This window comes from Microtus oregoni, unplaced genomic scaffold (assembly GCF_018167655.1).
Source record: "Microtus oregoni isolate MIOR12 unplaced genomic scaffold, Mior012 000031F_ref0000149, whole genome shotgun sequence".
Taxonomy (NCBI): Eukaryota; Metazoa; Chordata; class Mammalia; order Rodentia; family Cricetidae; genus Microtus; species Microtus oregoni.
In genome coordinates this window covers 3,378,932-3,448,628 of record NW_024543090.1, presented here as the reverse complement: position 1 = coordinate 3,448,628, position 69,697 = coordinate 3,378,932, and the positions used below count along the sequence as shown (strand labels likewise).

Genomic DNA, 69,697 nt, shown 5'->3' with positions numbered 1-69,697 from the left:
TCCAGCATCTGTCTCTGGTGGGGCTACATGGCTTCTCTGTGATTCAGCCTTCTTTCTCCCAGGATTCAGCTTAGTTTTCCCTGCCTACCTCTATTTTGCCCTGCCAGGTCCAACACAGATTCTTTATCAACCAATAGTATTCACAGTATACAGAGGAGAATCCCTCATCACCTCCTCTTTTCTGTTTAATAAAAAGGAAAGTTTTAACTTTAACACAGCAAAATTACATATAGCAAAACATTTATCTAGCAAGAATTATAGATGTAATATTTATATCTACTTTATCTTTTATCATAACTAAGGAAAACTATAACTATTCTTCAACTCCATTAAGGACTGCAGGAGGATATAATATTACCTAAGTTAACAGGAAGTAAACGGAAGACAATTTCCAAAACTCTAAAATTGACAGCGACATATCACTGCCTGGACAGTCACCCAAAGTTCTTCTTTGTTATGGTCACCCATCTTCAGCCTACTGGCCCATAATATCTGGCAGACTTTACCATGAAGCAGGAAATTTCAAGGACAGTTCCACCTATATTGGCAGTTTGTCAGTCACTTTCTTCTGTATCCTGCAGAATGTCTGGCAGACTCTTTCATGTAGCAGGAACCCTGAAGGACCATCTCACCTTTAAGCAAGTTCAGCAAATATACCACTGTTGGTCCTGCATGATCAGCTCATACAGCATAATATTAAGCAGTACAGACAAGAGCAATTTCTTGCCCAAGTGACTAATAAACTCAATGAGGAGCCTCTTCGATGTCCATTATCCTCTTGAAGTAGATTGGTGCTGCCAGGAGCAAATATGTCTCATTGTTATAAAAAGTTTTAAACTCAAAACATTTTAAATGCCATATTCTGAAAGTCTCTGAAAGATTTGAAGAATACCTATCTAACTGAAATATATCTCTGTATATCTAGAAAACCCAACTAACATGACTAGAGGCTTGACTATTATAGATGACTCTATTAACCTATATTTCTTAATTATACATTACATTTTTAAATGAGCTACACAAATACAATACCTTAATCAAGAGTAGAAATATACAGATAACAAAATTGACCTTAAATTTATATCAATAAACCAAGATCTATACCAATGCAAATCTTTATAGCATATCTCCCTTTAAATGTAAACAAACATTTATAAACAATCATTCAGGGAATTTGGGCATAGGGCATGCTTTCTGCTTTTTGTTGGGTGAAGTAACTTTGGGAGTGCTTACAGTGACTTTTGGGGGGGGGGGCTGTCTTGGTCTGTCAGACCATAGTAGTCTGAAATTAATCCACAGGTTCTCATCTTCTGTGGAAACAAAAGCAGAACCTCTTTTCCAAAGCAACATATCCTTAGACCCATATTTTGAAGTCAAGAAATCTTTTATATATTTATATATATAAACATATATGTGTTTGTGTGTTGGTTTAGCTGAGCAGCCTGTACAATGAAATGGCTCTCTGTACTTAGCTCATTCACAATCAAAAAGTCAAAGAAAGCACAATAATATACATAATCCAGACTCTCTATGTATTTTCCATCTTTACATGGCTTATTTTTCTTACTCTATTACTTTTTCGAAAAGTTTAATATTTATTTTATAGTCTTTATTCCTTTAATCTAGGACTGTCTGTACTGTCTCTTTAAAGACTTTGTTTAATTTTTTAAAAAAACATTTACTTTTTTATTATTCTCTATACTCTTTTTCTTCTCTTTCCCAAGCCTATGTACATTTTTTAAACACACTGTGTCTTGTTTAGAGGTCTTTTATGTCTGAATCTGTCCTATTGTATATCTGAAATCCTTCTCTGTCCAGGAGCACTTCTTAAAATGCTAAGCATTAATTAAGACTACTTTGTCTTTTTGCTCTTCCCAGTTCATCATGGTGGAGGTCTGTTCACCCCCTCTGCGAGCCATGCACAGCGCCCAAGTTCCAGTTATACAGCAAATCTGTGTCACTCCATTAAGCAGTTTGTAACATGCTGCTCACAAACCCTATTTAAATGCTCTGCCTTCTGAAAGAGCCAGAGTTCTCACTGGCTACATGGCCCAGGAAGCTGCTGTTTCAAAGCCGCACATATTTTGTTTGCTTGCTTGTTTTTTTTTTTTTGTTTTTTTTTTTTTTGCTACCGCTGAATCAGAAAAACCTCTAATAAAGGAGCCACAGTGTTAAGCCATGCTTAACTCTGTTCTTTTGTGTATAGAATTCCTTTTTAAGCTTTGTCAGGTTTTATGTGGATATAGTCGACCATGTTGGAGTGCCAATCTGTTGTAAGAGCCTGCTTTTTTGTTTCTGGCTGCTCAGCCCTAAAATAACCACACAGAAACTGTATTAATTAAATCACTGTTTGGCCTATTAGCTCTAGCTTCTTATTTGCTAGCTCTTACACCTTAATTTAACCCATTTCTATTAATTTGTGTATCACCACATGGCTGTGGCTTACCAGCAAGGTTCTGTCTGGCATCTGTCTGTGGCGGCTACATGGCTTCTCCCGACTCTGCCTTCTTTCTCCCAGCATTCAGTTTAGTTTTCTCTGCCTAGCTTTATTCTACCCTGTCACAGGGCAAAGCAGTTTCTTTATTCCATTAACCAATAAAAGCAACACATAGACAGAAGGACTTCCTACACTACAACTATGTTTGGTTGATATCCATGGTAGACCTACTTTTTCTTAAAATGGAGGAGTGGCTCTGGGGAAGAGGGAGAATGGGAGGAATGGAGGAGGGGAAGTGATCAGGATATAGTGTAAGAGAGTAGAATGATTTTTTTTTAAAAAAATGTTATCCCACACAAATTTTTTTAAGGGCTTAGTACCTCTAGGGATAAAAATATGATGTAAATGAGCCAGGTGCAGCAGCATATGCATGTAGTCCCAGCTACTGAGGATGGAGATGCAAGAAGATCACTTAAGTATATGCATTAGAAACCATATGGGAAACAAGATGATAGTAAAAAGAAGAATAGCTCGACCAGGTGTAATAGTACACAGCACTTGGGAAGTGGCATTAAGATGGTCATGACTTGAAGGCCAACCTGGGCTCCATAGTACCATCCTGTTTTGTATTCAAAAAGAAAAATAATTTAAAAAATTCAATAAGAACATGTTAGTTTTGAATCTGGTCCATGTTCAGAACCCCAAATAGTTACCTTAGTTTCAATTCCAGTTGCTCCTATCTTCCACATGAATAACTGTCCATGGGCCTCCAATCAAACAGAAGTTAACAGCTGGTGACAGAGTTCATTAGCTTACCTAGACCCGATATGTGGATAGCCACCAAATAAGTAATCCTTCAGGACACATTGAGGGCAGGAGGCCTGGGGCACGTGATGCATGTACTAAGCAAAACATCAGTTGGTGATTATCAGGCCAAGGTATAGCTGCCATTTTGGACACTGCAGAACCAGTATCCCTTTCTCTATTAATAAGCCATTAGCAGCTGGATCCTGCAGTCATCCTTCTGATGTCTTCCACTGAAGAAATTTAGCTTCATGTTTATTGTAAAGGAAAAATGACATAAAATACACTTTGGACTTATAAAGCAGGCAGAATTTAAGAGTAAATTTGAGGGTGAGTGACATTGATATAGTATCTGGCACAAAAGAGACAGAAAAGTAAATATCATTAATTTAGAAAAGGATACATTGGTAAGACGATTATAAATCTATCATGGTTCATTTTATTCTCAACTTGAGACCATCTAGAATCACCTGGGGAGGGACTCTCAATGAGGAACTGTCCAGATTTTGTTGGCCTGTAAGCACACCTTTGAGGAACTTTTATAGTTGATTCCTTGAGATGGGAAGACCTATTCTAAATGTGGGCTACAACCCCTCATGAGCTGGGTGCTCAACAGAATAAAAAAAGTAGGCTGACCACTAGCATGCATTAGTTCCTTGCTCTTTGTTTGCTCTTGACTGTGGTGGTTTGAATAAGAATTGCCCCCATAGGCTCTTAATTTGAATACTTGGTCATTAGGGTGTGGAATGTCTTGCTATATTTGGAAGGATTAGGAGGTATGACCTTGTTGGAACAAGTGTGTCACTGGGGGTAGGCTTTAAGGTTTCAAAAACTCAACCCAGCCCCAGTCTCTCTCTCCCTCTCTCTCTCTCTCTCTCTCTCTCTCTCTCTCTCCCTCCCTCCCTCCCTCCCCCTTCCTCCCTCTCTCTCTCTCTCTCTCTCTCTCTCTCTCTCTTCTCTCTCTCTCTTTCTCTCTCTCTTTCTCTTCCTCTTTGTCTCCTTCTTTCCCTCCCCAACCCTGCCTACAGGGGGGGCCCTACCTACAGATCAGGATATAGATAGATCTCAGCTACTGCTCCAGCTACTGTCCCTAGTTCAGTGCTTTCTTTCATAAGGATTGCGTTGATCATGGTGTCTGTGATAGGTTGAATGTAATTGCCCCCCCCCCAAATTCTCATAGGTAGTAGCACTATTAGGAGATGCAGCCTTGTTGGAATGGGTATGACCTTGTTGGAGGAAATGTGTCAGCATGGGGGTGACCTTTGAGGTTTCCTATGCTTAGGATACCACCCAGTGTCTCAGTCAACTTCCTGCTGCCTTCTGGTCAAGATGTAGCACTCTCAGCTCCAGTACCATGTCTACCTCCATGCTGCCATGGTCCCCATCATGATGATAATTTACTGAACCTCTGAAACTGTAAGGGAGCCACCCAAATTAAATGATTTCTTTAGAAGAGTTGCCATGGTCATGGGGTCTCTTTACAATAGTAGGATAACTAGCTCTTCAAAGTACCCTCAGATATGACCTTCCTGCTATAATGGACTAAAACCTGGGATCGTGGGCAAAATAACACTTTTCTCCCTTTAACTGTTTTGGTCAGAGTGTTTTATTATAGCGATAGGAAGAGAATAAGGCAACCTATTATTGGGAGCAAAAAAAATGTAATTTATTTCAAAACAATACAACCTGACATTTGTCAAATGATAAGTAAAATGTGAATGCTGAGCACCATTCTTCACCCAGCTCCTGTGAATATCTCTGTGCCTGGCTAGCAGCCTGTCCCTGCAGTCAGCTTAAACAGTAAGTGGTATTTATGCTCCTGGAGATAATTTAACAAGTTCTATAATCAGAGCATGTGTGCAACTGAGAAGATTTTATAGAGGAAGTGACATTTGAGACAGATTTTTAAATTACTGGTTACAATAACCCTCACCCCTTCCTTTTTCATTGTTTCTCTAGTTTTAGTAATCGAGTGAACCAGTTTGTTTTCCAAGAGTTTGTCTTAGTACCTTTCCAATAACTTAAATTCCAGGGTAAAAATGTTTTATGTCTTGGCAGTCACAATGAAAATGTTCTTGGCCAGATCAGTGGCTTAAAGAAAGGTCATTTCATTTAGGAATAAACACTCGTTCTTTGTTTAATTGAAATATGTTTTTACTTTGTCCACACCCCTACCTTTTCTCCAGCCTCTAAATCATTTGGGGGTATCTTGTATATGCAAATGTATTTTTAGGAATCTCTATTCTATTGTTTTGGTCTCAAGGGTCAATCTGATAACTTCTTATTCTTTTTTGAGACTGACTTACTAAGTGGTCCAGGGTGGCCTCTGGGTGCTGGGCTTACAGTGACACCCAGTTGACATTTGTTTTCAGGCAGTCGTAACTATTGGGTTTTCATCTCAGAGAAAATTTGTCTAAGCAAATAAAAACTAAGGTTTTGGGTTGTCTTGTTTGTTTGTTTCTGCATTTATTTACTCATGGGGGGGATGGGTACATGCAAGTCATAGCACTTGTATGGGGGTAAATGGACAACTTTGGGGAGTCGGTACTGTTTCCACCATATAGGTCCCAGGGTTGGAACTTGGGTCTTTAGGCTTGGTGCTGATTGCCCACTGGGCCACAGGCTCTCAAGTTTTAATTTTACTCTTTACTATCTTTAATGTAAATATTGTGTTGGGATCGGGTTGGAATGAGCTTTTGCAGTGTGGGAGCCTAGCTTATGCACTTGACTCAAGTTATGTAGTTACAGTTCAGTATGCTGAACACGGGTGTTTCATCACGATACCAAATCATTGTTTAAAAGATAATAAGAATATATTTTGTCTTATTAAATCCTAATCTAAATATCATGATGTATTCCAAGTATTCATGGTTTGCTGTAACTTCAGAAGAATGAGAAAAAAATCTTAAATTGCACGGATGTTTCTGTTTCTGAGAGCAAGCTGTAGTCCTTTTAAATATTGCAGTTTTACCCATTTTTTTCAGAGATAGCCTAAGTTATTGTTACTGTAGGCTACAGATTCATGAGCCTATGAACTGGGCAAAATGGAAACTCAGTATTGTGGGATTTTGGGTACTACTTTTCTTGTTCCCCAAGTGAGTCATCACAATGTCAGGAAAGCTTGAGTTGGATGGTTTTCTTTCTTTTTTAAAAAAATATTTATTTATTTATTATGTATACAATGTTCTGTCTGTGTGTATGCCTGCAGGCCAGGAGAGGGCACCAGACCTCATTACAGATGGTTGTGAGCCACCATGTGGTTGCTGGGAATTGAACTCAGGACCTTTGGAAGAGCAGGCAATGCTATTAACCGCTGAGCCATCTCTCCAGCCCCTTGGATGGTTTTCTAACAGCTGAAATGCAGGAAAACTCATAGCTGTTAATTTTTTTAAGTATTATTTGGGGGATTACAGGACTTTCTTGTCTTCTAAACAGTTAAATCAATATAGTTTTTCAAGCTTTCTAGTTGCTACATTTTCCTTAAGTAGAAGCAGATCTTTTCACTCTGTTCTGCACTAACTTTAAAATGCATGAGTTTAGTACTAGTCACTGACTTACTAAGCTCCCAGCATTGCTGTGAACACTATATATATGTACTTTTGACCCATTGACCCCACCACAATCAGTAACAAAGGCATTACCTATTACCAGCATGTCACAAAAGAAGAATAACTTGTTCAAGATGACACCGCTTACATTGTCAGGATTTGAGCCCATAGCTTGGCCCTAGAAGTCTCATAGCAGGTTCCTCTTTCTAAAGCATAGAATTGTTAGAAAATCCTGGGGTTTCCACTAGCATGTGAACAAGACTTTTTATGAAGAGGGCAATGCTTCTTTTGATAAGATGGAAACAGTATGTTGAATTTCCCAGTAGCATCTCCTATGGCAATCTGTGAATTCTATATTCATGGACGATGTGTTTCTTTAACATTCTCATAACTAAAAGGGAGATAGCTGGTATGGGTTAATAGTTGTCAATGTCCTGGAGAGATATTATAGTAGGACAAGCCCTTTCTTATCCTACAGAGGATACAGGTTTGGTTCCCTGCACTCACCTGATGGCTCTAACCATCTATAATACCAGTTCCAGGGAACCTGATTTCCTCTCTGGCACTTAAGGTACATATGCGTAGCATGTAATACATGCATACATACACACATACATACATGCATGTATGCATACAGACAAAGCATTGTTTTTTTTAAAAAAGTTCAGAGATCTGGAGAAGAAAATAATCAACATTATATGGATAAACAAAAAACCCAGGATAGCCAAAACAATCTTATACAATAAAGGATCATCTGGAGGCATCACCATCCCTGACTTCAAACTCTATTACAGAGCTACAGTATTGACAACAGCTTGGTATTGGCATAAAAACAGAGAAGTCAACCAATGGAATCGAATAGAAGACCCTGACTTTAACCCACAAACCTATGAACACCTGATTTTCGATAAAGGAGCTAAAAGTATACAATGGAAAAAAGAGAGCATCTTCAACAAATTGTGCTGGCAAAACTGGATGTCAATCTGTAGAAGAATGAAAATAGATCCATATCTATCACCATGCACAAAACTCAAGTCCAAATGGATTAAAGACCTCAATATCAGTCCGAACACACAGAACCTGATAGAAGAGAAAATGGTACGTACTCTACAACACATGGGCACAGGAGACCACTTCCTATGTATAACCCCAGCAGCACAAACATTAAGGGCCTCAATTGAATAAATGGGACCTCCTGAGACTGAGAAGCTTCTGTAAAGCAAAGGACAGTGTCACTAAGACACTGACTGGGAGAAGATCTTCACCAACCCCGCAACTGACAAAGGTCTGATCTCCAAAATATATAAAGAACTCAAGAAACTAGACTGTAAAAGGCTAATCAACCCAACTATAAAATGGGGCACTGAGCTGAACAGAGAATTCTCAACAGAAGAAGTTCAAATGGCCAAAAGACACTTAAGGTCATGCTCAACTTCCTTAGCGAACAGGGAAATGCAAATTAAGACAACTTTAAGATACCATCTTAGGAACACGGCAAGGCTGTCCACTCTCGCCATACCTCTTCAATATAGTGCTTGAAGTTCTAGCAATAGCAATAAGACAACATAATGGGATCAAGGGGATTCGAAGTGGAAAGGAAGAAGTTAAACTTTCGTTATTTGCAGATGATATGATAGTGTACATAAGCGACCCCCAAAACTCCACCAAAGAACTTATACAGCTGATAAACAGCTTTAGTAATGTGGCAGGATACAAGATCAACTCCAAAAAATCAGTCGCCCTCTTATACACAAAGGATATGGAAGCAGAGAGGGAAATCAGAGAAGCTTCACCATTCACGATAGCCACAAACAGCATAAAATATCTTGGGGTAAATCTAACCAAGGAAATGAAAGATCTATTTGACAAGAACTTTAAGGCATTGAAGAAAGAAATTGAAGAGGATACCAAAAAATGGATGGACCTCCCTTGCTCTTGGATTGGGAGGATCAACATAGTAAAAATGGCAATTCTACCAAAGGCAATTTATAGATTCAATGCAATCCCCATCAAGATCCCATCAAAATTCTTCACAGATCTGGAGAAGACAATAATCAACTTTATATGGAAAAACAAAAAACCCAGGATAGCCAAAACAATCCTATACAATAAAGATCTTCTGGAGGCATTACCATCCCTGACTTCAAACTCTATTACAGAGCTACAGTAATGAAAACAGTGTGGTACTGGCATAAAAACAGAGAAGTCGACCAATGGAATCGTATAGAAGACCCGGGTTTTATCCCACAAACCTATGAACACCTCATTTTCGATAAAGGAGCTAAAAGTATACAATGGAAGAAAGAAAGCATCTTCAACAAATGGTGCTGGCACAACTGGATGTCAACCTGTAGAAGAATGAAAATAGACCCATATCTCTCACCGTGCACAAAACTCAAGTCCAAATGGATTAAAAACCTCAATATCAGCCCGAACACACTGAACCTGATAGAAGAGAAAGTGGGAAATACCCTACAACAGATGGGCACAGGAGATCGCTTCCTATGTATAACCCCAGAAGCACAGACATTAAGGGCAACATTGAATAAATGGGACCTACTTAAACTGAGAAGCTTCTGTAAAGCAAAGGACATGGTCACTAAAACACAAAGGCAACCTACTGACTGGGAGAAGATCTTCACCAACCCCGCAACAGACAAAGGTCTGATCTCCAAAATATATAGAGAACTCAAGAAACTAGACTTTAAAGTGCTAATTAACCCAATTAAAAAATGGGGCACTGAACTGAACAATGGGGCATTGAACTTCTTCTCAACAGAAGAAGTTCAAATGGCCAAAAGACACTTAAGGTCGTGCTCAACTTCCTTAGCAATCAGGGAAATGCAAATCAAAACAACTTTGAGATATCATCTTACACCTGTCAGAATGGCTAAAGTCAAAAACACCAAGGATAACCTTTGCTAGAGAGGCTGTGGAGGAACGGGTACCCTCATCCATTGCTGGTGGGAATGCAATCTTGTGCAACCACTGTGGAAGTCAGTATTTCGGTTTCTCAGGAAATTTGGGATCAACTTACCCCTGGACCCAGCAATACCACTCTTGGGAATATACCCAAGAGATGCTCTATCAAATGACAAAAGCATTTGTTCAACTATGTTCATAGCAGTATTATTTGTAATAGCCAGAACTTGGAAACAACCTAGATGCCCTTCAATGGAAGAATGGATGAAGAAAGTATGGAATATATACACGCTAGAGTACTACGCTGCGGTAAAAAACAATGACTTCTCGAATTTTGCATGCAAATGGATGGAAATAGAAAACACTATCCTGAGTGAGGTGTCCCAGACCCAAAAAGATGAATATGGGATGTACTCACTCATAATTGGTTTCTAGCCATAAATAAGGACCACGGAGTCTACAATAGGTGAACCTAAAGAAGCTAAGTAAGAAGGTGATCCCAAGGAAAAACATATAGTTATCCTCTTGGCTAAGGGAAATAGACCAAATTTCCGGGGAGAAAATGGGATCTTGGGGGTGGGGTGGGATGGGGGTAAGGGGAGATGGGGAGAGAAAAGATAGAAGGGAAGGAGGGGGGACCTGGGGAAACAGGAGAATTGGGATAAAGGAAAGGTGGATAGGGGAGCACGGAACCACAATTCTTAGTTAAGGGAGCCACTTTAGGGTGGGCAAGAGACTTGACCCTAGAGGGGCTCCCTAGTGCCCAAGATGAGGTTCCCAGTTAGTTCCTTGGGCAGCTGAGGATTGGGAACCTGAAATGACCCTATCCTAGAGCAATACTGACGAATATCTTGCATATCATCATAGAATCTTCATCTGGTGATGGCTAGAGATAGAGACAGAGACCCACACAGGAGCACTGGACTGAGCTCCCAAGGTCCCAAGGAGGAGCAGAAGGAGGGAGAACATGAGCAAAGAATTCGGGACCACGAGGCGTGCATCCACCCACTGAGACAGTGGAGCTGATCTACGGGGAGCCCACCAAGGCCAGCTGGACTGTGACCGAAAAAGCATGGGATAAAACCGGACTCTCTGAACATGGCGAACAATGAGGGCTGATGAGACACCAAGGACAATGGCACGGGGTTTTGATCCTACTTAATGTGCTGGCTTTGTGGGAGCCTAGCCAGTTTGGATGTTCACCTTCCTAGATATGGACGGAGGGGGGAGGACCTAGGACTTAACACAGGGCAGGGAACCCGGACTGCTCTGTGGACTGGAGAGGGAGGGGGAGAGGAGTGGGGGGAGGGGGAGAAGGGTGGGAGGAGGGGGAGAAGGGTGGGAGGAGGGGAAGGGAAATGGGAGGCTGGGAGGAGGTGGAAACTTGTTTTTTGTTTATGTTTTTTTTTCTTCTTTTCGCAATTAAAAAAAATAAAAAATAAAAAAAAGATACCATCTTATACCTGTCAGAATGGCTAAAATAAAAAACTCCAATGATAGCCTTTGCTGGAGAGGTTGTGGAGAAAGGTGTACACTCATCCATTGCTGGTGGGAATGCAAACTTGTGCAACCACTTTGGAAAGCAGTGTGGCGGTTTCTCAGGAAATTTGGGATCAACCTACCCCTGGACCCAGCAATACCACTCTTGGGAATATCCCCAAGAGATGCCCTATCATACAACAAAAGTATATGCTCAACTATGTTCATAGCAGCATTGTCTGTAATAGCCAGAACCTGGAAACAACCTAGATGCCCTTCAATGGAAGAATGGATAAAGAAAGTATGGAATATATACATATTAGAGTACTACTCAGCAGTAAAAAACAAGGACTTCTTGAATTTTGCATGCAAATGGATGGAAATAGAAAACACTATCCTGAGTGAGGTAAGCCAGACCCAAAAAGAGGAACATGGGATGTACTCACTCATATTTGGTTTCTAGCCATAAATAAAGGACATTGAGCCTATAATTCGTGATCCTAGAGAAGCTAAATAAGAAGGAGAACCCAAAGAAAAACATATAGGCATCCTCCTGAATATTAACCTTCATCAGGCGAGGAGAGGAGACAGAGACAGAGACCCACATTGGAACATTGGAAATCTCAAGGTCCAAATCAGGAGCAGAAGGAGAGAGAGCACGAGCAAGGAACTCAGGACCGCGAGGGATGCACCCACACACTGAGACAATGGGGATGTTCTATCGGGAACTCACCAAGGCCAGTTGGCCTGGGTCTGAAAAAGTCTGGGATAAAACCGGACTCGCTGAACATAGCGGACAACAAGGACTACTGAGAACTCAAGAACAATGGCAATGGGTTTCTGATCCTACTGCACGTACTGGCTTTGTGGGAGCCTAGGCAGTTTGGATGCTCACCTTACTAGACCTGGATGGAGGTGGTTGGTCCTTAGACTTCCCACAGGGCAGGGAACCCTGATTGCTCTTTGGGCTGACAAGGGAGGGGGACTTGATTGGAGGAGGGGGAGGGAAATGGGAGGTGGTGGCGGGGAAGAGACAGAAATCTTTAATAAATGAATTAATTAATTGGGCTGGAGATATGACCCAGTGCTTAAGAGTACCGATTGCTCTTTCAAAGAACCCAAGTTCAATTCCCAGGACCTACATGGCAGCTCACACCTGTCTGTAACTCCAGTTCCAGGAAATCTGATTCCCTCATAAGACAAACATGTGGGCAAAACACCAATGTACAAAAAAATAAAAATAAATAAGTTTAGGGTCAAACAGGAAAGCACCATCTCTTTTTATTTAGGAGATAAATTGGTAGTCAGTGACCAAAAAGGCTTTTGGTTTTGCTCAGGAAAAGCATGTTCCAGAAAAAGAAATATAACATTTAAAAGTCAGGTGTTGTGTGTACACCTTCAATCTCAGCACTTGGGAGACAGAGGTAGGTAGATCTCTATAAATTTGAGACCAACCTGATCTACATAGTGAGTTCTAGGCCAGCCAGGGCAACACAGTAAGACCCTGTGTCAATAATAATAATAATAATAATAATAATAATAATAATAATACAATAATTATCTTGGTCGTTGAAAGTATACACTTTAATGCAAATATCAGACCTTCATAGATAAAAATATATCTCCATTTTTCTCAAATTGTTTTGCCAATTTCTTCATAGATTTTTGCATAAGCACAAAGTGTAAATGCAAGTTGCATTCTTTGCACTGTTCCAGGCTATGTAGATTGTTCTGACTCCCCCAACCCAGGACCCCTTCAGTTGTCAGCTGATCTTCAACAAACACTCCTTTTCTAAGGACTGGGGACTTCTGCTCTTCTGTTGGAGCAATTCTTCCCAGAGTTTCTATAGAACGGAGGAAGGAGGAAGGAAAATGAGATGCACAAAATGGAATAATGCTCATGAAAAATATTGAACATGCAATTTTTCTGTTACTGTGAACATATTAACAATTGAACAGTCACATAGGGAAGGAAGGACTAAGAGCAACATGGTCAGTCAGCAATTGATTAGAGGCAGCACTGGCTATTCAAAAGCAAAATTTGCTTGCATTCTGCAGGAAACTCTTTTATGGTTATCGTTGGTTATTGGCATTTGCCTGAAGTTATCAAATAAGTAATAGGATTCTAAAAGTTTCTCTACTTCTTTGCCTGCTGGTTGTATTCTATTTTACCTTTGCAAAAATCTCTTCAAATCACAAGTGTTGGCAGAGGCTGCTTATTCATTCCTGGCTGACCAGACTTGAAATAATCACACAGAAACTATATTAATTGCAATACTGTTTGGCCAATAGTTTAAGCATATTTCTGGCTAACTCTTATATCAAAAATTAACCCATTTCTATTATTTTATATTTTACCATGAGGCTCGTGGTTTACTGGCAAGGTTCCAGCAAGGTTCTGTCTCCTGCAGTGGCTACATGGTGTCCCACTAACTCCGCCTTCTTTCTCCCAGCATTCAGTTTAGCTTTCCTGTCTAGCTCTATTCTGCCCATCATAGGCCTATGCAGCTTCTTTATTTATTAATCAATAAAATCAACACACATACAGAAGGACTTCCTACATTACCCAAGCAGTGAAGATTTCTAAATAAATGTGGGCATTTAAATAAATGTGAGTATTTAAATAAATGCTCAATGGGGAAGAATGAATACTACTTTGGGAAGACCTGAATTCAGTTCCTAGCACCCACACTGGGCAGCTCACAACCACCTGTGACTCCAGCTCAGGTGGGATCTGATGCTCTGTTCTGGACCCAAAGGCCACCTGTACTCATGTGAACATACTTACACATGTACATATGAATTCAAATATTTTTAAATAAAAACATAATGTATTGGAAACAGTGATATTCACCTGCAGTCCACTCATTGGAAGATGGAGAGTTCACGTTCCTGAATCAGAAACAAGTTGAAGATTTGACAGGGACATTCAAATCCCTTTGTTTCCTTTGTGGAGTCCTCTACTCGACAGTCCTCAGGCAGCCACCATCAACTTTCCAAAGCAGCTACTCTCATTGCCGTCAAAAGCACCCGAGGACTGGGAGCTTTATTTGGCTCTTGGTTTTAAGATTATGGTGAGAAAAGAGCAGGGAGCAGCTGTTCACATTGCATCTGTAGTGGGGAGAGTGCTGGATGCTCAGCCCAGGGAATGGTTCCACTCACAAGTGGGAGTGCCTCCAGGGGAGGATATTCGTTTGACTATGGTACCAAGACCGCCATCTTTTAGGAATAACTATTCATTTTTCCAAATGGGGGTGTGGTCAGATCAACCCAAAGGAATTTCTGCTTGACAGACAGCCTCACTGAGGAGGGCCGGATTAGCAGATTAAGCTGTCTACTTTGAGTCTTAAGGAAAACTTAGCCTTTTGAGGTAACGTTTTGTGTTTTTCTCGGTGGAGAGTTGAGGTGTGGTTCTAGAGACTAGAGGCAGCCAGAGACTCGTTTCGCTTCTTGGCTTAGTGGTCTGGTGCCAAGTGTGTAGTAAGCAGTTCTCTAGGGAAGAAAGATGCTGACAATAGAATTTACAAACAGCAGAGTGAGCAATTCTCTTTACTGGACATTTTTCATTGGTCATCCTCACAGGATGCTTCCCTGGTTTCATAGAACTCATCTTCACAACTCAGCCCAACTAGGGTTCTGTCTGCTGAGTGACCACAGCTTCTGGCAGGCATATCTGCTGGTGTTTGGCTTCTTGGCAGAGATTTCAGCCAGTCAGTGCCCTCATAGGAAGCAGGAAAGACTGATGGAATTCTCCTTATCAATGAAGAGAGTACTTTTCTGAATTAGACAGTGAAGAAAATTTCCTCAAGTCAACATTTTCAAGGTTAAGCTTTAGCGTTTAGCTGCATCACCATTTTCGCAAGTCCAGAGCGCTGGTGTGTTCTCCATTGGTTCTTTTCTATACTATAAATATCTGGGGAAGCAAATTAGTATTAGCATACAAACAAAGGTCCAGTAGATGTAAAACTGCTCAAGAACACAGGTAATATAAAATGATTAAAATGCGAACTTTGAGTATTTATTTTTATATGATTTACTTAATCCTAAATTCATATCATTTAGCTTTTGACAATAACTTTAACAGCTAGCTTCCCCATGGTGCTAGGGAAAAGAGAACACAGCATTGGCTTCTGTGTTGTTCTCTTTAGCAAAGGGGTTCAGAACCCCTCCTCTGGGAGGAAGTAAGTCTGAGGTAAGACATGGAGATGCCTCTCAAAACAAAATCCATCTCTGCAGGGAGTCATCTTGGACAGCCACATTTAGGAACAGAGTCCTAGTCACATCCAATCACCATGGTGCACTGAGAGTCTTTGAGGGAGGAGCCCTGTTAGTGATAGGCTCTTTCTTCTCTGGTCTTGTTTGTACATACTGGCTCCCTTGGGGCACCATGGGATGGACAGTGGAAAGGGACTGACACGGGAGGGTTTTTTTTGTAGCATACCCTGGGACTCAGCTGCCTATTTCTATTACAGTTGGCATAGGGTGTGTTTGTTAGGACCACTATTATCCTACAGAAGTTCAAAAACATCCAATTTCAGTTCCTAACCAGAAGTTAGGGGCAGAGGCCACCAAGGAAGCAGAACTGAGTAGGAAGGGCTTCGGGCTACTTAGCTGGAACCATGAGATTGTGAGCTCATTGGCTGAGGCAGACTAATGACTCATGGGGAACGTTCTCTCTATCAGCAGCCCACATTTCTGTGTCATTGCTTAACAATGCTCAAGGATGGAGCATCATTGGCTCTCATGTCGGAGAGGTGCTCATTCAATAAATGAAAAAGAATGATACTTTCCATAATTGTCAATACAAAGCCACCTAAAGTCAGAAGATATGAAATAGGATAATGTTTGCTTCTGTTTTCTCCAAGAGAGTATTTTCATTTTGAAAATATTCAGAGAAAGATACTTAGAGACTACCCGTTAGATAGTTTTCAATGTTGCTTAAAAAAATCCTCTTGCATGGCGTTGGACTTGATGGAACGTGCTTTTGATCACAGCATGTGTGAGGGAGACAGGTGGATCTCTGTTAGTTTGAGACAAGTCGTGTTGTACATAGAGAGTTCTAGGACAGCCAGGGCTATTTAGACCCTGTCTCGAAAGAGAAATATCCGTGAGTGTTTTCAGAACTATACCTGCTCCAGTAGACCTGTGATCAGCACATAACACCCCGGATCTGTCTCCTGACCATAATTCAGGAACTTCGGCTCCACAGGAATATCAGGGTGTGAGATAGCCTGAGAGTGTTTTCACGGTCTGGGGGAATGATTCAATTAGTAAAGTGAGGACTTAGTTTCCATTATCCAGCACTTAAGTAAAAAAGTTGGCATAGCCGTACACACACCTCTGGTTCAAAAGCTGGAAAATAGAGACCAGAGAGTTCTGAGGGCTCATTGGTCAATTATTGGAGCTGAATTGAGCTCTGAGTTCAATGAGGAACTATCTCAACAAGTATAGTGAAGAGCTACACTAGAGGACAGCCAGCGTTGACCTCTGGCGCAAGTGCACACCCACTCCACACACATGCAAACAAAGGGGAAGAAGAGTGAACAGCAGAAGGTAAGGAAAAAAACAGTTTCTTAGGCTGAGCGGTACCTGGACAGAGCGACTGAGCTGGTAATTTTGAAATTGCTTTTGAGGTCCCTGTGTAACATCTTGGCTAGAGAAGTTACTGGTGAAACTTGAAGTGCCTCGACTTGACAGAAAGTTTTAAATTCCTTTTAAATCCCCGAAAAGTGCATTATGAAACACATGTGTAAGGGGAAAGATTACAGGTTGCTGGGGAGCAGGGAGGCCACTGAGCTGTGAAATCAGATGAAAGGACCACAGAACCCCCAATTCTGATACTGTTAATTAATTCGACATTTATTAGTTTATTTTATTTATTTGACATTTGTCTTATTTATTTAGGTAAATGTTAATTAACATTTCTTAGGGAAAACTAAGGAGACTAATAGAGCAACAAGAAAGTAGGACAACTGGGGAACTGTTAGGAGTCTAGCTGTCTGCCCGAGTGATCACCAGGCTTATGCTAAGCCTTAAGCACTCAGGGGCCCCTGAGCTCTGTGGCAGTTACAGTCACAATAGGATGTGATTAGAGTGGCTTGCGGTTATTGCTTTCTTTCTTTTCTTTCTGTAGTGAATTTCCATTTAAAAGCATCCTTACCGCAGTGATTGCAGGCTCTGAAAGGAAGAATGTCTAATGACAACTCTTGGGCATACAGAAGAGGTAGGGAGCAAAGGCTGGCGATTGGTTTTATGACGTTGCCAGTGTTCATGCATAGGCAGTTGAAGCTAGTTCTTTTTACTTCAGCTTCTTCAGTTTAGAAATGCTGTGGTATTCTGTGCAATGGCGCTGTCGTGGAACGGGTATGGTGATCCCTGAACCATATTTCCCATATCGTACCCAGTATCCTATATTTGATCTGTCCTACACGTCATCCCATCTACAAGTATCAGCTAGAGTGTTCACCATCATCTGGGACCTTCATTCCTTGACCTTGTGCAGATGATCTTGTCCCAGGAAACTTCTAGGGTGGACACTGCCCTTTGACCTCTTGTCGAAGACAGGTCTGAACAAACACAAGAGATCTTACAGCTTTTCCTTGGGTCTCATGGAGCTCCCCAGTTTGGCTTAAGACTTGCTACATAGCCAAAATTGACCTTGATGTTCTGTTTCTCCTGCCTGCCCCTCCTAAGGCTGGGATTACAGGCGCACATCACCATGCCAGGTCAGCATAGCTCCTTGAGTGCTTGAAAGTCGGTACTTGTCCCCTGAGTTTCTCTGCAAATTGGCATCAAGTTTTAGCCAATCTGCTCAGAATCTCCGCATACTGTGATGCTGTTACTGAGGCCAAGAAGCAATGGAAGACAGTGCTAACAGGGACTCACAATCTTCATTTAGTGCAGGGATTTGATCCTTTTCAGCCACAGTACCATGCATTCTAGTTTTCTTTCTGTTGCTGTGATACATACCATGGCGAAAAGCAACTGGGAGAGGAAAGGTATTGTTTACCTCTACAGTTTATAGTCCATCGTGAAGAGAAGTCAGGACAGGAACTCAAGGCAGGAACCGAAGCAGAAGCCGTGGTGGAGAGATACCCATTGACCTGTTCCTCATGTCCTGCTCAGTCTGCTTTCTTATACTGATGGAGGAAGGTCATTGGCTAATAAAGGAACTGCCTTGGCCCATTTTATTGGTTAGAGGATAGGTGGGAGGAGTAAACAGAACAGAACGCTGGGAGGAAGAGGAAGTGAGCTGAGTCTCGACAGCTCTCCTCTCGGGAGCAGACGCCTGAGAGAGACGCCATGCCCCACTCCAGGGATGAAGCTCCCACCCAGGATGGACTAGGCTAGAATCTCCCCGGAAAGTGCACCTTGGGGTGCCATACACAGATGATTAGAAATGGGCTAAATTAATATGTGAGAATTAGCCTAGAAAAGAATGGGCCAAGCAGTGTTTAAATGAATACAGTTTGTGTGTTGTTATTTCGGGCATAAGCTAGCTGTGCAGGCGGCTGGGGTGCTGGGAACGCGGCCCCGCCGCCCCTATTACTACATTATACCATCCAGGAATATCTGCCTAAGGATGGTACTGCCCCCAGTAGCTGGATCCTCCCACATCAATCAACGGTCAAGAAACACCCTACGTGTGTATTCATAGTGCAGTGATGGAGGGCCGCCCTCTCTTCCCAGCTGACTGCAGTTTGTACATGCCGACAAATGTTGACCGGCTCACCGTGCTATGTCAGAACTGTGGGCTTTTTCCTTTGGCTAGCTCTTTTCTACGTTAAGATAAACTTCAAATTTCTTTTTTTTTCAAGAATATAAAATATTAATCTTTAATAAAATTTGTTTACTATAAAATTGTGATTCTTAAGGCGTATCTGGCTGGGCTTCTGTACAGGAGGGTTGCTGTCCTGGGTCACGATGCCACCTCTCACTTCTTCCTCTTCTTGCCCCCAGCAGGGACCTCATTCTTCTTGCCCAGAATCTTCATCAGTGCCATGGGCATGTAGTAGGGCCGCTCCTGGGAACCGTCGTTTCTCTCCAGATCCTCCAGGAAGCAGAGGAAGAGCGTGTCTACACACATGCCAAACACGCTAAAGAAGCCACTGGCGATGACATAGGCTCCCATGATGGAGGTCATGATGGGCAGCCAATAATAGTTGAGGTTGGGGTTCTCAAAGTCTTTCCCCAGCCCCTTGATACGACCGGAGAAAAAGAAGAAAGACAGGACACCGACACCTCCGACCACCAGCAGCTTCCCAAAGAAGAGCAGCAGATCTGTGACTTTATCCAGGACAACTACCCTGAGAACGTTCCTCATGAGCAGCTTGAAGGCGTTTTTGGCTGAGACACAGAAATTCTTCCCGTAGATGGCGATCATGATGTAGGCGTTGCGGTTGAGAAACTTAATAAACTTCTCCAGGCACCAGAGGCAGCACTTGAAGCAGCAGATGATGCACCGGGCCACAGCATTTTGGGATCCTCTTAGCTTGTGGTCAATGTATTCCAGGATGACCCGGGCTATCTGCACAAGGGTCAGGATGAGGGCTCCAAACGCCAGCGACCCAGTGTGGTAACGGAGGGTGCGGATGAAGGCTGAGCTCAAGGGGAAGGTAGGGATGTCTTTAGGCTTATGAAAGGCCCAGTAGAAGGAGGCAAAGGCCCCGGCAAGGACGCACTGGCCCAGCGCCAGTACCCAGTTAACCGTCCAGAAGAGCCCCAACACTCCATAGATTTGCAGGTTGAAGAGAGAGCGCTGGGCTAGGCCCGTGGACGAGTAGCCCTGGAAGGCGCATGTGAGCCCGGGGCAGGAGGAGAAATTCCCGGTTGAGGCCTGGAAGTGACAGGGAGGACACAGCAGGGTCAGACCCTGGAGTGGCAGGCAGATCCTTCAAACTTCAAATTTCTTTGGCCAAAGGTTAAAATCCTTTACGATCTGGCTTTGTCTCTTATGTATGCCTGTCATCTGCGCTCACATTAACCCATCTATGTTTGCATATATGCGCCAGCCTTACTTAGGACTTCTAACTTTTATGTCCAGGTCAATCACGATCCCTTTGGACTGTAGAGTGTTTTGTTTTTTTTTTCTGAGATTTTTTGAGTGGAACTAGCCTCTCCTCTGCACCTGTAACTAACTGCCATGCCTACCTTTCTTTAGAGAACTTCTGGCTTTATACATAATGTGTGTGTATGTGTGTGTACATGTGAATATACATGTTCACATGTGCACATACGCATACAGGTAACATGTTTGTAGAGGTCAGAGGTCAACATCAGATGTCTTTCTCAATTGCTTTTCTCCATCTTTTTAGGCCACCTTCTTTATTTAAACAGGGTCCTACTGAACCTGGAACTTACGGATTTGGTGACTGGCTAACTAGTGAACTCAGCGATCCACCTGTCTCTGCCTCCCATAGCACTGTGATTACAGATGTGTGTCTCCATGCCTGGATTTTATATGGGTGCTGTTCCTTATACTTGCATGGCAAGCACTCACTAACTGGACCATTTTCCCATCCTCACCATGTTGTGAGCTTCCTGAGAACACATCATGATTCTTCATTGAGCATCTCCAGCATCTAGTAAGGTGCCTAGAATATAGTAGTTTTTGAACTGGGGCTTAAGTGAAGTCTCTGACATTACCTGGTATTAAATTTAATGTCCAATAACTAGGATGGGTATTGTCTTTAAACAACACTCCAAAAGAAAACAGAACATTAAATGTGCCCACTGACCCATGAGAAAGAAGATAGGCAAGGAAACAGGCCTCTTGTTTCTTGTGAAGGCTGAGTGCTAGGACTCTGCCCAGGTGTGACTCAGCTGTGGCCATAGCTGTGAAAAAGGACAAGCAGAAAGGGGGTGTTCAAAAGAAAAGCTATCGTCAAACAGTAAGGGAGTGCAGTCTTCAGAGAGAAACGCGATCTGCCAATGCATCCGGCTGCAGCACAAATCCACAGAAAGAAGACAGTATATGAAAAAAAGAACCTGTTATTTTTTTAGGCTCAGAAGTTAGGAAGGATGATTCATAACTTTTGAATTATGAAATAAAGTCAGGAAATCAATGGCTTAGAAGCAAAGAATGCACAACTTATTATGGGATATTATTTACTCAAGAAGCATGGCATTTCAGTCAGTATAATAGTATATGGGTTGGTGGGATCAAAGGAAATATTGGTATCTGGAATTCCTTCTGCATTATCAACAGCACATGTCAGTACCTACCAGCAGCCTGAGATGTACCAAAGGGCACTGCCTTGCTGTTTCTGCTCCTAAGGTGGTGTTGATTTATAGGTGTGCTAGGTTGCATAAGGGCAACAGCAACCGGAGTTTATATGGTGCTGTGCCCAGTAGCTCCACCCAGATGCCAGAGGATTAATGATGAAAAAGCCCAAGGGTACATAACTGAATGACACTGAGCATGGTTTTTACAAAACTCAATGGTAACATGAGAATGGCATATAAAAAAAGCCCATTCAGGATGTGGTCCTCATTGTCATGGGCACAGAACCCAACAGCATTACAGCTTCTCATCATTACCCTTTTGAGGGGCCTAGCAAGTCACTTTCCAAGCAGAGTTGTGTTTGGTTTGCAGATTCTTAATGGGCCTGGTTTTATAATGAGCAAGGGTCAGACTCAGTGAAAGGCATTTGCTTCTAGGAGACTCAGGCTGGTGGTCAGAACAGTGGCTGTTTTATAAACACCTGGGAGACCACTCTTCCCTCCCCACCCCCAATTTCCTCTGGGTCGTTCTCTCTTCCTGGTCTGGCATTTTCCCTCATCCAGTATCATTTGAGTGTGTCCACCTCAGAGCACTTCAGTGCACAGATGGATCAGTAGGGGACAAAGATATCCCAAGCTGCTCATGTTATCTTTGAACCCAAGCCATCCCTATCTGTACAATTTTTCCAAAGAACTTGTATTTCTCCATGGTTCTGATATGCCCTGGATAATATGAGGGAATCTGTTAAGAAGAGAAAGAGAGAGAGACAGAGAGAGAGACAGAGAGAGAGAAAGAGAGAGAGAAAGAGAGAGAGAGAGAGAGAGAGAGAGAGAGAGAGAGAGAGAAACTGTAGCCTTGGTTGTGATTCACTGCAAATACTGTCCTCTGATTGATAAACTGGTTCTCAGACAGCTCTCTTACCTTCTAAGTAAGCAAACATCAAGACCTTATTCCTGGAATATATTAATTATCTTGTGCATTTGGTGGTTAGATGTACATAGTCCAACTCCAGCTACATATGACACAGATCATTACTCAGTCTCTATGCCTTTTTCCTTGTCATGTAGAGGTCATACCTGTAATATCTACTTTGTGGAGATATTGAGGACATTAAATGAACCAATGCATATAAAGTGCATAAGTTTTAAATAATATCATTTTTAAGCCCTTTTGATATCCACAAGTTCTCAGATTATCAGATTTACAGTTAGGTGCAAAGCCTAGGGATATAGCTAGCAGAGACATGATAGCTCAGTTGACCAGCTGCTCATTTTTAAAGACAAGACAACAGAAGTCCAGTGAAGAGCGGTCTTTCCTCAAAGTCATTTGACTGGGAGGAATGGAGGAAAACCATCTTGTGCAGGCAACTTTCCACGTGAGGCAACTTTTCAGATGACATGGTTGTTGGGCAATGAAGAAATGGTTTCTATAGACAAACTTCCCTACTTCCTAAGTTAGTCCTGCTTGCTTATGCTTTATCAGTGAATATAAATCGAAGGACTTTAAGAATACAATGTTTGTCAGTCTTGATGGTTCATATCTACAATATCAGTACTTGAGAAGTTGAGACAAGTGGATCGCCGAAAGATCAAGATCAGCATTGGTTCCATAGTGAGTTCTAGTCCAGCCTAAAATACATACTGAATTCTAGGCCAGTCTGGGCTAGAGAATGAGATCCTTTCTTAAAACAAAACAAAGTAAAGCAAAACGAAAGCTCTATTACCAAATATGCAAGCGTTCAGGAGGCTGGGGCACAAGGATCATGAGTTCAGATCCAGCCTGGGAAATGGTGAGAGACACTGTTTCAAAAAATATAGCCACCCTGTATTACTGTGGTAATTTGAATGTAATTGTCCCACATAAACTTATAGGGCTTGGCACAATTAGGTGGGACTTTGTTGCAATAGGTAAGGCCTTGGTAGAGGAAGTGTGTCACTGTGGGGGTGGGTTCTCCTATGCTCAAACTATGCTCAGTGTCACAGCTCACTTCCTGTTGTCTATGGATCAAGATGTAGAACTCTTAGCTCCCTTTCCAGCACCATGTCTGCCTGTATCACCCTAATTAAATATTTTCCTTTATAAGAGATGCTGTAGCCATGCTACCACTTCACAGCAATAGAAACTCTAAGTAGTTGGTAGCAGGGACTAGGATATTGCTGTAAAAGACTGGGTCACATTTTTGTTTGGAGGAATATTAACTGTGGGACTGTGGATTAGGAAAGCAGTTGAATGCTTTGTGGGGCATAATGAGCCATCCTAGTAGGAGCATGGAAGACAGTGGTGCTAAGGGTAATTTGAACTGTGGGGGTCTGGCTCAAGAGGTTTCAGAGGAAAAAAATGTTAGCATGTGGCCTAGATACTGTTCTTGTGATATTTTGGTGAAGAATTTGTCTGCTTTTGTCCTTGTCTGAAAGGTTTGCCTTAAAAGTGCAGAGTTTGGGATTAGTTCCATTGGCAAAGGAAATCTTGAAATAGCCTAGTACCATCTTTGTCAAGTGGTTATTAGTGGTAACTCTAATGAAGACTTATAATAAAAAGGAGTAAAGTGAGGAAGGAAAATTACAAAATGTACAATTAGAAAAGAAGGAGAGCACCAGGGAGTGGAATGGAGCTAAGTCCTGTGTCCAAGGAGATAAACAGACTAGGAAATGGAATAAAGGGGGTTGTGACATCAGGGACAGAACCCACCCAGCTAAAATTCCAACTTCTGAAAGGAGATTCAAGAAAAACTCAGAGCCAGGTATGGTGGTGCACACCTTTAATCCTAGCACTTCAGAGACAGAGGCAGGCAGATCTCTGAATCTGAGGCCAGCTTGGTCTATAAAGAAAGTTCCAGAACAGCCAGACTTAGGCAGTAAAGGAAACCACTGAAAACAGGAAACTGATGAAGACATAACTGAAAGATCTCTGAGTTCGTTGCTACAGATCCAGTTTCAGGATAGCCAAGTTTAGGCAGTAAAGGAAACCATCAAAAACCACAAGTTGGTGAAGACGTTATAGTACAAGGGGGCCGGCCATGTTCCAGTCCCAGCAAGCAGCAGAACTTGGCAGTTTTGTTCATATGGTTCTGACTTTAGATTCAAGGATAGAAGAACAGGGTCCTGGATTATTCATGCACAACCAAGGAAAGCCACTGAGGCCAGGCTTTTGTCAGGGCTGTCGCTGAATGGAAGCCCAGAGAAGCCATTGTGTGACACTGTGAAGGAGAAGCCTGGAAGATGTTAGAGATGCCAAAGAAAGCTGCTAACAGGGAGTGGAACCAGCCCAAGAGAAAGAAATATTTTGCAGTCAACAAAGCTGAAAGGAGTTGGAGATCTGAAGAGTGTTTTGTCATCAGACTTGGAGATACAGAGTTTGTCCAGCTGCTTTTTGGTCTTGCTTTAGTCCAGTGTTTCCTTGCTATGCTCTCTTCCCTATGTTTTGGAATGGTAATGTATATCCTGAGGCATTATGTATTGGAATTATGTGATATGTTTTTGATTTTATAGGAGATTACAGTAAAGAGATTACATGAATCTCAGAAGAGACTTTGAACTTTGGCTTTAAAACATTGTTGAGACTATGATAGACTATGGGAACTTTGGAAGTTGGACTAAACACATTTTGCATTATATTTTTACAAGCTATGGTGGCCAGGGAGTGGAATGTGGTCATTTGAATGTAATTGATCCCCATAAGCTCATAGGTAATGGTACAATTAGGAGGTGTGGCTTTGTTATAATAGGTACAACCTTATCGGAGGAAGTGTGTCACTGTGGGGATGGACTTTGAGGTTTTCCATGCTCAAGCGATGCCTGGTGTCACAGTTCACTTCCTGTTGCCTGTGGATCAAGATGTAGAACTCTCAGTTCCTTCTCTAGGACCATGTCTGCCTGCACAGCTCCATGTCCCACCATGACGATAATGGACTAAGCTTCTGAAACTAAGCCACCCCAGTGAAATGTTCCCCTTTATATGAGTTTCTGTGGTGTGGTGTGGAATATTTATTTAACTATGCAATGATATGTTGCGTTTGTTTAATTATGTGAAGTTGTGTTGCTGTTTTACCTTGCCTGCATAAGGTACCTGATTTGTCTAATAAAAAGCTGAATGACCAATAGCAAGGGAGGAGGTATAGGCAGAACTTACCAGCAGGGAGAATAAGTAGGAGGAGGTATTTAGACTCCAGGGAGAAAGAAAAAAGGATGACAGGGAGATGACAGGGGCCAGACAGAGACAGACACAGAGGAATCAGGAAAGCAGGACATACAGAATAAAAGAAAGTCTTAAAAGGCCCTGAGGTAAAATGTAGATGAATAGAAACAGGCTAAATTAAGTTAAAAGAGCTAGTGGGACAAGATTAAGATAAGGTCGCACATCCATAATAATAAGACTCTATTTCTTTATTTGGGAGCCAGTTGGCTGCCCAAAGGAAAGGCTGACTACAGTGATCATAGTGTCTCTTCAGAGCAATAGAAACCTTAACTAAGACAATTGCCCAACTTTTAAGTCCATGAATTCCAGAGTAAATAAGAATTTCAAAGGATAACATTTTAGATCACCGATGGCTAACACTGCCTTGCTATTTTTACTTTGATGGTGACTTGTGGGAGGATAGTGACCCAGGGGAGCTTTCTGGGAGGAAGAGGTGGAAGAGAAGGAGGATGTATTCACCACCTCTGCTAAAACAATGATAATAGGAAGATCTGGAAAAGGAGATATTGGTCTGTTTGTAGAGTGCTTGCCTAGCATGTCAAAAGCCCCGAGCTTGATCCATACCCCAGTATAAACAGGGCATGGTGGAGCCTGAAGGGAGAAGGAACAAATGTTCAAGATCAGCCTGCCTGAACTAAGTTACTCTGTCTCTTTAAACGAAGCAATATTTTGGAGGCTGGAGAGACGGTTTAGGAGTTAAGTTCTTGCTGCTCTTGCAGAACACCCCTGTTTGGTTCCCAGCCTCCACATGACCATTCACAACCACCTATAGCACCAGCTCCAGGGATCTAACCTCTTTCTCTGCTCTCCTGGCTTCTGGGGGTACCCTCACACTCACGTATATTCTCACACACAGGCGCTGGCATGCAGGCACACATACATAAATAAAAACATTAAAAACTAAAATGACATCTTGTAAGATATAAAGAAAGAAAGCAGAGGGAGAGAGAGGAAGGAAGAGAAGGAAGAAAGAAAGAAGAGAAGAGAGGAAAGAAAAGTAAACGCTACACAGTAGGTGTGCATATTCAGTAAGTAGGTGGCTGACGATGATGCTGGCTTTACAAACCAGGCAGTGAAGTGTAAGCCTTTATTTCCACTTCCAGTCATGTTTCCGTTTCATTTACACAAAATCTCCATCATCTTTCCCTAAGATTATGACTCTGTAAGCCAGACAAAGTTAAGCCTTATGGTCTCTCTTTGCTTCTTCCTCTACCTCAACCCATCTTCCTCTCCTTCTGAACTACCCTTGAATCCACTACATAAACTTTAATCTTCATGTAAAGGTTGATGGAGGTGGGAAGTGTCACTGTATGAACCATCAGGACAAGGATAAAGTAATTCAAAGTACCCTGAGCGTAAAACCCATCCACAGGATCAAGTTTAGGCAGACGGGAACTGTGCTTTTATCTGCATAACGATTGACCTTCCTGATTGGATGGTTCCCAGGCTAGCGACACCTGCGCATCCCCATCCTCCTGGGATAATCTGGAGAATGTATCTTTTCTTCTTTAGTTTGTCCCATCAAGGGTCTCTTCTGGGCTGTCAAGTGGCTCAGTAGATAACGGTGCTTGCTATCATATATGATGACCTGAGATAATCCCCGAACCCGCATGGTAGAAGGAGAAGAGCAATTCAAGTCCCAAACACACGCACACAGACCCACAGACACACACACTTACTTTCTTTTTTTTTAAAAGAGTCGCTTTTTTCCCTTGACAATATCTTCTGCTTCTTGGTTCTCAGGGGTTGGCAGCTACAAGATTTTATTAATTAGATACTCTTTTTTACATGACCGAGTCCAGAAAGCCTGGGAAATAAATGGTGTTTTAACTGACCTGTCTGCCCCTTTCCTTTGAATTAGGATGTGGCTTTAAGCATGAATCACCTAAGAAGGTATTCAGAGATGTGAGTGACTTAAAGAGTCAGGGGCTTTCCCTCAATGTTGTAGCCAGAGGAATCTACCACTATAAAAAGTCGTGTGTAAAGTACCAGCGTGAAGAATGCAGGGCAAGCCTAGTGTCAAGACCATTTTAGTGTGAGGTAAGTCCGTTGAGGGAATTCCCTCCCTTAAAAAAATAAAACACAGTGAATTTACTAGAAACCGCTGCTCTTGCTGTTCTTCCCACACTCAGGTCTCCAGGGCTTTGTGAGCACCGAGCTGTTGGAGGTTGACCCAAGAGATCTAAAGGCTGTGATTGACATTAGCCAAGACACCAGAATGCAAGGTGACAAAATACAGGCCGGGGAAGTACACTGCTATCTCAGTCATAAAAGGTGATAGCCCAGACTTCTCAGAGTGGGACTGGCCCAACCCAACTTAGAAATTATCTGCTATATGCATGAGACAACCTAACTCTCCAGGCTATTCGAGAGTATGACCCCTGACTCCAGCCTAAGGGACAGAGCCAGTGTAGTCTCTGGGTTGCCCAAACCCCAGGTACCTGTTTGATGAAAAAAAAAAAAAATCAGCTGGGCTTGTGACCCGGTCTAGAATCTGATTATCAAATTAGGTGGACCAGAAATCTTTGCTTACTCGTCTGATTTTTGAGGCCCCTGAATGGAAAACTTGGCAACAAAGGCCTAAAAGAAAGCCCAGGTTCCCCCTCAGCCTCTCCTAAGGGTGTCTTTTGTTCATGAGTTACATCTCCATATTGCCTGAGTCACCATCTGGTTGGTGCGAGTTCCACAGCATTGTCCACACAGGGGAAGAAAGCTTAGCTTACGCTCTGCTGTTGCCTGCCTGAGAGCTGTGGCTTCTCGTATTGTCTTTGCTGTTAAACACGGTTTCCTTTTATTTTCTTCTTGCCATGGAAACCATAATAAATAAAGAGAGGCGTGATTTTCTAAAGGTCTCTAGATGCAGATGCATGTGGCTTTTGTGAGATCAGTCAGCAAGCATGTGCCTGCCCCATACCCAACTATAACTCCTGGGAATAAAGGAGGAGGAGGGGGAGAAAAATTGGAAGCACTGGGTAAGGAAAATAGGGGCTTCATGCCAATGTCTCTGAGCTCCAGTTTCTAATATGTGATGGTGTTTGTTCACAAGGCTCTGTAGTGTCTGCATTATACATTCCCCCCCACCCACCCAAAAACTGAGTTAAATCCAATGGAAGTTTTGTTGTTGATGTTTGATGGGGTTGTTGGCTCCTATTCATCTAACTTCTTTAGGGAGATTGTTTACAATTATGTTGGCATGGTTTCACATAGACTCATTCCAAAGGAATCCAGCTAGGTGGTCCTAATGCTCTTGTCCCAGCTGTGGACATGTGTTTTGATTTATACAGTGCTTGGCTGGACCAGGGAATGCATTGTTCCTATGGAAGATGTAATTTTCAGCACAAGAGTTTGACTAGCATCATGCCACCTACAAACTTACTCCCTTTGAACAGAAGACTTCCCACTTAATCCCCAAATATAAACCCTTACATATTAAGATCCCAGCTTGAGTAGTTTATCCAGTGTGGGTCTCAGTCCTAGGTTTACAAACCTGCCTTGGCAAAACATTAGCCACCCCCTCCCACTTCCTTACAGCCTACCCCATCACTCTCAGAGATTTAGAATGCCTTGGATGAATGAGGTCATGTGGTGTGGTGTGCCTGTGTGTGTGTGTGTGTGTGTGTGTGTGTGTGTATACGCACACATCTGTAAACACCACATGTGATTTTTGAAGTTTAACTAATGTTGAGAGCTATGTAATTAAAAAGAACAAGATCTTTCAAGAGCAATTTGCTTTAATGATGAATAATTGATGAGCCTAAGGCTAGGAAGGAGAGAAGATACAGAGCTAATGATGATCAAATAGTTCTGTGTTCCAAGAGGCTTTTCTTCACAGTTCCCTTATCTCATGGATACATTAGACTTTTCATAAGTTGAGTGCTTTAAACTATACACTTCTGAGGTTGAGAACTCAGTTGGTAAGTGTCCACCTTGCAAATATAAAAACTTGACTTTAATCCCCGAGGCCCACATAAATAATTTGGGCATGGTGGCATGTGTGCTTGTAATCTCAACCCTGGGGAGACAGGCTGACAGATCACAATCCAGCATACTGAGTGAAATTCGAGTCAACAAGAGACTCTGTCTCAAAAAATAAAGTGAACAACTCCTCAGTAACATAGTCAAGGTTGACCTCTAGCCTTATTGGTGAGTACGCAATGACTGAGCACATGAACATACACACCATACACACACCACCACCACCACCACCACCAAAAACAACAACAAAACACTATAAAAATCCCATCCATTTTGGAAATCAGAGTCACGGAGGAAAGTTACCTGTAAGTTTAATAATCATAATGATGATGTTGATGATAATAATAATAATAATAATGTAAGCAACAAATTGCCTTTTCACTGGGATAATATTGGTGAATTTCCATATAAGGGAACTGACTCTTGGCCAACACAGCTCTGGTTGGACTGGGCTGGGATTTTATGAGCAATGTTTAACTCATACAACAGACACATATTCTGATAATGACTACTGAAACTAGACATAGATACTTGTCTGCATTTTCTCACTAGGAAGCAGGGATTGGAGCTTGGAAGCTCAATCACTTTATTGCTTAAAGCCATACTGCAGCTCTATAAACCTTGTCTTCATGCCCTTGTCCTATGGAGTAGGCCATACTGAAACAGTAAAGACCATTAGCTGACTGATAAAGTAATAACGTCAAGGAAATACCTAATACACATTCAAGAATATATACAGAAGAAGACTATATATCTGGTAAATGAGCCAGAGCTGACTGGGGAGCTTTATTAGAAACATATTAAGCAACTATGAAAGAGGCCTAAGCTTTGTTAAATTTGGGTGGTTTTGTTTACCACTCTATCATACTGTGGGTTTGAAATATTTCATTGCTAATTATTCTTGAGCAATGGGACATAGAAGAAAGATAAGACACTTGGTATAATGAATTATTCAGGTGATTTAAAATAAACTAGAGGGCAGATAATAGCAGATATGACCTCAACAGAGAGATAAGGTGGAGAAGGGGGTGCTGTCTAATTAACTACAAAGGAAAGGAGAATGTGAGAAATATTTAAATCACTGGCTCTGTGTTCTGTTATATGTAATTTCCCCCAAGCGCTCTCCCCAGTGTGACTCTTCCTGCTTAATGACTAAGAGCAATTAGCCAGTCATACGCTCAAGAAAAAGAGTCTTTAGTTTTATGTTTGATGCTAATTTTTCCAGCAAAATGTTAGTGTTCATGAACCAGGTGAAGTAATAAGGGCGGCAGCGCTGCGTTCCCAGCACCCCGGCCGCCTGCCCGGCTAGCTTATGCCCAAAATAATTACACGGACACTGTATTCCTCCAAACACTGCCTGGCCCATTCTCTTCTAGGCTAATTCTCACATATTAATTTAGCCCACCTCTAATCATCTGTATGTAGCACCCCAAGGTGCGCTTACCGGGGAGATTCCAGCCTAGTCCATCCTGGGTCGGAGCTTCATCCTGGGAGCGGGGCATGGCGTCTCTCTCTGAGGCGTCTGCTCCCGAGAGAGCTGTGGAGTCTCTGAGCTCACTTCCTCTTCCTCCCAGCATTTTGTTCTGTTTACTCCTCCCACCTATCCTCTAACCAATAAAATGGGCCAGGGCAGTGCCTTTATTAGCCAATGACCTTCCTCCATCAACCAGGGTCACAGCACCTCACAAACTCAACACTATAAGACCAGATACCGCCAACTTGGTCTGGCTGCTTTTGTTGCTGTTGTTTATTAGGAAGCATAGATGATGTGGGATTTCCCTCTGTATGCTTGAATACTATTAATAAATAAAGGAACTGCTTTGGGTCTATAGCAGAGCTATAGGGGAACAGAGCTAGGTGGGAAAAACTAAGCTGAATGCTGGGAGAAAGAAGTGCGAAGTCAGAGAGAAGCCATGTAGCCCTGCAGGAGATAGATGCCGGAACTTTGCCAGTAAGCCACTGTCATGTGGTGATACACAAATTAATAGAAATGAGTCAAATTAATATGCAAGAGTTAGCCAATAAGAAGCTAGAGCTAATGAGCCAAGCAGTGGTTTAAATAATATAGTTTCTGTGTGGTTATTTTGGTTCTGGGTGGACGGCACGAATAAGCAGCCTCCTCCTACACATACATATCTAGAAGGCAATGTGACACTAGGCCAGAATAATTAAACAACAGTAATAAGTTTTCACCTTTGCATATAACCTCCCTAGACTTTGAGTTGTTGGCCAGACTTACAGTACCTGGCAGCCATCCCTCCCAGCATGGAGCAAGGCCTCAAATTCAACAGAAGGCCATTGGTAATACCAACAGCAGTCAGACTGGTATAAATGTTGGCATTCTGGCTTTTAGGGTACACAGCAGGAGAAGACCAACAATGTCTTTGATAATGACTTCTTCTCCAGCCAGCCACTCAGTACCCTCCTGTGTTTTAAATCTCTCACATTCTTTCTCTCTCTCCTTTCTCTTCCTTCCTTCCTTTTCTTTTTTTCTCTTCCTTCCTACCTTCCTTCCTTTCTCTTTATTTTCCTTCCTAACTTTCTTTTTAAGACAGGGTCTATTACTGGGATCTGCAACTTATTAATTAGCTAGTCTGGCAGGCCACTGAGCCACAAATAGCCCCTGATCGCCATCTCCCCAGCTCTTGGATCACAAGCATGTGCCACTTCTCTGGGTTTTATATGACCTAGAATTAGAACTCAGATACACACACTCATGAATCAAGCACTTCCCTGAGTGAGCCATCTTCCTAGCCCCTAAAAACAAACAAGCACACAAAATCATAAATAAGGAAAGTAAGGTTTAGAAAGTAGGACAGACTTGGGACTGACATTTGGAAGTCCATAATCTTTCTGAATGCAGACCCAGGACACTATAGAATAAAACCAAACTTTTAGGTCTCTGTTGGAAAAGCATGTAATGAGCCTAAATTAGCAACCATCTCACCCTGAGAAAAATTACAGAGACAATATTTGTGCTGAAGGGAAAATTTTTCTTTTTCTAGTGAAAGCTTTATCTTTCTGTTTGAACTTCTTGTGCCAGACAGAGGTGTCTTCATGGTGAGTGTGGATGCCCATGGGCTTAGTGAGTTCCTCCTCAAGCAAATTCCCAGTGCCTGTTGTAGGCTGGATCCCAACTCCCAGGACAAAGCCCAGCAAATGTCAGGCTGGGGATATGTGTGATACGTGAGTTACTGAGCTAGGTCCCTTGAGCTGCCTCAGAGGCTGTCTCCTTATAACTTGTCTCTTTTGTTCATCTCTACAATGACTTCCAGGGACAGATTAGATTGGTCCTATATTCTGTGGACCTTTAGTGTTTAGCAAGTGTGTGTCTCTGCTGTAGGAATATGGAGGAGCCTGACACAGTTGAGAATTTGAGTGGTGTCCCTTGGACTGTTCACAGCAACCTTGCAGCCTCAGAGTGAGTGCGTTGGGTCCTGGCTACTATGGCAGCTTGCCTATCCTGCTTCTGGTTTTAGTCTTAGCTGTACAAGTCCTACAAAGCACTTTGACGCCATGAAGATGATGTTGCCATGGGAAAGGGAAGGTGGAGAAAGACATTAGACTCACTGATTCAACTCTCCTAGGTCCCCAATTGCAGTGGGCAAAATAGGAAACTGAGGCATGTCATTTAATGTGTGGAAACTAAAGATACCTCACTAGTCCCTGAGCGGCACTGCCAGTGACTGCCAGACTGCAGATGTGGACAGGGTTCCTCAAATAAGAGTGACCTTGACCCAGAATGCTGGGACTGCTGGGGACCAATAAGTCTTAAATTAACTGGTATCTTTCAAAGATCAACCATAGGTCAGAGAGGCCAAGTGACTTTCCAGCATTATACCATAACACCTCAATTATTTTCATTCCCCCACCCATCGTCTTCATTACATGACCTGCATCTGGTTCCCTTCCAAAGTTAAAAAAAATCCTGGGTTGCAAATTCAGTTGGCTGAAGTGGAGGTGTACTTTGTTTTCTTGCATTTTAGGAGACATCTTCAGTAATCATTTGGTAGTGTGTTTCCAAACAAGGCCTGCGTAATGTGAGACCATGCCTGAAGTTCTGCTGTTACAATGTCTACACAGAAAATCTTACTGATAGCTAACACCTTAGAGACTCTAATATAAAATGCTTCCAAGACCTCATGTCACTGCCTTCCCACTTTCCCTCAGCTATTTAGTGACAGTAGATCACCGAGCTGCCTCATACTGGGAAAAGAAAGATGAGGAGGAGACAGGGGAAAGGGAAAGGGGGTTCTGGGGCTACATTTCAGCCTATATTGAACTTGTAATAGACCTACCAAGATTATCTTCCCAGTGTAGAGGGCCAGAATCGAAGCTGAACTTGTCTTCTTAGCTGAGCAGAGACATGATTCATGGAGAACAGAGAAAACATTGGAAATGAAAGTCTAGGGTATGAACAGCCGAGATACTTCCTTTCTACTGCCCACACTGATCAACCGATAGGAGCTCTCAGAGCAATAGATTTGTAACTAAACTCAGTTGAATTGTTCTGTAATAGGCCAGTAATATCTGCACTGGAGGAGGAGACAGTAAATGTATATGTGCTGTATACAGCAGCACGGGGCCATATGACAATGGCTAAGTATACGAGCTCCACAGATAGTCTCGATCCCCTATTATGGTGACTGGAAAAGTCACTTCCTCTTCAGTGTCTCATTTTATTCTACTTGTAATTCTGGTGATATTCTTGATTTGGACACTTGCCAGGAGTGCCTGGAGAGCATCTGTGTTATGTAAGGGTGTGGGTCAGATTTAAATTAAGACCATAGAAATCAGCTTTGGGTTAGTTGGACAGCATCTCTACTACTGATAAAAAACATGTAAGGTGTTTTGACTCTGTAGTATTTAAGACAAAACTTAAAAGTGTGTTTTAAAGCAGAGTTCTGGAGGTTCCAGAATGCGTTCAGAACAGGGTGCCTTCCATAAAGGCAGGCTTCACTTAATCCACACTGGTCCAAGCTTGGTCTTCCGTTGGAATCGCTTACACCACTTAATGAGCCTGCTCTGTGGTTGTTTTGTCTGCCGACTTCTGAAAATACTCGCTTCATACAGGAAGAGAGGAGTAGGGTGGGAAAGAAGGAGGGAGGCTTGGAGCAAACAGGCTCAGATCTCTAGTTGTGTAAGTGACTCTGCCTTGTAGAGATGAGGGTAGAAGTGAGTCTTTCTGAATCCCTCATCTCCCTAGCAGGGTCTCAGTGCCTGGAGTATAGCACCCCATCCCCTGGTCTCTGACTTGACAGTGTATTTGTTCACATCCCCTTGGACTTCAAGGTCAGGTGGTAGAAGAAGCAGCTTCTTGTGCCTCAGTTCTTACCCACCTGACTCTTCTCTGCCTAAAGTCCCCTCGCTGTTACTCACATCTTAAGAACCTAAGCCTCTATTTTCCCCTGTTGGCCAGATACCATGGTCGTTCTCAGTGACTCCACTTTCTAGTAAACAACCAGTCAAGTTCAGCTCGAGCTTTTCAGTTTCTTGATCAGTTAACAGTAACAGGTATTTCCCCATGCCGCTCTACTCCCCAACTCATCTGGCCATATTGTGACTACATCAACCTAAGGCAGCATCTCCGAAATGTAGATGTAGGGGCCACATCTCCGGTATCTGACCCTTCTTCTCACTGTCTCCATCACTCTAGCACAAGGCAGATCCACTGATTCCCAGACCCTCCCCACTGCATATCAGCCCTGTATTCACATCTTACTTTAGATTCCATAGCCCAGTGTTACAGGCACTGTTTTGCAAACACTTGCAGCCTTATGTTGTCATCTTGTGTCCTATTGACATGGTATAACTCCAAATCCTCAATGAGTCCAATGAGAATTCTGCTTTCTGAACAGCTAGTCCTTGTAGGAGAAAACCAGAGACGGATTACCCTGACCTGATCACTGCTTGTGTTGCAATGTCACATATGCCCCATAAATACATACAGTGACTATGTGACAATTGAAAATAAAAAGAATGAAGTTCACCATATTCTCTTGAAATTTTTAATTATAAGTAACAAAAGACATTCAGCGATTCTACCATTCATAGCTAGTATCCCCTGTTTACAAGGTATCTGTATTCAAATAAATAAATGCATGTTTTACTTACTTCCAACAGTACCTCACTCCACTCTTCACTATGAAAATAACGTCCCAATGCAGATGAAGCAGAAGAAAATGACACTAAAAAATAATTTAATGAAAATGATTGAGGCCCTTAAGGAGGAAATGAAAATTCCCTTAAAGAAATGGAAAAAAGGACAAACAAAAAAATTGGAAAAGATCAACAAATCCCTTAACAAAAACCAAGAAAAAGCAATCAAAAAGGTGAAGGAAATGGTTCAAGACATAAAAAATAAAATAGAGGCAATAAGGAAAACACAAACCAAGGGAACTCTGGAAATGGAAAATCTGGATAAAGATTAGGAACTACAGATTCAAGCATAAACAACAGAATATAAGAGACAGAAGATAAAATGCCAGGTATTGATGTGATAGAGGAAATAGATTTATCCATCAAAGAAAATGTTAAACTCAACAAATTTTTAACACAAAATATCCAGGAAATGTGGGACACCATGAAAAGACCAAACCTAAGAATAATATGGATATAAGGAGAATAAGTACAGCTTTAAAACACAGAAAATTTATTCAGCAAAATTATAGAAGAAAATTTTCCCAACTTAAAGAAGGACATATCTATGAAAATACAAGACACTTACAGTGCACCAAATAGACTGAACAAAAAAAGTACCCTCACTACATAATAACTAAAACACTAAACATACACAATAAAGAAAGAATATTAAGATCTGTTTCCATTTCTTAATGGAAACAATGAAAGTCAGAAGGTCCTGGTCAGGCGTTCTGCAGATACTAAGAGACCATGGATGCCAGCCCAGTCTACTATACCCAGCAAAATTTTCAATCACCATAGATGGAGAAAACAAGATATTCCATGACAAAACCATATTTAAACAATACTTATTCACAAATCCAGACCTATAGAGAGTGCTAGAAGGAAAACTCCAACCCAAGGAAGTTAGTTACATCCACAAAAGCACAGGCAATAGATAATTCCACACTAGTAAATTCCTAAGGAGAGAAATACACACAGAATACCACCATCAACAACAAAAACAAAAATAACAAGACTAGTTATCACTGGTCATTATTATACCTTAATATCAATAGACTCATGTATAAAAAAGACACAAGCTAATAGATTGAATATGAGAACAGAATTCATCCTTCTGCTGTACACAAGAAACACACCTCAACTACAAAGACAGACATTACCTCAGATTAAAGTGTTGGGGAAAGATTTTTAATCAAATATTCCTAAGAAACAAACTGATGTAGCTATCCTAACATATAACAAAATAGACTTCAAAATAAAATTAGTCAGCGGAGATGAAGAAGGTCAATTCGTATTTGTCACAGGAAAAATTCATCAAGATGAAATCTTAATTCTAAACATCTGAATCCGAAACACATCAGAAAAACCATCAGCCATGACCACGTAGGCTTCATCCCAGAGATACAGGAATGGTTCAACATATGAAAACCTGTCAGTGTAACCCACCATATAAACAAGGTGAAAGAAAAAAAAAACACATGATCATCTCATCAAATGATGAAAAAGCTTTTGATAAAATTCAACACCCCTTCATGATAAAGGTATTGAAGAGAGCAGGGATAGAAGGAACATACCTAAGCATAATAAAGGCAAGTCAACAGCCAACATCAAACTAAATGGAGAGAAACGCAAAGCGATTCCACTAAAATCAGGAACAATATAAGGCTGTCCATTCTCTCCATATCCATTCAATATAGTGCTCAATGTTCTAGCTAGAGCAATAAGACAGCAAAAGGAGATCAAGGGGATACAAATTGAAAAAGAAGTCAAACTTTTGCAATTTGCTGATGATATGATAGCATACATAAGTAACCCCAAAAATTCTATTAGGGAACTACTACAACTTATAAAAACCTTCAGTAATGTAGCAGGATACAAGATTAACTCAAAGAAAATCATTAGCCCCCCTATATATACAGATGATAAATAGGGTGTGAAAGAAAGCAGAGAAACATTACCCTTCACAATAGCCACAAATAACATAAAATATCTTGGGGTAACTCTAACCAATAAAGTGAAATACCTGATTGGCAAGAACTTTAAGTCTTTGAAGAAAGAAATTAAAGTTGACATCAGAAAATGGAAATATCTCCCATGCTCTCAGATAGGTAGGATTAAGAGTAAAACTGGCAATCTTACCAAAAGCAATCTACATACTCAACACAAAATAAAAAAAATTCTTTACAGACCTCAAAAGAACAATACTCAATTTCATACAGAAAAACAAAAAAACCAGGATAGTCAAAACAATCATGTACAATAAAGGAACTTCTGGAAGCAACCATCTCTGACTTCAAACTCTACTGTAGAGATATAGATATGAAAACAGCTTGGTATTGGCACAAAAACAGATAGGTAGACCAATGGAATTGAATCAAGGACCCTAATATCAATCCACACACCTATGAACACCTGATTTTTGACAAAGAAGCTAAAACTATAAAGTGGAAAAAATCATCTTCAACAAATGGTGCTGGTATAATTGGATGTTGGCATGTAGAAAAATCAAAAAGATCCATACCTATCACTATGCACAAAACACATGTCTAAATGGATCAAAGACTTCAACATAAAACCAGCCACGCTGAACCTCATAGAAGAGAAAGTGGGAAGCAGCCTTGAGTGCACTGGCACAGGAGACCATTTCCTAAATATATCCCTAATAATGTAGACACTGAAAGCAAAAATTAATAAATGGGACCTCCTGAAACTGAGAAGCTTCTGTAAAGCAAAGGACACTGTCAACAAGACAAAACAGCAGCCTACAGAATGGGAAAATATATTCACCAACCCCACATCAGATAGAGGACTAATCTCCAAAATATACAAAGGACTCAAGAAAGTTTTCATCAAAAGAACAATAAAAAAATGGGGTACAAACCTAAACAGAGAACTCTCAACAGAGGAATCTAAAATGACTGAAAGACACTTAAGGAAATGCTCAACATCCTTAGTCATTAGAGAAATGCAAATCACTACAACTCTGAGATACCATCTTACACCTGTCAGAATGGCCTAGATCAAAAACTCTGATGAGAGCTTATGCTGGAGGATGTGGGGTGAAGGGAACACTCCTCCATTGCTGGTGAAAGTGCTATCTTATATAACCACTTTGTAAATCAGTATGGCAGTTTCTCAGAAAATTGGGAATCAATCTACCGAAAGGATGAAAACTCATACCACAGGACCTTTGCTCAACTATGTTCATAGAAGTATTATTCATAACAGCCAGAACCTGGAAACAACCTAAATGTCCTTCAACCAAAGAATGGATAAGGAAAATGTGGTACATTTTCATAATGGAATGCTACTCAGTGGTAAAAAACAGTGACATCTTGAAATTTGCAGGCAAATGGACAGAACTAGAAAAGGCCACCTTGAGTGAGGTAACCTAGACCCAGAAAGAGAAATAAAATATGTACTCACTCATAAGTAAATAATATATATAAAACAAAGGACAACCAGCCTACAGGCCACAACCCTAGAGAATCTACGTAACAAAGAGGACCCTAAGAGAGACATACATGAATCTGCCTAGGAAGGGGAAAAATACAAGATCTCCTGAGTAAATTGGGAGTATGAAGGGCAGAGGAGAAGGTAAGAGGAGAAGAGGAGGGAAAGGGTGAAAGGGGAGTGGGGGAAAATGTATAGCTCATCCCAAACAATTCAAATGAGAAGGATTTAGTTAAAAAAGAAAAGAACAGTGGGAAGACACACCCTCCCATGACTTTTTAAAGACAAAAGCTACAAGTCTGTGTGCACAGCTGTGCTGTCTTCTAGCTTCCTATTTTAAAGCACAGTCCTCCAACAAATGAGTGTCTGTCTCTCCAAAGTACTTTGCTACCTTTTTCTCCTGGATCTTTATTTTTTTTTCTTTCTATTATGGTATTCCCAACCATATACACACATTACATAGTAACATTATCTTGAGAAAACAAAACTGGAAGAAACCCCATCCCTGCTAATAGTCTTCCATCAAGTTTCCTCATCTTGGCCAAATTAATTTTCTTTTCTTTTCCTTTTCTTTTCTTTTCTTTTCTTTTCTTTCCTTTCTTCTTTCTTTCTTTCTTTCTTTCTTTTTAATAATTTGGCAATGCCAAACATTCTGGAGCTGCTGCTTGGCAAAGACCACAGTTCTCAGATGATTTGGACTTCACTTCCCTTGCTGGAAGTTGCTTCATAACTCTTGCTATGTCTTTGACGTGTTTAGCTTTGAACTCCTTGCTGGTAAAGGCCCTTCACTGAAGGCTAGAAGTGGGACAGTGTAACAGCTCTTGTGAAAGCTGATGTTAAGAATAAAACTTAGGGTGATTCCCTGGGAAAATTAGATGTATAGGAAATTGAGTCTTCTATAGAAATTATTAACTAAGTGGTACCAATGAGTATGTGATATAGCATCTGGAACACATCATTTAAGAGGAAAAACTTAGGGAAATTTTAGAAGCTGACAAACTATGACTGAACCATTAGGTTTTGTGTTTTGCCTCAGAAACATGGAACTAGTATGAACAAGGAAAAAACTATCTTCATTACAAAGGTAATGACCGGCCTTGGTACCCTCCTGAAGGCCAAATAAACAGTTTTAGGAATCTTAATGGTCTTTTACCTCCTCTTTGTAAACTTAAAAAGGGTTCCTGTAAGCTTCAGGTAATTGACTTGAATTCTGCCTCTCACAGGTAATGGAGCCCAGGTAAATACTATGAATCAACAGTCCGTTTCCCCACCTCCATGGCCTATGTAACAGTTCTAAACTAACTATAAACATTCAGCCTTTGCGTCATCAAGTTACAGCCGTTCGTTCAGCTTAATTGGAGTCCGCCTTGGTTTCCCAGGTTACAATAAGATTTTTACAATCTCTCACTTCTTTTGTCTCAGAACAGAGCTTAAGCTCACAAGCAAACAAAAAAGGAGGCGATGGTACAGCCATTACTGATGGGAATGACAGAAGTCCTAAAGCCAGCACAGCTGTTTGGCAAAGATGAGCAGCAAAGTTGAGGCACAGGTAACGGCTGTGTTGCTGCCCCTGGTTTTCATCTCCACCTGTTGCATACTTGAGAGACTTTTAATATTTGGACAATTTGGGGATATTGGGTTCATGGAAAATTTCTTATGAATCATTTATACCTTCTCCCAAGAATGCTATTTCTATGCTTCCCCAGGATGGTACTGAGCATACTATCCCCTTTTGCCTCACCCCACTTTAGGGAGATGCCCTTATCTACTTGAAGGTCTTCCTTATGCCTTGGAGGCTGTGACACACATGAATCAGAGGTCTCTTTATGAAGCTATAACAAATTTTTGAAACATCTGTCCCTTTACAGGAACAAGATAATGAAAACAAAGCAAACTTTAAAATGGTCAACAAGATTTGGTGGGCTAGAGGAGTTGGCCACAGTTCGGATTGCAAGTCTCTTCAACACTCTACACCCAGGCAATTGTGTGGCATACACAGCAACAAAGTTAGACTAACTGAAGCTACCTCTGTCCTACACAGAGACTTATACTGAGGGGCAAAGAATGATGTAGACGATGATAAAAGTAATATGAAGATATAAATTATAAGCATTGTATTATGCCAGAATTTGAATAATAACTGCAGCAGCAGTTATTTCTTGGGCACTCTGACCATTAAGAGTTAATAATACACTGCTTGAGACATGGCAGTATGCCCAGGATGACTTGAAGATTGTTTTGTTCTAATGTCCTTGTTGCCACAAAAACAACAGGCCTGAGAACAGGCTGTCATATGCTTCTAGATTCTTAAAAATTGGGCTATGGGGTTAATGAGTAAAAATGATAACTCTGTTTATCAGTGATGTCAAAACTTGAGAGAAAATGATGGGAAATAATAACTCTGTTCCATCATAGTTTATTAATGATGACTAAAAGATGAGCAAAAGGAAGTGAAACACTTGTCCAAAAGCAAAAATGATGTGATCTGTGTTTTGGAACAACATGAGAGTATCCCTACCTACTAAATTCTGTATAAATGAAGAAGAACTCTGGATGCCAGTCAGTCAAGCTGCAAGATTCTCCCAGCCATCATGGCCTGGCTTGCTTCCTCCCCTCTCCAATTCCTTACATCCCCTGCTGGGACCTGCATCTCCACCCAGGATGTGCTTCCTCTCTGTCCATCGCCGAAAATAAAACTAAGAAGTGTCCTGTGTTTATTCCTTCTGTTGCCACTTTTGCCTCCATCCATCTTCAGACCCTCATCCAGAGCTGCACGCTGGGAATAATTCTCATGCTTTCTTTATATGGGAATCCCCTCTATCACCCACTATCATCATCCACTAATTTTTGATTTCTTTTTCTAAATTAGTTTTATATTCCCATCTCCTAACTAGAATGGGAAAAGTTATCCATGATCTTAAAATTCAAGGGAAATTTTTTATCTTCTTTTTGCCCATCCCAATAATACAGCATTCCCCTCTCCCCCTTACATATCCACTCTTGGCCCAATACAGCATCCCCTCTTAGATAGCTACTTTTTGGTACCAGCTATTCTTTGGACATTTCCTCCTTCTTCAGTACTTGCTCCCTCTCAGTCCCCTTGTTGTTAAGCTCCTTCTCTTGATTTCCCCTTATTGTTTATTCTCCTTGATTTCCACTGGGCACACAAGGTTCAGGTCTGGAAGTCTCTCCACTGTCTATCTGTCACCTTTATGCTCATGGCTTTCAAGCCAAGTTCATGTGTCTGAACTATCTGCTAGCTGTTAGGAGGCTTGCTCAGGTTATAAGAGGAACAAGAAGAAAAAGAATCAAGGAAAGTAACCCGGTACATATCACATGCCCTACTGACATACTTAACATGATTGCATAATTTATCTTGTATGATGATGGCCTATTTGATGTACTTAACATGATTGCACAATTTATCTTGTATGATGATGATGTGGTGTGTGTGTGTGTGTGTGTGTGTGTGTGTGTGTGTGTGTGTGTTGGCTGCAGGTGCACACCTGCCACAGAGCATGGGTAGAAGTCAGGAAACAACTTTTGAGAGTTGTTGGTTCTGTCTCTCCATTGCCATGATTCTGGGAACTGAACTCAGGTCACTGGGCTTTCAAGGCAAGCCTTTGTACCTGATGCACTTCTCACCAACCCCTACATCAGACTTTTAAAGTTTTTTTTTTTTTTTTTGCCAAAGGACATACTTTATTAGCTCCTGAGTTCTAGTTCTCCTTCTCCTGTACAGTTTTGGTTCCACGTAGTCGCCCAGTCTGGCGGGCAGCAATGAGACCCACTTTGCGTCCAGCAGGGGCATCTCTTCGGATAGTGGACGGTTTGCCAATGTGTTGATGGTTACCACCTCCGAAGGGATGCTCTACAGGATTCATGGCCACACCATGTACGCGTGGCCAGCAGTTCCTCTTGGCCTTGTACTTGTGGTAGGCACGGCCAGCCTTCAAGATAGGCTTGTCAATTCTGCCCTCACCAGCCACAACACCAACAAGAGCTCTGTTGGCTGGGGAAATTACCTTCTTGGACCCTGAAGGCAGCTTCACTCGCGTTTTCTTGGTCTCCAGATTGTGGGAAATGACTGTGGCATAGTTCCCGGAGGCTCGTGCCAGCTTGCCTCTGTCCCCAGGCTTCTCCTCCAGACAACATACGATAGTACCTTCAGGCACGCTCGCCAAAGTGGTTTTTCGTGATCCCTACCGGTTTAAGAAGCGGACGGAGCCGTTCATCGCCGCAGAGGGAATCCACACCGGGCAGTTTGTGTACTGTGGCAAGAAGGCCCAGCTGAATATCAGACTTTTAAAGTTTTATCCCTGTTTGTGGATGAGGAACTGGAGTCACAGCAGGGTTTTCCTCTCCACCCCCTCAATGATCTTTCTATATAGCCCCATGCTTCAGTATCGGCGTGACTTTTGTGGTGCTCTGCCTCGAAACCTACAATTGATAAATAGATCTAGAATTTGAGACTAAGTGATTGACTAAGCAACCCATTCTGTGTATCAGATGGCAAATGAAGGCATAGCCCTGCTTTCCAGTCCCCGTTTCTCAAGACAGAAACCAGAACATCAACCTTTGTTTGACTCCCAGTCCACTGTCCTCATTTAAGCTATCGCTATCTGAATTTCCTGACCATTTCAACCCCCCAGTGCACTTTTCCTTCCATTTCTTTTGTCCTTCCTCAGCCCAGAGTTGTTTAACCTTAACATGATTGGCATTTTTGGTTAGTTAATTATTTGGTAGAAACTCTCTTGTATACGGCCTCTAGACAGTAGGTGCCAATAGCACCTGATAACTATTCCCATCGGTTTTGTTTGTTTCTTTCTTTGTTTGTCTCCAGACATTGCCAGGGCTCCCTAAAAGAATTAAGACTCACTAACTGTGGTGATTTGAATAGGAATGGCCTCCATGGGCTTGGGTATTTTAATCCTTAGTCATCAAGAAGTGGTACTACTTGAGAAGAATTAGGAGGTGTGACCTTGCTGACTCTCTCTTGCTGCCTGAGGATCCAGATGTAGAACTCTCGGCTACTTCTCCAGCACCATCGCCATGCTCCCCACCATGATAATAAACCAAACCTCTGAAGCTGTAAGCAAGGCCCCATTAAATGTTTACTTTTATAAGAACTGCCGTAGTCATGGTGTGTCTTCACAGAAATAGAACACTGGCTAAGACACTAACGTGTCCAAAGCTCCATCATCTCTTTCTGATTTACGCTCTAGTTCTCTACCCAACTTTTGGCTTCTACACTTATTCCAATTTTTAGTTTATTGTCCATAAAATAAATAGAAAATAGAAATAAGATTATATTGCTCCCTGTTTGAAATGCTTAACACTTTCCTATTGAATTCAGGAGGAAAATGTTTACGGGAAAACACCAGATTTCCACTAATCTTTGTGTCGTCTTAGATCTGTCAGATTTACCTCTCTCATTCCCCTTTTTTTGATTCACTTTGCTCAGTTCCTGGAATCAGTTGAGCTTTCTACCAACCTGTCTTCCCTCATCTAGGAAACGGACTGCCTCTTTTTCTTCATAAACAGGTCCTCTAGGTACTATAGCTGTCCCATACGCATTTTGTAAAACTGGCTCCTGGCCATTGCAGGTCATTGCTTTAGCGTCAGGGTCATGGGCAAACTTTTTCTAATCAGCACACCCAAATGTTTCCCTCTGCACCTATCTCTTTATTCCCATCAGCCTGCAGTGTGTCCTATTTCTTTTCATACCCTCTCCATTAGAATTAACAATAGCCTTTGCTTTTATTTGCATGTTTTTCTCACAATTAGCCTGTGAAGCTTTGATCATGCTCAGTTTTGTTTAGCTTGGGGTTTCAGATCCATTGCATAGATGCTCAGCAGGTCATTCGCTGAATGATTTGAAGTTTGTATGGCACTTAGAATTTAGAGTGGGAATTTTTTTCAGAGGTTTTGGAAAGTCCGTTTGTTGATGGAATGCAGTCTTGGGAAGAAGGATGTGAGTAGAGGGGAAGCTAGCCGCAGCCAAGATTTCATCAGAGCTGGAGTAGTTTATCCTGGGGAAATTGGAAATCCTTGCTGGGCAACCCCGTGCATCCCCAAGCCAGAGCTGTGAATCTACCAGCCACAGGCAGGCTTCTGGCTTTGGAGCACAGTTACCTTCTGCTGGAGAGGTCTTGGGTAGTGTGGTTTACCCTTTCAGTTTGTGGCTGGAATCTGGGGAAAGTACCCCCATTAACAGTCCTGTCGGGCTCTTAGGCAGGAGGCTAGGAAACAGGAATTAAGTGCCAGCCCTTTGGAGTAGTTTCAGCAGTCAGCAGTTGTGGTTTCTGAGAAAGGGTTCCCTTCCCAGAACCAGTTTAAGAAGCAGAGAAAGGCTGCGGCCATTATTAATGTGATTTTGGTCTTGCAGTAGGTGCAGCTGCATCTTGATGTCTGTACACGCAGATATTCCTTTCTGTTAATGATCTGAGCATCTACAAAGCTCAAGATCCTCTAGACATATGTAGCCCAACCTTCTCGGTTTCTGGAAGGACACTGAGGGCCCTGAGAATTTGGCTTGTCCACTCTCACATTAGTTGATGGAAGAGTTGGATTCACATAGAACTCAACCTTCTTCCCCCACCTTATTGTTCTAAAGGCTCCTTTGGAAACACAGCTTCTGCCTGTGTTTTTTTGTAGGTGAGGATTCAGAGCTTTTATTTTGGGTGTTCTGGGTTCGATGAAATGTAGAAAGGCCATTTTTTGCTTCCTTCCGAAAAGGTCATGGTCAGCAGAAGTCATAGCTCCAGGTGAAAGGCCAACTTGGTCCCCTGACCCTTGCCTAACCCTGTATGGCCATCTGTGTGGTTTCTTTGATGTTGTATTGAACTTAGCAACCGACAGACAGCTGCCAGAGCACCTCCTGGTATCTGCCCTTTGTGCTCCTGCCTCAGCCACCCACCAACCTCCCTTTTGACTCCAGACCCTTTTCTGACCTGGTTCTTGCTTGTTATATATACACAGTAGCCATTCTTAAGACCTGGGTATCAGCTAACCCATTGGAGTGTTTCCAGAATGTTCACTTGTTGACAGGAGACTGCCCCAACCCACCAAGAAAATACAAAATGCCAGGCTGATTTATCTTGCTTGTCTGCCTCCCCTACCCTGGAGATTCTGAGAGCTCTGGCCATCCAGCAGAGCAGGGAATCTTAACTGTTTTCCACTTGTGATATCTTTTGGCCCAAGCAACTTTTGTGTAAGCTCAGGAGTACAGGTATATATACTAGGCATATAAATCACTTACTGACAGTAAATCATAAAGAAAATTTAAAAGTAATTATTTCACATGAATAGAATTTTACCATTTACTAAAGATGGCTTAAAATTTACATGCTAATGAGGTGGACATGCTTGCCTATTTGGCATAAAGAATTACATCTTGGATGGAATTTGATGCTTTAGGACATAGAACGGCATCAGTGTTCTTCACGGTTGGTTGCCGTTTTGGTGGTATAATCACAGATGCTGAGAATATAACTCCATAAACGTGCGGTATAAACTGGCAGAACAATGCTTGGAGTCATTTTAGGAATTGTTAAAAATCCTATCCTAATCCCAATTAGGATTTTTTTTTATAAAATAAATCTCACATCAGAGATCCAAACAGAAGTTCTTCAGAAACCAAACATCCAAATTCAATTATATGAATCGGATATTAAACACTGAGGAATAATGGCAAGGCAGTATAAAATCTTTGTTTTTTATAAGTAAACAGTTACATTTCTGTAAGACCAGAAAATGATCCTAGGAGAAGCCTGCAGTTCATCATATACAAATGTCCTGAGTCTGTGCCAGGGCTGTGAGCTGTGCTGGTTTGCACCGTGTGATGTGATGGCCCACACACTGTGGTGTGTACGGTGGGTGTTCAGAGTCATAGGGTGAACCGTGGCTCAGCATCGTCAGAAACACCGTGGATTTGCTGTGCATTTGGTTTTGAATTAACTCTTGTTTGTGACATGTTCAGACACCTTTGACTCTGTGCCAGAGTTTTCACAACTCCCTAAATTCTGTTACATGACCTCACATAAGAAGAGTGGCCTAGAAAATAAGGGCATTTAAGGTGGGCAAAAATTCTTTTTTATTATAGTTTTTGAAAAATATTTTGTAAGTCATGTTTTTCTTGGAAGAAATATACAAACATCTATTTATTGAGAAGCGATAGAAGAAATGCTATATTCAATGTGACAGAATTGGCCAAAGAAGGCCAAATCATGGATGAAGTGAGGACTATACAACTCTAATTAGTCTTAATCAATAAAGAATCAGGAGTCCGATACTGGGGGAAACCCTGAAATATCAGAGAACCTGGAGCAGCCGTCAGTTGTTTCTACCTCTCTCCTGTCTGCATCTAAAAGGGGCTGAGATCCTGTCTACACTCTACCTAGTCACTTCCTGTGTCCACCTCCCTATTGCTGGAATTAAAGGCCTGTGCCGCCACTGCCTGGCTCCTTTGGTTAACTAGTGGCTAGCTCTGCCCTCTGTTTACCAGGCAAGTTTTATTTGTCAAAGCACAAACAAAATATCATCCAACATTTGAGCTAAGGCTTTTTCTTATGTGCAATACTTGTCTTTTCAAAAGAGGGTAGGCGTTAGACAAGTTACACAGGGGATGAAGAACAGAGTTGGGTTTGGGGGCAAGATTGTAATATGGCATGGGTACTTCTGTTTTTTGGTTCTCCATCATTTAACCCCCTCTTTTGGGAGATTTTCCCAAATTATTGATCTTTTTTGTACTTAGAACCCACTGGTCATCTCTTCCTGTAGAAGTTACAAAGGGAACTTCTCCCTTCAGAGTTCTGGCAGCATAGGCTCGTGAGCTTGTCCAGTAAGATGTTTCTGTATGGGACTTGAAACTTTTCACATATGACATAGGCTGGGGTGTGCATAGAGACAGGCCCATCATAGTAACAGTTTGGGCAATGGTAATGGTGACAGCCGTAGGAGGTGATGGCTGTAGTAACGGAGACAGCTGTAGCAGGCCTTGGACAAGGTCTTCCTGAGAAACGATGTTCATTTTGCACGTTGTCCCTGAACTGCTCTGCATGTTCACTCATCTGGTGTAGTGTTGATTCTGTGAGTTTCCCTAAGTTATTTCAATAATTTTCTTTTCAAATTTTATTATACTTCTTGGTGTGCATGCATATGTGCGTGTTGTGTGTGTGTGTGTGTGTTCCAAGACCTATGTGTGGAAGAATATGGTAACTTGTTGGAGTCATTTCTCTCCATCAACCATACATGTCACAGGGATTGACCATAGACCCCCAGGCTTGGCAGCAAGTGCCTTTGCCTGCTGAACCATCTCTCTGGTCCTTTTATTTTATTTTCACTTACTTTAAGCTACAGTTGATTTCTCTAGCTGGTTCTTATACATAACTGGGTGAATGAGGTGAATTATCCTTTCTAGACTTCTACTTGGGTCACTAGATATATTCAATGGCATATGGTACGCAAGCAGCTTTTTCTGCATCGTGGGAGAGTGGGTTAAAGAGGAGCTATGTAATCTATGCTCTCAGGAGGTGAGAGGAGTATGGGCATTGGTGATTGTGTGTCGACAGATTTGCATGGCCACAGACATAATGCTTATTGAGTAAATGAATGAAATTCCTCCTCTCCCTCCGTCCTCCCCTTGATACAGGTTCTTACTCTGTAGCTCAGAGTGGCCTCTGTAGTAATATGAGCGGCGGGGCTGCGTCCCCAGCACCCCGGCTGCCTGGCTAGCTTATGCCCCGAAATAACAACACACAAATTGTGTTCATTTAAACACTTCTTGGCCCATTAACTCTAGCCCTTACAGGCTAATTCTCATATCCCGATCAACCTACCTCTAATAATATGTGTAGCATCAGTATTACCGGGAATGATTCAGCATGTCTGACCTGACAGCTTGCTTCATGGCATCTGGCTCAGAGAGCAGAGCTATCGCATCTGCCAGGGAGAGGGGAGCATGACCTCTGTTCCAGAAAGCAGAGCTGTCGAGTCTGAGCTCACTTCCTCTTCCTCCCAGCATTCTGTTCTGTTTACTCCACCCACCTATGTTCTAACCAATAAAATGGGCCAAGGCAGTTTCTTTATTAGCCAATGACCTTCCTCCATCAGGCCTCTATGTGCTATGTAGCTCAGTGTGGCACCGAAGTTTTAGTGATTCTCCTGTTTCCTGCTTTTGCCTCTTGAATGCTGGTATGGTAAAGATGTTCCAGCATACACTGCCAGGAAATGTTTGAGACAAATTTGATTCATTTTTGAGTTTCCTGTCCAGGTAGATGCATGTATTGGTGTGATGTTAGGTATTCATTTGTGAATTTCTTATTCCATTTAAGTAAGAGTCTATGATCTTATTTAACACAAAAATTCTATATTAGCTGATATATTCCCTGCTATACGGGGGGGATAGGATCCTGGATATTTTGATTTTCTAAGTTCTGTCTTATTTGGATGCTCTGGGAAAAAGGCATCAGAAGAAAGATTTGTGTCTGGTTACTCAATCATTGTGATTGTCTAGACAGGGCTTACATAATATTCGTGGGCCACTCCTGGAATGCCCCTGTACTGCTGAGAAAGTGTCTGGAGTCTGAAGCTCATTTTCAGATGGGATTAGATGTTTGGGAAGGCCTTAAAGATTAGATCCTGGATGGACTTGATGAGAGAAGGCATGCAACTGTTTACATTTAACACGATGCTTTGACCTTCTGCTTGTCCGCTCCTTCCACATTCGAGTCTCTTCTCTTTTTCATAGGGAAAGGAACAGAACTCAGTTCACCTGACTTAGAGAAACTCTCAGCTCTGCTTTCAGATGCATTTCCCCAGCCCATTTGGTGAAGAGAAGATGGAATTCATGGTATTGTCTTTTTCGATACCATTTCTCTAAGTCCATTTCCTTTGCTGGCCAAAAGTTTAAGAAGCAGAAAAAACCAGAAGGATTCCTTAGGCTCTGCTTTTCTCAGAGGACTGAATTAGAAGAGGGCCGCTCTGTCAACCCCATCCAAAGCCTATGGCTAGGAAGGCCATAGGTCCTAGGGGCATATACTTCTGATGTTTCATTAGGTGGATATTTTGTCAAATTGTCTTCTAAATATTTATGTTTATGCCCATATGTATGTTCATGCTGCTTTCAATCAGAGTCAAGAAGCTGTCCCTACCTCCCAGGGGACAGTAGTTCACAGTAATTCAGAGACTTCTAACTAGTCAAAGTGCTGGGAATAAGGAACTGTTGATTGCTCAGTTCTGAATGGAACTTCTGTATCATCCCCTCCAGGGCCCAGGGAATGTTGCAGAATTTGCTGTGAAAAAAAAAAATTGTTAAGATCTGGAGGATGGGAGGAGTGCTATAAATCAGTCTTCCGGGTGTGACATGACCGTTATACATCATGAGTTTACAGCTGAATGGCTCCCTCCACAAGACCTGCACAAAGAAAGGCGAGCAAGTTGGGTGGATAGAGAGTCAGCTGGAGTGGGGAAGAGACAAGAGATGATAGTGTGTATGTGCGGGTGAATGTGATCACACTGCATTATATACACGTTGTATACATGAATGAAATTCTTAATTGAAAGGCATGAGCGAGTCGGAAGACAGGGAGGGGTTTCCCGGTAAGAGCTGTTTGCATCCATGGTGGCCCAGACCGCCCGAGACCTGCGTAGAGACAAGGCTGCAATGGCAGTGTTTTGGAAACTGTGGTAGGAAGGAGTCAGTGACTCAGTGCTTGCTGCCCCCAGAAAAAGATATTGCTCACCAGGGAGGCTTCGGACAAAGTCTGCACACGCATGTGGGGTGGGGCTGGGAAGACAGATTGGCCTCTGGGAATCTAGAAGAAGAAAGTGGGGGAGAGAGATGTAAGTGAAGGAAAGGCGGGGAAACACACTGGGGAAATAGGACCGAAAGAGGGGTTCTTGTGGCCGGAAGAGCCGGTGAAACAGAACTCCTGTGTCACTCTGAGAGCAGAGGGGCATTTGTGAGACATGTGGGAAGCCCATGGGTGTTCAACCCCCATTGTCATGCTTCCAGTTTTCATTTCTTTTTTTTTCTTTCCAACACATGTAAAATGATTGCAGCTTAGAGCAATGCTATTTTGGTAACCATAGGGGTATACTTATTGTCCGAGTTTAGGGCTGAGCCAAACATAGCTTACCTGGAAAGTGTTCTTTATTTGTCAGCAGTCAGAATAGAAGCTGAGTCACAGCTGGTTATGTCTCAGACTTCCTTATTTCCTGGCTGTTGGTGATCTTCACTTTTGTTTGTCTGGATCTTGAAACACCCCATCTCTCTAGCCACTCACCCTGCTTGAGAGGATGCCCTTGGACAGGTCTTTCATGAGATCTTCCAGGCAGCGATGGGTTTGTTTTAATGATCGATTTTCAACATTGAACTGTATAGCATTTCCCCAACTAACTGTCTGCAAGCCTTCTGGTCCATTTCAAACAGTGGCAAGTAATTTGGATCTAGTTTGGAAATTTCATCTATCAGTAAACTGGGTTCATTTGTGTTTAGAAGGAAGCCAGGGAAAGAATCCATATGTTTTGGGGGAAAGCCTTTATCCCTTCTCTTTTCAACTTAGTAATCAATTATAATGTAGTCACTCTGTCTCCATGCCCCATCCCCAGTTTACAGATGAGGGTGGAGGCTCTGACATTGGAAAAACGTGGTGAGATGGATCCATAATATACAAGATTTGAGGTGATTCCTTCATTTACTAACATCCTTATCACAAAAAACAATGAGACTCCACCAGCGGAGGAATGGCTATCCACAAAAAATAAGTCAAGATGATCCTTTGATAGAAGAAAAAGAATCACAGCTTTTAAAATTATATTTAGTTTTTATCTTATCCTTTTCTATTATCTATTTGTATTTGTATAGATGCTATAATGTCCATCATATATTAGTATATTGATAAACTATGTTATCTATTCTCTCTCTCTCTCTCTCTCTCTCTCTCTCTCTCTCTCTCTCTCTCTCTCTCATAGTTATCTGTCCCTGTATTGAGTAGCTTTCTTAGAAGCTTAAACTCTTGTGAGATTCTTAGCTGGGTCCAGATGTGAACTAGGAACTGTGTTTATCTGTTCTTCTGGTCTCACCAAAGAGCCTTTCTTCAGTGCAGTTCTACAGAAACTTCTGACACAGGGGACAAATGAAGAGGGCTGAGTGTGGGGGTGGGTGGGAGTGGGCTTGCCCTCTGTGTTTTCTTTTGTTTGTTTTCCGTTCTGCTGTTCAGAAACCACCATGGTAGCTTCTCAAAGACACATCTTTGGAGAGTAAACTGGTTCAGGGCTTGGAATCAGAAAATAAGACAAGACCTGGTTTGACTGGGGGTGGTGGTGCACACCTTTAATCCCAGTATTTGAGAGGCAGAAGCAGGTGGATCTCTGAGTTCAAGGCCATCCTGGTCTACAGAATGAATTCCAGGACACCCAGGGTTACACAGAGGAACCCTGTCTCGCAAAACAACAACAACAACACAAAACAACAGCAAAAAGATATGAAAAGATATGGCCTGGTTTTCATATTCGATTTCTCAGACATCTCTCACCAGCTAGACCCATCCCAGCCTCTTATTTGTGTCATGTGCTTTAACACACTCTCATTGTCTAGGCTGAGAGAAGGGCTCCAGCTGCTCAGACATGACTTGGGGTAACTCATCTCCCTCCATGCCACCTTCCCCAGGCCTTTCCTGCTCTCTTCTGCTTTGTTTTCGTCAGCTGGTTGGCTCCCCCAGAGCGAGTCCTCAGTCCTCAAGACTGTATAGCACAGTTTGTAGATTGTATCCAGACTCCTCCAACAAGCTCTTCTCTTGTTTAAGATGTGCTCTTAGCTCCCCCTGCAGAAGGAGATTCTCCTCAAACTAAGCACAGTCTCATAGCCTGGGAGCACCTTCCCATCAGTCAAAACAACTATGTTTCCATCTGGACCAGGGATAGCCTATTTCTCAAGGAAACTCATTCTGTCTTTATAGGGTATAATATTGTCTTCATAACCTTAGCAGGACAAATTGCCTTATGGAATTAGGAGGAAATGCGGAGTGTGGCAAAAGGAGACTTTACTCAGAGCTTTCTCCAGTCTCTGTACAGAGTAGCTGTGATGAGGTAGTCAAGGAGCCTCCTTTGCACCCAGCTCTCAATCCCAAGACACCCCATTCAGTAAGGCCCCAGCCAAGGACTGAGTAGGGCTATGGAACAAAGACCTGACGCTTGTATCTGATGAAGACTTAGCTCCCAAAGGCAATCCTATTGATGATTGCATGGCTTCTCCACACCCAATTCTGAATGTATTTTTTCACGATGTTTCTCTACTCCAATATTTTTTTTTGTATTCCAGACTGTGTTTTAGAATCTGTGTCCCAGAAATCAAGAGGTTGGATAGTTGGATACACAGTGGAGCAAATGGAAACCAAATATAGGATTCAGTGGGTTTTCATTTTGTTTTTAAATTCAGTCTCCTAGCTGGTGGTTATGAATAGGCTCTGGGATAGCTGAGAGTTACTGTTAGGAGACACACACAAACACACACACCTGTGTGGGTGTGTGTATGTGTACATATACATGCTGTGACACACACACGTGTCTCCCTAATATTGCCTACAGCCTGCATACATGGAATGTCTAAACACACTGAATAATTTATGTGTCATTTAAAAGTATATGAAACATAATTCATTTAAACAGTAGACACTGGCATAACACATACACACACACATACACGCACATACACGCACGTGAGCATGCGGAAGGAACTCTCAATTTAAGAGAACTGTTAACCACTGATTTAGGTGATGCCACCTTCTTGTCTCTATATAGTAATTTGGGATTTCCCCAAAAAACATAATAAATAGGGAAGTAAATAATTATTACTTTGAGAAAGACTGCCTGATTCCCACACTAAATCTCTTTCATTTGACCATTTCAAAGCTGAGAATTACTAGAATGACCAGCTATAGAATACAATGAGATGTCACATGTCTCTTTAATACAATCCCAAATTTAAAATGTGTGCCTATTAACTGGGAGTTTGTAGTCTTGACTCTTTTGTGCAGAGGGCAAATTAAATAATAGATGTTTAGCTTGTGTCAAATAGCCCCATTTGTTTTGGGGAAAGTTCTTTGTCTACGCTTACAAAAGCTCTTTAGAAAGCAGGTACCCTATAGGTTTGGGTTGCTGCTATATAGAATCTTATGCTTGGAAGAGATCAAAGGCCTTGTTCAACAGAGGAAGACACTGAGGCTCATTCTGGAAAAGCACAAAAACTTCTTCACAGCCATATAACAAATACAATATAACAAAAATCTAATGAAAATGCACATTTCATTATGGCTTGATGAGGTCAAAAGTTGCTAGGTGTTGCTCTCTGTGCTTGGGCTTAGGTTCCGGCGACATGACTAAATGCACCAAGAAGGTCGGGATCGTCAGGAAATACGTGACCCACTATGGTGCCTCCCTCCAGAAAATGGTGAAGAAAATTGAAATAAACCAGCACACCAAGTACACATGCTCCTTCTGTGGCAAAACCAAGATGAAGAGATGAACCACTGGCATCTGGCACTGTGGTTCCTCATGAAAAGAGTGGCTGGTGGGGCCTGGACACCACTACTGCTGCCGCCACAGCGAGGCTGCCATAGGAAGACCTAAGGAACTGAAAGACCGGTAGAGGTGCTACCATTTGAGACAGCCTCTAAATATATGCACAACCTCTAAATAAGTGTGTTAGTTTACATACAAAAAGGTTGCTAGGTGTCTCTGTTGCTGCAATAAACATGACCCGAAGCAAGTAGTAGTGGAAAGGGTTTGTTTGGCTTCTACTTCCAGGTAAACAGGCCATTGCTATGGGATGTCAGGGCAAGAACTTAAGCAGGAACTTGGAGAGAGGAACTGATGTGGAGACCATGGAAGAGTGTTGCTTACTGGCTTGCTCCCATTGGGTTGCTAAGCCCACTTTTCTTATTTGCTCAATGTTGTTGGTTTTGGCTCTCTGTTCTTTTTGGGGAGTTTGCCAGCCAACTCCCAGATAAATCACATACAGAGTCTTATTTCTCATAATCACCTGGCCTTAGCTCGACTTGTTTTTTTTGCCAGCTTTTCTTAAGTTATCCTGTCTACTTTTTGCCTCTGGGCTTTTTCCTTTTCTTACTTCCTTTATATCTTACTTTCACTCTGACTCTGTGGCTGGCTGGTTGGGTAGCAGGATGGCCCCTAGCTTCCTCCTCTCTTTGCTCTCTCATTCCTTCTTTTTCCTTAGATTTCTCCTCCTATTTAACTTTCTGCCTGACAACCTCACCTATCCTTTTTTCTGCCTTGCTATTGGCTGCCCTGCTTTTTATTAGACCAATCAGGTGTTTTAGGTAGGCAAAGTAACACAGCTTCACATAGTTAACCAAATGCACCATAAACAAAAGCAACACAATTTTACATCATTAAACAAATATTTCATAGCATAAGCAAATATAACACACCTTAAAATAATTTCCACAATAGCCCAAGACCATTTGCCCACGGATCACACTGCCACCAGTAGGCTGGGCCCACCCATATCAACAATTAACCAAGAAAATGCCCCCACAAACTTGTCTAGAGGCCAATCAAAACTGAGTTTCTCTCTACCCAGATGATGTTGACTTGTGTCAAGCTGATGAAGACTAACCAGCACACTAGATTTCTACATCAGGGTAGGCCAGACTGCGTTCCTATAAGAACTACTATGGATGTTAGTGGGCTACCGTAAAGGAATGTTTTTGCTGTGTCACCTGGGTTTCACTGAGTCTCTGGATGGTCTCCAGGAAACCTGCCCTCTACTTGGTGGACCATCAATGCAGGCTGATTTGATTTCATGAGATTTCTACTTCAAGAAATGACTACATCATTGTCAGAACTTTGTGTGGAGCTACAAAAGAGTCACTCACTGGTAGCTAAATGCCAAGGGACACACAGGTCAGTCACAGGGTGTTCTGTTATTGCCGAGGAAACTGGGATAAAGGTGAGCATTAAACACTTCCACCTTCCAGGCTCCCAGAGTGTCACAAAATCCCATTTACTGTTGGGGCAAACTGCAAAGTTTGCTGAGGATGTTGTTTCATTAAGTCATTTCTGATCAGTAGCATCTAAGTTATGAATCAGTTCCTTGTTATCAGTCACTAAAACATGGAAGGGAACAAACAGGGGGAAAGATAAGATCCTGTGCCAGTGAGGTTTCTATGGCTATGATAAATGCCATGACCCAAAGCAACTTGGGGAGGACAGGATTTATTTCAACTTACAATTACAGTCCTTAATGAAAGGAAGTCAAGGCAGGAGCTCAAGGTAAAGCACAATTAAATGAAAACTCAGGGTGAGAAATTGGTGTCCAACCTGAAGATTCGAAAAGCAAAACCGCCAACCACTGGCTCTTACCTCAACCTCAGTCCGAAAATGGTGATCCTGCCTCCAGGAATCTCAGAAGGAGACTGCATGTGAGAGCTGTCTCACCCCATCTTATATTCCTCTCTAAGGCTGGGATTAAAGGTGTGCACCTGTCATTAAAGGTATGCATCGCCCAGTTTCTATGACAACTAGTGCAGTTACTGGGATTAAATGTGCATGTCATTGTGGCTACTGAGATTAACGGTGTGTATTACCATAATCTGGTCTGTAAGGCTGACCAGTGGGACTGTTTTACGCTCAGATCTTCAGGCAGATTAATAATAAATCTTTATTTGTTAAAATACAGTTGAAATGCCACTAAATCAAGGAAGGCACCTAGAGAGAGGAACTGAAGCAGAGGTCATAAAGGAAAGCTGTTTATTGGTTTGCTCCTCATGGCTTGCTCACCCTGCTTTCTTACACAACCCAGGACCATTTGCCCAGTGGTGGCACTACCAACAGTTAGGCTGGGCCCTCCCAAATCAATCTTAATTAAATGCCCCCACAGACTTGCCTACAGGCCAATCTAATGGAAGCATTTTCACAGCTGAGTCCCCTCTTCCCAGATGAGCCTAGCTTGTGTCAAATTAGCAAAAAAACTAAGCAGCACAGACCCCTTGTAAATAAATACAAAATAGCCCAGTGTCTTGGTCAGGCAGGACAGAGGGTTTTTTGTTGTTTTCGGTGGTGGTGGGTTTTTGTTGTTGTTGTTTTTCGAGACAGGGTTTCTCTGTAGCTTTGGAGCCTGTCCAAACCTGACCTGCAACTAGCTCTTGTAGAGCAGGCTGGCCTAGAACTCACAGAGATCCACCTGCCTCTGTCTCCCAAGACCTAGGATTAAAGGCTTGCGCTACCACTGACCTGACCAGGACAAGTTTTACATGGGACTCCTGGAAGACACAGCAGTAGAGATGTGTAATGGCTGAGGGCTGCACATCTGATGTGGGCATGCCCCCCATGCCTCCCCATGTCTCGTGCCTCCCCCCCCCCAGCTGCTGAAGAAGGTAAAGAAGCAAGAGGCTATTTGTTCATCCCAGGCTGCCCAGACTATGAAATAATCGCTCTGAAACTATATTATTTGCAATATTGTTTGGCCAATCACTTAAGCATATTTTTGGCTAACTCTTATATCTTAAATTAACCCATTTCTATTAATCTGTGTATCACTACGTGGCTGTGGTTTACTGGGTAAAGTTCTGTCTGGCATCAGTCTCTGGTGGGGCTACATGGCTTCTCACTGACTCCACCTACTCTCTCTATATATATCTCTTCCAGCCTGGCTATGTTCTGTTAAACCATTGGCTGAGAGCAACTTCTTTACTCACTAACCAATAAAAGCAACACATATACAGAAGGACTTTCCACACCAGCCCTTGACCGTGGTCTTTGACTTTACCATCCAGTATCACGTTCTTTATGAGAAAAATCCCTTTTCAGATGTCTGTGGTGACATTCAAATGATGCCAAGTTTTATCAAACCTTTGATCTTCTGTTTGTCTGCCTTCCGTCCCCAGCTGGCTCACACAACTTTGAATAAGTCACAAGCACAGCTCTTGGGTTTCCTGTCACATTCTCATCACATCTGCAGTGTTGGGGAGGACTGTGATGGCAAGATGAACACGGTCGAAGGAAGGCCTAGTTTCGGCTTGCTTATTATTCGTTTATTATTTCCCAGCCTGCTGCTTTTGCTGGTTTCATACACTCAGGAGAGGTTACCTGCCCGGCCTGGGGTTTCTGTTAGTCTTTCAGGGCTGAGTGTTTATTCAAGTCCTTAAGCCATCTGGACCTGTGGGTTGGACTTGGGCATCCTCTTCCTTGGAGGTCTTCCCCCTTTCCCTTCCAAGATGGAAAGGGAAGTGAGGAACGACTTTCCCTCCTAGTGGAGCTGAGACATTTACTCAGGTGGAAACAAGTTGCAAGTAGGGAGTCAGATGAGAACAAGAACGAGGTCTAAGAGTTTTGTTAATTTATTCTAGTGAAGGTTTTCTATGTTCTAATGGAGACAGAACTTATTAGTCTAGACAAGACTTTGGAGGTAGACTGGGTCTACCACTTACCATTTATGAGGTACAATTTGACCCTCAAATCTTTTCTTTTGGACTTTACAATATGCACAGTTGCATGTACTTCAGTAAATTTGATGCTTTTGAAGGAAGATACAATAAACATTATTATTGTTGTGATCTGACGGGATTCAGGGAGAGAGACATCTGGTAACCATGCCCCAGGACTTAAGATGCTCCTATTGACATGCATGACTGTTTCCACATCCACAAGTAGAACCAATGTGATCAGGCCTTCCTGCTTTTCTACTCCCGTTGAGAATGCTGCTTTTTACATGGAATACCTCATGGAGTCTAGGGCTCCTCTGACAGGGGTTGTGAGTCTCCAAGGGGCCATTGACCAAGAGTCTAGTTCATAACTGGGAACCTTTGGGATGAACAGACCCTGGAGTCACAGGAAGTTGAGACCATGGCGCAGTATTTGGTCCTTCTTCTAGGGTGTGCCTCTGAGGTTGGTGCTGCCTGGATATGTCAGTTAGTAAAGAGTTTGTGTTCACAGAAAAGAGAAGGAAAAAAAATCAACAGTGATTTCATCTAACCCACTATGCCACAGTTCCAGTTTCAGAACGAAAAGTCTATTTCCCCTGAGTGGAAAATGTCTGGGGAGGAGAGGAGGCCATCTGCCTAGAGCAGCGGCTATTGAATATCATAGTGAAGTCTGCTGACTCGTTTTAGGGGTGTCTTGTCACTGTTGTAGTGCTGTGAAGAGATACCATGACCAAGGCAACTCTTATTTAAAAAATGCATTTTTAATTTGGAGGTTTGCTTACAGTTTTAGAAGGTTAGTCTGTGAGCATCATGGCAGGAAGCAGGCCAGCATGGGGCTGGAGAGGTAGCTGAGAGCTTTACATCCTGATCCCCAGTCAGCAGGCTGAGAGACGGAGAGAGACAGAGACAGAGAGGGAAAGGGCTGGGTCTGGTTTTTGAAACCTTACAGCCAATCCCCGGCGAAACACCTCCTCCAACAAGGCCACACATCCGAATCCTTTCCAAACAGTTCTACTAACAAGAGGCTAAGCATTCAAACACAGGAGTCTATTGGGGGAATTCTCATTCAAGCTACCACACATGGATTCTTTGATTCTAAGTAAAGCTTTGGTGGGTTGTAAATAAATAAAAATTACACACACACCCTATAGTATATAAATAAATGTTAGAAAACCAGAGGGTAGCTCATATGATCAAATAAAAACCCAAAGACCCTGGCTTTTGCATAGGACATGAGTTAAGAGGCCTTGGTAGGTGAAACCCATTAGCCAGACTCCACAGATCAAGACTCTCAGGATTGCATCAGCAGGAAGCAGTAGTTGATGTGATATCAATGATCTGAGCCACAGAAGGTAACATGCTTGCTTGGTAGCCCATGGCTGGCAAGGAGAAGAGCAGCTGCTAATGCACTCTACAGGCTGTGCCCGCTGTGCAGGCTGCGGAACTTGGTAGCAGACGTCTGCCCCAGCTGCTGTGTACGTCATCTGCCTCACCGCTACAGTTTCTTACCGGAGTCTGCTAGAGCCCACATAGATCCAAACAGACTCCACCTGCCTCTGTTTGTAGACTATGTGAGTGACAACATGGCACTGCCATGGAAAGGGGGCACACAGCCTTCTCTCACAACAGCAGAGCTCATGTCTGTGGCTATTCTGGAGAAAAGCTGGCAGTCATCCCCAAAGAACTCTCCGCTAGTCTCCCCTTTCCTTTGAAAAGCTCGTGCTTAGATTCAGGGGAGTTGGGCTTCCCGGGGTCCCTGAATACACAGTCTGGTACTTTCTTAGACCGCAAACTAAAAATAAATGTTCCCAGGACTGTTCCTGTTGGCAGTGACAGTTGAGCCAGTGCTTCAACCACAATGACACTTGTCATTTGGGGGTTTAGAAAAGGGAAACACTTAAGTGCCAGTTTATCAGTTACAACAACAGTCCCAAGGACAGCACCCAGCCCACCCACAGCCGTCTGGTCAGAGGCGAGAGTCTCAGCTTACAGAGGAAAGCTGAGCCTGGGACCCACGCAAGGCACAGAGGCGGCCCTTACACCATCGAGAGGAACGGCAAGATGATGCGAGCCCTCAACAGCTGCCTTTGAAAAGTTCCCAGGGAAACTTTAGGCGAAAACAACAGAGCTATTTAAAAGGCACCAGAAAGATATTCTAAAATCGAGGCGATCAGAGAGAGCGCCTGCAGTTCTCGGCATTATTAGTATTTTGGGGTGTTTTTCATCTTGATTTTTTTAATCAGCAGGAGGACCTTAGGGTTCAGTTATGTTTTACCATAGATCAGAGCTTTGCCTCGACCTTCTCCTGTCCCTCAGTTGGGAACGCTGCTGGCCTGAGGCAGGAGTTTAAGACGTAGTAGTGTGAGGAACACTTTGAAGCATGTTATTCATAAACTTCATTGCCCCCCAACCTGAATTTTCTAACATAAGGCTTTAACACTTTTAAACATGTTTTAACATTTAATGACTTTATGGTATTTCATAAAATAGCTATTGTATAACATAGTGAATCATGACCCTGGCATTAGACAAGAAATTCTGGGATGATCTCTGGGTACCATTTTTTAAAGTAGAGTCCTGCCTTGAACCCTTGTTGGGCCTGAAACCTTGAGAAGCTGATATATGTAAAAAGGCATATTTAATGGGATAAAGTCATTTATCTAGTGACCAATTTATCATTGTTCTTTTTCTTCTCATATCTTTGGAAGCTATTCTCCACTGGGTTAGCAAAGAGACTTGAAAATTTAAATAAACACCAACTACCTTTAAGTACTTGTTACTAAGTCGTAGAAAAAAACGTAAAGGGCCAAGAAACCAGACAGACTCAGCTTCTACTTTTAACAATATATATTAAACTTTTAAAGGTTTTTTTACAGTAAGAAATGTATTTTGTACTGTTATTGTCACATTTATTTCCTTTTGGCACTTAGCCATTTCCATTTAGCCCGTTTGTGTGACAAAATAACATTTATTTTTAAGGGAGAAAAGAGGGTTTGTAAACCCACCCTATTTTTCCTCTCAAAATATCTAACCTTCCTTTCTAGAGTTTCTTGGAATCTAGAGGATTGGAGGCCTATTTCCTATTCCATTTACCTGGTCAGAAATAACGCATTTTAGAATACTCACAGGAATGACAACAGTGAAAACTATAGCCAGGGCAAACACCAAGACACTGTGTGCTTCATGTGTGGCAGAAACTTGTCTAAAACTCTGAAGGAATGAACTGCTCCATCTAATTTTAACGGAGGAGAATGTCCTCTGAAGATTCAGTGGGCCACTTGAAGAGGCTGACAAATGCAGGAGGAACCATTGAGTTGACCGAGTATGGAAGGGTGTGACCTGTTATGCTTCTTGGAATTGGTGACAGAGTTGGTCACTTCCAGCCAGAGGAGTCTTTGCTAACACAGAGGCAAGGGGAAAATCATGTCTTAATATAGCATATCCCTTCCAAATGGAGGCGGATGGTGGTGTGATGTAGAAGGCATACAGGGGAGCTCTGTCGGTAGAGCCAGCACAGCAGAAGACACTGGTCTACGGGTAGAGCTTCAGATGGGAAGGGACAGAAGTGAATGTCCCAAGATGTATTTCAGAGATAGAATTTGCAAGACATTACAAACTGCAAAAAAGAGATGGGATAATAAAAACAAAGGATAAATTCTGGGTTATTTATCAGGGTACTTAGGCAAAACATGGCCCCACACAGTTGAAGATGATAAAGTCTGGGCAACAGCTGAGTCATGGGTGAGGAAATGGAAGATTCTTTTCTTATTTTTGCCATTTGCAGAACTGACGCTCTGGTCCGGAATAAAGAAGACAAAACTAGAAGCATTGACCTTTCTTTATCCAATCTTGTTGGGCAGGAAGAGACCAAATGTTGGATAAAGAGCAAGCTGGGGCTTGACTGTTTTCAGTCACATGACTTAAAAAGTTATTTCGTTCTCTTCCTCTGATACTTATATTTCCTACTTTCTGAAGAAAAGTTAATATTGCCTGTTCTGTGCTATTTTTTTGACAAGATATTTGTCTAGCCCTTCACACAATATCAGGCACAGAGTAATTTCTTTATTTAAAAGTGATTTGTGATCCTTTGGATAGGCTTCTCAAGTTAGAGCTGTTGGACACACTAACCCTTGCTTGTGCTTGTCTTCTTGGTGGCAGGGTGTGATGTGGAGAGAGAACTCATAGAAGGAAGTGGAGCTTCCACTATATATGCCTGCCACCTGTCACCTGAATTGCTGCCCCTTCACACGAAGGCATTGTTCCTTACGAAAATACTCAGAACCCAGTGGATCAGAAATATTTAAGGCAAGTTTGTCAATGATGGGAAGTCAGAGTGATTGAGAGCACTGACTCTACATGGCTGCCTGGGGTGGATTTTCACTTATGTCCTTTATGAGCTGCATAACCTTGGGGAGATAGCCTGACTGGGCTGTGATTAAGTCCCTACAACTCAGAGACCGAGACCTTGGAAACTGCTGCATTATTAGGAGGCTCTGTGAGTTTTAATGGAATACATATGCACACACAAATGAAACACATACAAACTCATGTGCAACACACACAAACACATACACACACAAACTCCCACATAATACACACAAACATGAACTCACAACACACACACGCGCACGCGGGAGCTAGAAACCACTATATAAGCATGTGTCCAATGAAACAAAACTATAGCGTTAGAAAGCAGATGGCTTTGAGGTTAGTGAAGGGCTACACAGGAGGAGAAAGAGGGTGGAGGAGTCTAAAGCTCTGGGTGGAGTGGAAGCAGACACACGATGATCCACACATGAAAGGCGCTGAGGACAGCCTTGCTGCTTATCTCTTGTGTCTTGTTCAGTCCCCAAGGCACGAAGATTCCAGAATGAAAGTCAAGCTGTTTCTCTTCTTAGAAGCAGCTTTAGTCTAGCCTAGGCTCAGGAAACATACTGTGGTCTACAACATGTGTCTCTACTGGAGCCATACTCAACTGTGAATAATCTCTTGAGCTGAGGATCATGAAGATATGGAGAAGGCACCTCCCACCTACCTGCTATGGCCTGAGTCTGGACGTTCAATATGTCCAAAACAAGAAATAAGAAGGTAGGAAGAGTAGAGGAGGAGTGACTTTTGACAGAGAGCTCAGGGAAAGCCTTTGCTAGTGGATAGCTAAATGACGGACAGTCACTGAGTAATGGAGAGACCATTTTTGTACTTCCTCTGTGGCATGAAGAGTGCATCAAAGGAAGCCAAGATAGGGAGCAAGGGAACCAGTTTACAGGCTGTCATAGTGGTTTCCTTGGTTAAGGATTAGCACTGGCAACAACGGTGCCACTTCCTTAGATGGGGCAGTCTTTGGTGGTGGTGGTGCAGATCAGGTTGGTTGGGAGAGAGTAGTGGTGAGTTCTGCTTGTCATGCTCAAATTTTCACAGGCCAAAGGAAGACCTGCCTGGGGAAACAGACATCCATCAGCCGGTCCCTTTCCATTGTCTCGCTAGGCCACTGCTACAGCAGCTCCAGGTTCCATTTTCAGATTTCAATGAAACATTGCCCACTAGGTGGCTCCTTGAGAGGCAGTAGAGGGCTGTGTGTGCATATAGAAAGTATAAAGCTTGCTCCCAGTATGAGTCCTGACCAAAGAAAATAAGGGCTGAAGGAAGACCAGACAGGTAAGTTTATCACTTTCCTCTCTCCCACAGACTACTCTAAAGTCTAACATCTCAAAAATCAAGCAAAACCCCTCCAAGCTTCTGGGTGGCCTGTTGAGTCTTTTGAAGGGTTGTCTGGATGATGATGTAGGCGATGGTAGTAAAGAAGGGTCATCTGGATGGTGATGGTGGTGAAGAAGGGTCATCTGGATGGTGATGGTGGTGAAGAAGGGTCATATGGATGGTGATGGTGGTGAAGAAGGGTCATATGGATGGTGATGTAGATGATGGTAAAGAAGGGTCATCTGGATGGTGATGCAGGTAATGGTGATGAAGAAGGGTTATATGGATGGTGATGATGGTGAAGAAGGGTCATCTGGACGGTGATGTAGATGATGGTAAAGAAGGGTCATCTGGATGGTGATGGTGGTGAAGAAGGGTCATATGGATAATGATGGTGGTGAAGAAGGGTCATCTGGATGGTGATGTAGATGATGGTAAAGAAGCGTCATCTGGATGGTGATGATGGTGAAAGAGGGGTCATATGGATGGTGATGGTGGTGAAGAAGAGTCATCTGGATGGTGATGGTGGTGAAGAAGGATCATCTGGATGGTGATGGTGGTGAAGAAGGGTCATCTGGATGGTGATGTAGATGATGGTGAAGAAGGGTCATCTGGATTGTGATGTAGCTTCATGCCTTCTCCAGCACTTCCTGTCCCTAATACTTTGGACTTGATTCTTCCATCCAGACTGTCCGTGCTTCAACCCACAGCTTATATTCTGTTTTGTAGAGACTTCAAAAAACATCCGAACAGAGGGGTCAAGGAGGAGATTAGAAGTCTCTAGCTGAGGGGAGATGTCAGATTCAGAATATTAACTTGGGAAACTTCAGAAAACATAAGGTGCAATGTCATGTGACTGTGTCATCACCTCAAGATGTGTGGGTTGATGGAAATACAGGTCAAGGAGCAAACCTTAGGTTGTGCAACACCTCCGATTCAGATGAGGGAACCCCTCAGAGCTGGGGTGGAAGCTATCTGAGATGCCGGAGAAGAGAAACAGGAAACTGTAGGTATACTGTATTTTATATGAGCCTCTTGGTGCTGTGACAAGATAATCTGAGATTATCAAGTCATTTGTTTGATTCATAATTTCAGAGGTTGCAGGGCATGGTTACCCAGCCTCGCCACTTCACACACTCAGCGTGGCAGTAGGTGGAGGGGACTGCTCACCTTGGGGGTGGTTTAAAAACACGAAAGTAGGGCAGAGGCCCCAACGTTTTCTTCAAGGTCACCCCCCCCCCCCCCATGACCTCATTTTCTTCTATTAGATCCCTATCCTCTAAAGATTCCAGCACCTTCCAATGGTGCCACAGGCTGGCTATCAACCCTTTAGCATATGAGCCTTTAGGGAACGTTTAGGAGTCAAGCTCTCAGAGGCGGGAGGCAGGTGGTAGGTGGCTGGTAAAGAGGCATTTCAGTGAGGAAGTCAGACTGGGTGGGGCAGGGAGGGAAGGGGAAGTAGAGCAGTAAGAATCGTAGATGAGTCTGTGAGGAAACTTAAATGGAAACAGGAAGGAAACAAATGAAGCAACAGGAGAGCCGGCGTTTACTTAGTGCTACAGAGACGTGTGTAAGAGAAACAAGGACTTTAAAAGACCTAAGTCCTGTGGTCAACAAGACAAAAATGGCAGCCTACAGAATGGGGAAAGATCTTCACCAAGCCCACATCAGTCAGAGGTCTGATCTCCAAAATATACAAAGAACTCAAGAAACTGGTTATCAGAAGAACAAATAATCCAGTAAAAAGAAATAGAGTGCAGACCAAAACAGAGAACTCTCAACAGAAGAATCTAAATGGCTGAAAGACACTTAAGGAAATGCTCAACATCGTTAGTCATCAGAGAAATGCAAATCAAAACAACCCTGAGATTCCATTTTACACTTGTAAGAATGGCCAAAATCAAAAACACTGATGACAACTTTTGCTGGAGAGGATATGGGGTAAAGGGAACACTCCTGCATTGCTGGTGGGAATACAAGCTGGTATAGCCCCTTTGGATGTCAGTGTGGCAATTTCTTAGAAAATTAGGAAACAACCTTCCTCAAGACCCAGTAATACCACTTTTGGGTATATACTCATAAGATGCTCAATCCTTTGTGCCACAAGGACTTGTGCTCAATTATGTTCATAGCAACATTGTTTGTCATAGTCAGAAACTGGAAACAACCTAAATGACCCTCGACCGAAGAATGGATAAGGAAAATGTGGTACATTTACACACAGCGGAAAAAAATGACATCTTGAATTTTGCAGGCAAATGGATGGAGCTAGAAAACATCATTTTGAATAAGGTAACCCAGACCCAGAAAGACAATTATCACATGTACTCACTCATAAGTGTTTTTAAACATGAAGCAAAGAAGACCATCTTACAAATCATAATCCCAGAGAACCTAGACAACAATGAGGACTCTAAGAGAGACATGTATGGATTTAATCTACATGGGAAGTAGAAAAAGACAAGATCTCCTGATTAAATTGGGAATGTGGGAACCTTGAGAGAGCATAGAAGGGGAGGGGAGAGGGCAGGGAGGGGAGCAAAGAAAATGTAGAGCTCAAAAATCAATAAAATTTAAAAAAAGACGTAAGTCTGTATCTTTTCTCTGTCATCTACTAGCTGAAGAGGGAAAATCAATTTCCTCTCTAGGCACTCCCTCTTGTTAAGCATCCCTTAAGATCAATTAGAGAACTGTTGGTTACTAACACATCATGTGTGCCACTATTGCTCCCTTAGAATTACCTTGCCATGCTGGTTGCTGCTGTAACTCAGGAATCATAGCTGAATAAAAGTATCGGTTCCTTCCCTGTCTTGGACACTTGTGTATCACCCTCTAGTACCACAAAAACCAGTCTTTAGGAAGGAGGCTTTCAGGTCAGACCCAATTTGGACCCTTCAAGTCCTATGTCAAAATGTGACAGTTTTTAAGGGAAATAAAAGGCACCTATCTCTTACTTAACTGGCAGTGTTAAGTAAGGCAGCGCAGACAAAGAACTTCACACAGTACCTAAAGCGATAGTAAGATTACATATACTTTATCCATTGACATAATAGATGTTACTAGTGAGGAAAACACAGGATATTGTGGTCTGCTATACACAGAAAGTGACATTTAGAGATAAAGAAGGAAGGCTGAGAAGAACTGTAGGTGGTCCAGGTATAGGCCGTGCTTGGTGTGTTATGAGGACCATACTTCAGGCATCTTAGAGAAAGTTATATAAGAAAGATGATATGATGTCAGCCAGAGCTGGGTGGTCTAAAATTACACTCAAATAGGAAGGCATTTGATTTTTCAAATTTTATTGTGTGTGAACAAGTGAGTCACAGTGTGCACATGGAGCTCAGAGGACAGTTTGTGGGAATCAGGTATTTCCTTACACTATATGGATCCTGGGGGTCCAACTCAGGTCATCAGGCTTGGCAGCAAGTGTCTTTACCCACTGAGCCATCTTTCTGGCCCAAAATATTCAAGCTCATCTTAAAACAGAACAAAGCTGTAGGAATCATTCAACCAGATATCAATATATACCATAAAGGCAGAGTAATTAAGACAGTGTGGCATTGGTGCAACGGAGAAACCAATAGAGGACACTAGAATCCAGAAACAAACTTGTATCCTATAAGTGCTTTATCTATGACAAATGCAGTATTTCAGCGAGGCTCAGAAAAGACGATCTTATCAGTACACGATGCTGAGCTAACTGCGTATCTGCATGAGCAAAACTCAAGCCCTGCCTCACGCAAGATCAAAAGCAAAAACCTCTGTGTGGTTTGTAGCTTTAAATACAAAAGCCTTTAATATATAACCACTTGAATGTTTTAGATCACAGAAACTAAGCAACGTCGGGCCTCCATGGCAACAGATGCTTGGATAAGAGACATCCTAGAACACTAGGTGCCATAGCCTCTAAAAAGGAAAAAGAAATAAAAGAAAAGAGAAGAGGGAGAGGAGGCAAGAAAATGGGTGTGTGTATGAGTGGGGGGGGTGAGAATACAAAGAAAAGAGTTATTGCCCCTTAGGTAGGAATATACTATACATTGGACACAAAATCTCCTGAAACAATATTTTTAAGTTCAATTTCATCAAAATTAAAACTTTCAGTTCATCAAAAGACTAAGGTTGAGTAAAAAAAGACAGTTACAGAGTATCATGGTTGATCCTCATGGTCAACCTGACAGGGTTTAAACTCACTATAGGAAGACACTTCTGTAGCATGTGGATGAGAGTGGTTCTTAAAGGCTTAACTGAGGTAGAAAACGCCACCGTAGGTGAGGGTGGTGCCAGGCGTAGACTGGAATCCCAGGCTGAATGAAAAGAAGAAGGTGAGCTGACCCCTGGCATTCATCCTCTGCTTCCTGACTGCCTGCTCAACGTGACCAGACCTTTCACTTTCCTGTGGCCATGTCTTCCTTGCCACGATGATTGTCACTGTGAGCCAAACCAAATACTCCTTCTCTGAAGTCACTTTTGTCAGATATTTTGTCACAGTTATGAGAAAAGTAAGTCATACACAATGTAGGAGATTAGATTCATAACTATAAAGGGACCTATTCTGGGGATATAAAAAAAATCACACAAGTAAAAACAGGAAGCCCCTTGAAAATATACAAGCAAAGTCCTGAACACGTAGGTTTCTTGTGATGGTACCTTGGTTTACTTTCTCTTTCTGTAATAAACCACCACCAAAGGCAGGGTGGGTGAGGAAAGGGTTTATTTCAACTTACAACTACAGTCTGTCATAAATGGGCAGGAACTCCTCAGGGCAGGAACTGAAGCAGAGGCCAGGGAAAATCCACTTACTGGCTTGTTTATGTCTTCTTCACCCTTCTTTATTATAGACCCAGGATCACTTGCCCAGGGATGACACCACCCACAGTGGGCTGGACCCTCTCACATCAATCGTTGATCAAGGAGATATTCCCTCACAGAGTTGCCTACAAACTAGCCTGATGGAAGCACCTTCTTAATTACGGTTTCTTCTTCCCTTGACAAAAACTAACCAGCACAAGTGATTAGTGAACACATAAAAAGGCGTTCATTTCTGTCAGGCATCAAGGACACAAATAGAAATCAGAATGAGGTTCAACTCAGTTCTTTCAAGAACAAGGATGGATGATGTCAGGTCGTACCAAGTGCGGATGAGCTTGTGGAAGCCAGACCTCTGGCATAGACACCGCTGACGGGAATGAAAATGAAACAACCATCGGGGAGGAGGGATGGCTGTCACATCTACTAAACCTAACCAGAATCTGTGCAAGGTCTATTCCTGGCAGAAATGAGGACTTGAATTCATTAAAGACAAGCCCAAAATGCATCCGGGCAACACTGTTCATTTGTGACAATTCCAGAGAAAGACAGCTCAGCTGGCCCTCTAGAA

At 42.3% G+C, this 69,697-nt stretch overlaps 2 protein-coding genes across 2 annotated transcripts; both read right to left on the bottom strand.

Moving 5' to 3' along the window:
- Nucleotides 1-19,011: 19,011 nt before the first annotated feature.
- On the bottom strand, nucleotides 19,012-35,107 carry LOC121465473 (choline transporter-like protein 4). Its single transcript, XM_041678705.1, has 3 exons — nucleotides 35,005-35,107; nucleotides 33,880-33,935; nucleotides 19,012-20,026 (listed from the first exon to the last, which is right to left on the bottom strand). Exons 1-3 carry the CDS (start codon nucleotides 35,105-35,107, stop codon nucleotides 19,124-19,126), a joined length of 1,062 nt encoding a protein of 353 aa, XP_041534639.1. The 3' UTR covers nucleotides 19,012-19,123.
- A 7,755-nt stretch (nucleotides 35,108-42,862) lies between these two features.
- Nucleotides 42,863-44,789, bottom strand: LOC121465472 (60S ribosomal protein L8-like). The gene is made up of 2 exons (XM_041678704.1): nucleotides 44,673-44,789; nucleotides 42,863-43,380 (listed from the first exon to the last, which is right to left on the bottom strand). Exons 1-2 carry the CDS (start codon nucleotides 44,787-44,789, stop codon nucleotides 42,898-42,900), a joined length of 600 nt encoding a protein of 199 aa, XP_041534638.1. The 3' UTR covers nucleotides 42,863-42,897.
- Nucleotides 44,790-69,697: the final 24,908 nt, after the last annotated feature.

Coding starts and splice junctions, on each gene's coding strand:
- LOC121465472 (XM_041678704.1), bottom strand. CDS start 44,789: ATGACCTGCAATGGCCAGGAGCCAGTTTTACAAAATGCGTATGGGACA. Junction 43,381..44,672: donor TCCTAGATGAGGGAAGACAG/GTTGGTAGAAAG, acceptor TTAAACCGGTAG/GGATCACGAAAAACCACTTT.
- LOC121465473 (XM_041678705.1), bottom strand. CDS start 35,107: ATGGGGAAATACCTGTTACTGTTAACTGATCAAGAAACTGAAAAGCTC. Junction 33,936..35,004: donor AGTCACTGAGAACGACCATG/GTATCTGGCCAA, acceptor GTCTCTGCTCAG/CTAAGAAGACAAGTTCAGCT. Junction 20,027..33,879: donor ACACTGGGAAGATAATCTTG/GTAGGTCTATTA, acceptor TGTCACTTCCAG/GCCTCAACCGGGAATTTCTC.